Source organism: Myotis lucifugus, unplaced genomic scaffold, assembly GCF_000147115.1.
Source record: "Myotis lucifugus unplaced genomic scaffold, Myoluc2.0 scaffold_992, whole genome shotgun sequence".
Classification (NCBI taxonomy): Eukaryota; Metazoa; Chordata; class Mammalia; order Chiroptera; family Vespertilionidae; genus Myotis; species Myotis lucifugus.
The window spans coordinates 1-62,034 of NW_005872040.1; the positions used below are offsets into that span (position 1 = coordinate 1).

A 62,034-nucleotide genomic window follows, 5' to 3' on the forward strand; every position below is an offset into this window, starting at 1 on the left:
GTTTCTAGAAAATGATTGAAGACCTTAAAAGTGCGTTTTTTAGCTCTATATCCTCCATTTCTGTCATGTTTCTTTGTCTCCGCATTTTTTAAGCTTTCTTGGTGCACCCCCTTGTGGTCTTTGTGCGGAGTCTTGTTGTAGTTAAGCCTTGATTGTTGTAGGCAATACTGGGGGTGATTTGCCCTCCAGGCTAACTGGCTATGAGAGTCAGCTGTGTCTGCAGTGGGAGAGCTTCTGTGCTGGATCTCTAGGGCAGTGCTAATCTAGCGTTTGCCTAAGGCTACCCGGCAAATGCCTCTGTGCAGGCCTTGGGGGGGGCGGGTCCCTGAGGATCTACAGGGCGGGTGGAGCGAGCAGTTATGACTGCTCTCTGTTCCATCCCCAGGGGCTCTGCCACTCAGAGTCTCAGCATCTGCTGCAAACCTCGGAGAGAAGGCTGCCTTCGATTTTTGACCGAAGCCAGACAGTCCCGCTTCTCCCGTTTGAGTCTGGGTCCCTAGAGACTCGCCCGGATCTGGAGATCAGAGTCTGAAACTCCCTCCCGATTGAAAACAACAACCGTGCCCTCCGCCACGAGCCCGCTTCACATGCACTCCGCACCTTAGTATTTCACTTCAGCACTGTGCCTCCTCTGAGTCTCAGTATGTTATTCTCTTTCCTCCTAGTTGTAGAACTTCCATTCAGCCAGCCTTCCTGTGGTTCTGGATGATGTCCGTTCCGTCTTTTAGTTGTATTTTTGAAGTGGTTGTTCGAGGCAGCAAACTCCAGCGTTAACCTATGCCGCCATCTTGGTTCCTCGAGGCCCATTCCCCAGGTTTATCTTGATAAAAAAATTTTTAAAGTTTTAAAGATGATAAATGCCAGCACTTTGCAAGATTGATGGGAGCTGAGAAAGAGACCATATAATTCTTATCCTTTCTGTTCTCTTCTTAGGGCCTGGCATATCTCAATACCAATGTCAGCAAATGATATAATAAAAGAGATCAGAGGAAATCAGGTGACTTTTCAAGATTGCTTTGTTGCAAACATCCTTTTCCTGCTGGGCTTTACTTGGTTCACAATACCTGAGGTTCCTGGCTTTTTACCAATCTCTTCACCACTTGGTAGTCAGTTAATGATAGCCTGGGATACCTGTGCTCCAGCATCTATTGTTCTGGTAGCCGATATGGAGACCTTTCAAACCAACGATTCATTTCGTACTTGGACCAGAATCAGAGTGCCTCCAAACATCCTGACTGACGAAGAAAGAAGCAATGTGTCTGATGTGAACCTATCCCGTGATGGGATATTTTTTTTAATAAATGGTATCCTCTATCTAAAAAGTGTGACCAGATTTGCAAAACTGGGAAGCAAGGAAAATCTTCCTGAAGGTGAAATTATTGGCATTAAAACAAGAAAATGGTGTTGGCACAGCTATTTAGCGAAGGTTAGTAAAATACTACATATATGTATTTATACTTACACATTTAGATATTCACCATACCTTTCAATTCAATGAAATATTAGTCTATACTCTGCAGGGTTTTTTTTGCTGAGTTATTTTACATGGCTGTCAATAGCTCTATCTTCCTGACTTAACTTCTCAGAGCCCTTACAGAGCTATACCTCTGACAACAGAGAATAAAATGAATCTTGTGTCATTGCGCAGTGTCACTTAGTCATATTATGAGAGTTTTGTTTTCTCTTGTCACGCGCAAAAGGTCAAAAAGTTATTTTCCCCAAACAAAAACTCCATGTGCTCTCAAAAATGAATTAACTCTTTAATTTCTGACAATAGAGTGAATAAGATATCCTTAAGCTAGAGCATTACAAAACACCTGAAATGCTGCATAGAAATTTTTAAACTTCTTTAGGCACATAACTGGGCTTCTGTGGAAGTAAGGACAATTCCAAGAGGAAAGTGGAGTCCTGGAGCACTAATTCAGAGACATAAGCAAATGCCAAAATCTCGCCTCCCGAGGCCAGTGCTGGTCCCAAGCATTTAGACATTTGGTCCTTAGAAACAAAGCCTGGTACCTGAGCAAGGGAGGGCATCTGGTAATTCTTTGCATTAAATAGGAACCTTCCAAAATGTCCCAACATAATTAAATGTATCTCAGTTTTAACTTTTTTTTTAATAATTAAATCTTTATTGTTCAGATTATTACATTTGTTCCTCTTTTTCCCCCCCATAACTCCCCTCCTCCCAGTTCCCACTCCACCCTCCCCCGTCACTCCCCACCGACTGACCTCATCCATAGGTGCATGATTTTTGTCCAGTCTCTTCCCACATTTCCCACACACCTTCCCCCCGCAAGCATAGTCAGTCCATTCCCTTTCTATGTCCCTGATTCTATTATAATCACCAGTTCATTCTGTTCATCAGATTATTTATTCACTTGATTCTTAGATTCACTTGTTGATAGATGCGTATTTGTTGTTCATAATTTGTATCTTTACCTTTTTCTTCTTCCTCTTCTTAAAGGATACCTTTCAGCATTTCATATAATACTGGTTTGGTGGTGATGAACTCCTTTAGCTTTTTCTTATCTGTGAAGCTCTTTATCTGACCTTCAATTCTGAATGATAGCTTTGCTGGATAAAGTACTCTTGGTTGTAGGTTCTTGGTATTCATCACTTTGAATATTTCTTGCCACTCCCTTCTGGCTTGCAAAGTTTCTTTTGAGAAATCAGCTGACAGTCATATGGGTATTCCCTTGTAGGTAACTGAGTTTCTTTCTCTTGCTGCTTTTAAGATTCTCTCTTTGTCTTTTGCTCTTGGCATTTAATTATGATGTGTCTTGTTGTGGTCCTCTTTGGATTCCTTTTGTTTGGGGTTCTCTGTGCTTCCTGGACTTGTAAATCTATTTCTTTCACCAAGTAGGGGAAGTTTTCTGCCATTATTTCTTCAAATAGGTTTTCAATATCTTGCTCTCTCTCATCTTCTGGCACCCCTATTATTCTGATGTTTGTACGCTTGTAGCTGTCCCAGAGACTCCTTACACTATCTTCACACTTTCGGATTCTTTTTTCATTTTGCTTTTCCGGTTGGGTGTTTTTTGCTTCCTCGCATTTCAAATCTTTGACTTGATTCTTGCGCTCCTCTGGTCTGCTGTTGGGAGTCTGTATAATATTCTTTATTTCAGTCAGTGTATGCTTACTTTCTAGTTGGTCCTTTATCACACCATCCAGGGTCTCATTAGATTTCCTGTACATCTCATCAAGTTTATCGACAGCCTCTATTAGCCTCTTGAGAGAACTCAAAAGTGTGGTTTTGAATTCTATATCCAGTAGCCTGCTTTCCTCCGGTTCTGTCCTTTGTGGCCTGTTTCTTTGTCTTGGCATTTTTTTATGCTTTGCTGTGTCGATAGAGTGGCTTTCCGTGCTAAGTGTCCCAATTACCTGAGGTAGACACTCTTGGTGCACCCCCTTGTGGTCTCTGTGAGCAGTCTTGTAGTCAAGCCTTGATTGTTGTAGGTAATTACTACTTGACCTCCAGGCCAACTGGCTGTGAGAATCAGCTGATTTTGCAGTGGGAGAACTTCTGTCCTCTAGGGAGGTGCTAATCTAGCCTTTGCCTGAGGCTATCCAGCAAATGGCTCTGTGCAGGGCTTGGGCGGGGCGGGTCCCACAGGATCAACAGGGCGGAGGAGGGAGCAGTTATGGCTGCTCTCAGTCCGTCCCCAGGGGCTCTGCCTCTCTGTCCCAGCAACCGCTGCAAACCTCGGAGGGACCGAAGCCAGACAGTCCCGCTTCTCCCGTTTGAGTCTGGGTCCCTAGAGACTTGCCCGGATCTGGAGCTCACAGTCTCAGGCTCCTTCCCGATTGAAACAGTCAACCGCGCCCTCAGCCACCAGCCCCCGCTGTGCGCACTCTGCACCTTAGTATTTTACTTCAGCACTGCGCCTCCTCTGATTCTCGGTTCCCCCTAGTTGTAGAACTTCCACTCAGCCAGCCTTCCTGTGGTTCTGGATGATGTCCGTTCCGTCTTTTAGTTGTATTTTTGAAGTGGTTGTTCGAGGCAGCGAACTCCCGCGTTAACCTATGCCGCCATCTTGGTTTCTCCCAGTTTTAACTCTTAAAAGGCCAGAAAATGTCTGTCTTTGGAATTCATGACCAAAAACCAACCTACATGGACTTTGGGGCCCAAATTCACAGTGGACCAAGAAATATCAAGCCTAGTGCCAGGCAGAAGCAAACACAAATCCTTTCTGGAGGGACAAACCATAAGGTCAGGCTTTGGAAATTTTCCACAAATAATATTCTGGCAAAATTGAGCTCATATTCAAAAATGGCAAAATATCTGAAGAAATAAGATGTCACAGGAGTCAGCAGAAACAAAAAAGAGCAGAGTCAACCCTGCAAGGACATCAGATATTGGGACAGACAAATATGAAATATTTTTACCGGATTTAAATAAATTGAAAGGAAAATAGAAAACATTTTTTTAAAAGTCTATCAAATAGCAAGGCAATGAGTAATACTAAAAGCAAGGAATTCATTACCATAAAATTTAGGATAGTGGTTATCCTGAAAGGAAAGATGTAGTGATTGGGAAACAATATCAGTGGCATTTGGGAGTTCTGACAAGATTCCATTTGTTAGATTCTGCTTTGTGATAAATCTTTTAGCTACATATAGTTCCATTTGGTCCATTTTCTGTATGTGAATTCTATTTCAAAATATATTAATATGTAAAAATAAATGTTGAAATATAACATTTCATGTAATAAACTTAGATAAAACTAATAACTGAAATATAAAATTCAATGGAAAGCTTAAATAGGAGATTGCATATAACAAAAATAATTAAATTGTAAATTAGATAAGAAATTAAACAAAATGAAAAGGTGAGAGAAAAAGGGATAGAAAACAAACAAAAAAAGAGAGTAGCAGAGAAAGATGAATGAAAAAGAGAAAATCCAGTATACATCTAACCAGAATTCCAAAATAAAAGTTTAGATAGAATGGGAAAGAGCTGAGAATTTTTCAGAGTTAAATAAAGATATCAATAGTCAGTCCTGAAATACTAATAAATTCTGATTGATAGAGGAAAAAAGAAAGCCCACTGAGACACAAAATAATATTGCACGGTATCAGAAACTAATAAGAGATATCAAAAATATTCAAACAGGAAATACAAACTATAAACAAAGAATACAACAATTAGATGATACGAATGGAAGTCAGAAGATTGTGAAATACTTAAATAACTGAGGTAAAGTTCTTGTTGGCCCTCAGGGTGGGGCCAAAGTAGGCTTACAGTTGTTTGTATGGAAAAGATACAACAATTAATGAATAATACAAGAATAAACTCTATGTTTTGCATACTCGCAGCTATAAACCTAATTTTGCCCCACCCTGTATTTATCCTGTTGAGGTTCAACTGAGCTTCTTGGATTTGGGGGATTATGTACTTTACTAATTTGGGGATGTCAGAGCAGGATCTAATTCTAGTGGGAGAGCTTGCTCCTAAATCGTGCTCATAGCACTAATTGTGAGAGCACTCACTGCTCTATTCTGCTGACTAGTCCAAGTGTGGGAGTACAGGTCCTGACCCTGCCCTACTATGCTAACTGTTGGGTCCGAGCCCCCCTGTTCCTGGGTGGACCTTCTTGGACGCAGGGTAGTAGACAGAGAAGCCATGAGAAGTTGTTGGTGTATAAGAATGAGTCTCTATTACAGAAGCTAGTGGCCATAAAACCATTAGACAAAACAGTTCTTCAGAACAGTCTCATACAGGCAGCCACACACCAGCTGATGAACAAATGCATCTTTCTCACTTAGTAGCAGTAGCCTCTGTACTCACAACTACTATCTGAGCAGCTGCATGCTGCCTCTAGACCAGCGGTTCTCATCCTGTGGGTTGCAATCCCTTTTGGGGTCGAATGACCCTTTCACAGGGGTTGCCTAAGGCCATCGGAAAACACATATATAATTACATATTGTTTTTGTGATTAATCACTATGCTTTAATTATGTTCAATTTGCAACAATGAAAATACATCCTGCATATCAGATATTTACATGGCGATTCATAACAGTAGCAAAATTAGTTATGAAGTAGCAACGAAGATAATTTTATGGTTGGGGGTCACCACAACATGAGGAACTGTATTAAAGGGTAGCGGCATTAGGAGGGTTGAGAACCACTGAACTAGACCCATAGCCTCACATAGTAGCGGCACCTGAGCTCTCCCCTAAGCAGCCTCAGTAGCCTCTCTAGTCTCTTCAGTCTTTTCCACACACTAGCTGGTCAGTAACGTATTATATCACTTAGATAAAAACAGGCCTCTTGCCAACAGTGATACCAATCATTTGGGTTATAGAAGGGCACAGTCTTTGGACACCCTGATTAAGATTCCCATGCTCTGCCGAAGCCGGTTTGGCCTTGGTGGATGGAGCGTCGGCCTTCGGACTGAAAGGTCCCGGGTTCGATTCCGGTCAGGGGCATGTGCCTTGGTTGCGGGCACATCTCCAGTGGGAGGTGTGCAGGAGGCAGCTGATCGATGCTTCTCTCTCATCGATGTTTCTAGCTCTCTGTCTCTTTCCCTTCCTCTCTGTGAAAAATCAATAAAATATATTAAAAAAAAAAATTCCCATGCTCAGAGTGGCCTTGGCCATCCGGCATACTGTAAAAAGGGCCTTTCACACTCTAATTGGCCTTGACTTTCCGGCAACTCTGGCATGGTTCCCACAGATGTTCTTGGACATTATCTCTCCCAATGTTTCTTTTTTTTTAAATTAAATCTTTATTGTTCAGATTATTACATTTGTTCCTCTTTTTCCCCCCCATAACTCCCCTCCTCCCATTCCCCACCCCTCCCTCCGCCCTCACTCCCCACCCACTGTCCTCATGATTTTAGTCCAGTCTCTTCCAGCATCTCCCACACCCCTTGTCCCCCCAAAAAATAGTCAGTCCATTCCCTTTCTATGTCCCTGATTCTGTTATAATCACCAGTTCATTCTGTTCATCAGATTATTTGGTCACTTGATTCTTAGATTCACTTGTTGATAGATGCATGTTTGTTGTTCATAATTTGTATCTTTACCTTTTTCTTCTTCTTCCTCTTCTTAAAGGATACCTTTCAGCATTTTGTATAATACTGGTTTGGTGGTGATGAACTCCTTTAGCTTTTCCTTATCTGTGAAGCTCTTTATCTGACCTTCACTTCTGAATGATAGCTTTGCTGGATAAAGTAATCTTGGTGGTAGGTTCTTCGTATTCATCACTTTGAATATTTCTTGCCATTCCCTTCTGGCCTGCAAAGTTTCTGTTGAGAAATCAGCTGACAGTCGTATGGGTATTCCCTTGTAGGTAACTGAGTTTCTTTCTCTTGCTGCTTTTAAGATTCTCTCTTTGTCTTTTGCTCTTGGCATTTTAATTATGATGTGTCTTGGTGTGGTCCTCTTTGGATTCCTTTTGTTTGGGGTTCTCCGCGCTTCCTGGACCTGTAAGTCTACTTCTTTCACCAGGTAGGGGAAGTTTTCTGTCATTATTTCTTCAAATAGGTTTTCAATATCTTGCTATCTCTCATCTTCTGGCACCCCTATAATTCGGATGTTGGTACGCTTGAAGCTGTCCCAGAGGCTCCTTACACTATCTTTGTATTTTCGGATTCTTTTTTCATTTTGCTTTTCCAGTTGGGTGTTTTTTGCTACTTCGCATTTCAAATCTTTGACTTGATTCTTGCAATCCTCTGGTCTGCTGTTGGGAGTCTGTATAATATTCTTTATTTCAGTCAGTGTATGCTTAATTTCTAGTTGGTTCTTTATCACAACATCGAGGGTCTCATTAGATTTCTTGAGGATCTCACTATATTTATCGGCGGTCTCACCAGTCTTTTCGAGGGCCTTCCTAAGTTTATCGGTGGCTTCTAGACAGTTCTTGAGAGACCTTAAAAGTGTGGTTTTGAACTCTGTATCCTCCATTTCTGTCAGTTGTGTCCTGTTTCTTTGTCTCCGCATTTTTTATGCTTTCTTTGTGCACCCCCTAGTGGTCTTTGTGCACAGTCTTGTTGTAGTTAAGCCTTGATTGTTGTAGGTAATACTGGGGGGATTTGACCTCCAGGCCAACTGGCTATGAGAATCAGCTGTGTCTGCAGTGGGAGAACTTCTGTCCTCTAGGGAGGTGCTAATCTAGCCTTTGCCTAGGGCTATCCCTCAAATGCCTCTGTGCAGGGTTTGGGCAGGGCGGGTCCCAGGGGACCAACAGGGGAGGCAGAGAGAGCAGTTATGGCTGCTCTCAGTTTCGTCCCCAGAGGCTCTGCCTCTCAGAGTCCCAGCAACCGCTGCAAACCTCGGAGAGAAAGCTGCCCTCAAGTTCCAACCAATGCCAGACAGTCCCTCTTCTCCCGTTTGAGTCTGGGTCCCCAGAGACTCGCCCGGAACTGGAGCTCAGAGCCTGAGACTCCCTCCAGATTGAATCAGACAACCGCCACCTCAGCCGCCAGCCTGCTCCGCACGCACCTCCGCACCTTTGTAATTTCCGCACTGCGCCTCCTCTGAGTCTCGGTATGCTTTTCTCTTTCCTTCTAGTTGTAGAATTTCCCCTCAGCCAGCCTTCCTGTGGTTCTGGGTGATGTCCGTTCCGTCTTTTAGTTTTATTTTTGAAGTGGTTGTGCGAGGCAGCAATCTCCGGTGTTTACCTATGCCGCCATCTTGGTTTCTCCCCCCAATATTTCTTGTGCACCATTCTCTTTTCTTCTCCTTCTAGGATTCCAAAGACACAAACATAACACCATTTAATATTGTCCCAGAGATCTCAGACCACCTGTTCATTGTTTTTCACTCTGTTTCTATCTTTGTACTTCAGTTTGTATACATGCTCTTCACTTTCTTCAAGTTGACTGCTTCTTTTTTTTTTACATATTTTTTAATTGATTTCAGAGAGGAAGGGAGAAGGAGAAAGAGATAGAAATATCAAAGATGAAGAGAATCATTGATTGGCTGCCTCCTGCATGCCCCCACTGGAGATCAAGCCCACAACCCAGGCATATGCCCTTCTCCAGAATCAAACCTGGGACCCTTGGGTCCACAGGCCGATGCTCTATCCGCTGAGTCAAACCGGCTAGGGCAAGTTCACTGCTTCTTTTCCTCTGCTTTTCCCAGATCACTCTTAAATTTATCTAATAATGTACTCATTCCTGATAACATATTTTTTATTTCTAACATTTCCATTTTCTTCTTTTCTATCATTTACATGTCTCAGCTGATTCCCCATCTCTGCACTCATGTTGTCTCTTTCGGACTAGTTCAGCATTTTAAAAAAAATATATTTTATTGATTTAATTGATATTTTACAGAGAGGAAGGGAGAGGGATAGAGAGTTAGAAACATCGATCAGCTGCCTTTTGCACACTTCCTACTTGGGATATGCCCGCAACCAAGGTACATGCCCTTGACCGGAATCGAACCTGGGACCCTTGAGTCTGCAGGCTGACGCTCTATCCACTGAGCCAAACCGGTTAGGGCTAGTTCAGCATTTTTATCATGGTTATTTTCTTGTTAGCCATGCTTCGTATCTTAACACTGACAAGACTCCAGAGATCTCTTCATACTTTACAACTGAGCCACCAGCATTCCAAACCATGAGAGCGCTGTCTCTGCTTTATAGCCTAGCTGTCAGCTTTTTTTTTTTTAATCACCGAGGGATATCTTTCCTCTCTCATCTGCCCCTGGATTTGTGTGCCTTGGCAGACCCTATCTTTCTCTCCTGCTTCCCTCTCCCCGTCTTGGCAGGGGACTGCTTTACCATTTGGGTAAAGGCCAAACCTGTCTCAGAGGGGAAGTTTCTCTCCACTCTCTTATCCCACTCCCAGCCTAGGAACCTGAGAATCCAGAATGCAAATGATTTCTCTCCACTTTGCTGCCTGTCCCCTGCCTGTCTTCAGAGGGTTATGTGTTACTAGGGTCCTTCAGCCTGGCCTGCAGGGATCGGGCCAAAACTGGCTCTCTGATACCCCCAAGGGTCCTGGATTTAGAGAGGGTGGTTCTCGGGTGATGCACCCCGGAATCGGGCTCCCTCCTCTCTAGCTCCAGGTGCGTCACCCAAGAACCACAGCTGCCAAGTCACCACAGCTTGGCAACTCCTGCGTTGAGTGTCTGCCCCCTGGTGGTCATTGTGCGTAATAGCTACCAGGCGGTCTGGGCCGGTCTTAGGCTTTTATATATATAGATAGTTGCAAGAGGCCCTGAATGCTTCAAAGGGATCCCCCAGCTCCCCTGCCTTGCCCCAAGACCCTTGGTGAATTACACCCAAGCATTAAGTGAAGATCTATAGGAGAGTTTGTGGGTGAGTGAAAACTCATCCCCTGGCTGGGGCTCCCTGGGATTCCCATCTGTCATATTTATAGCGTAGTCCTCTTCCCATCCCTCTGCCAAGAATGAGAATAGCTGTGCGTCTTTTCTGTGAAGGGCTCATCATTTTGTTTCCAATCTGTTTCCTCGTTGAGGTTGTTTCACAGTCTTTTCCAGCAGCATGAGCTCTAGACTTTAAGTTGAATCTTTATTTGATAAAAATACTTTTTACTCCAAATAGTCTTAGTGTCTTTCTTTGGTTACCAGTTTGATATCTTTCTACAGCCTATTTGAGTATAGACAAGATGTGCCCAGAAGACTCCTTGTAGTGGTCATGAACATAGGAGTTACATTTTATATAAAAACCCCTAAGAATCAGAAACAGCTAGAGAAGGGCCCACTGAATGAAATTAGGACCACTGAATTTCAGATGTAGTCTCTGGATAGCCTTTTTCACTAACAGGCTGGGTCCACAAAAGGGAAGTATTGATTTGTTTAAAGTTTTAATTTCTTTCTTCCCTTTATCTAATACCCAAAGAAGCTAAAATTCAAAAAATAATGTAATGTTTGAGGTGTCATTATAGATTGATCTTAGTAAACAGCAAGATCACAGGGCTACTCCTGACCAGAGTAAATATATACATAGGAAAAGAGAAGATCGATAGTCTTTGAGGAATTAAAAGGGAATTAAGATTAATTATTTCTACTGATAAAAACTAAAATTACTGGAATAATTTTTTAAAATATTTTTTTATTAATTTGAGAGGATGGAAGAGGAGAGATAGAAACATCAATGATGAGAGAGAATCATTGATCAGCTGCCTCCTGCATGCTCCCCATGGGGACCGAGCCCGCAACCGGGGCATGTGCCCTTGACTGGAATCGAACCTGGGACCCTTTGGTATGCAGGTCGATGCTCTACCCACTGAGCCAAACCGGCTAGGGCAAGATAATTTCTTTTTATTGTAATACTAGAGGCCCAGTGCCCAAAAATTTGTTCCCTCGGGGGGGGGGGGAGGGAATCCCTCAGCCCGGTCTGTGCCCTCTCTCAGTCTGGGACTCCTCGGGGGATGACCACTTGCTGGTTGAGGCCTGATCCCCAGGGGATTGGGCCTAAGATGGCAATCAGACATCCCTCTGGCAGCCTGGCAGCCCTCAGGGGATGTCCACTTGCCAGCGAGGAGCAGACCCAAGCTGCAGTCGGACATCCTTAGCGCTACTGAGGAGGCAGGAGAGGCTCCCACCACCACCGCTGTACTGGCAGCCATCAGCCTGGCTTGTGGCTGAGCAGAGCTCCCCCAAGTGGGAGCACACTGACCACCAGAGGGCAGCTCCTGCATTGAGCATCTGCCCCCTGGTGGTCAGTGTGTGTCATAGTGACCAGTCATTCCCAGTCTTTCTGCTGTTAGGGTCAGTTTTCATATTACCCTTTAACTATATAGGATAGAGGCCTGGTGCAGGGGTGGGGGCCGGCTGGTTTGCCCTGAATGGTGTCCCGGATCAGGGTGGGGGTCCTGCTTGGGTGGCTGGCCAGCCTGGATGAGGGGCTGATGGCTGTTTTCAGGCTGCCCACACCCCCTTCAGGGTTGGGGTTCCCACTGGGGTGCCTGGTCAGCCTAGATGAGGGGCTGATAGCTGATTTCAGGCTGCCCGCACCCCCTTTAGGGTGGGCGTCCCCACAGGGGTGCCTGGCCAGCCTGGATGAGGGGCTGAGGGTTGTTTTCAGGCGGGCCAAGCCTGCAACTGAAGCTCCCAGTCTCTCCTTTTTTCTTTTTCTTTTTTTATTCTGGGATTTATTTACCTTCTGTAATTGAAACTTTATTGTGGCTCCAGCTCGGAGGCCGGCTGGCTGAAAGCAGATATCTGGGTTTGTTTAGCTTCTATAATTGCAACATTGTTGCTCAGACGAGCTCAGAGCCCGGCGGCGGCAGGCGGGGAACCTTAGCTTCCTCCATCACTGGAGCAAGCAAGCCTCCTGTTCTCTTCAGCTACGAGGCTGCCTGCTGCCATCTTGGTTGGCAGTTAATTTGCATATCACCCTGATTAGCCAATGGGAAGTGTAGCGGAGGTATGGTTAATTACTATGTTGGTCTATTATTAGATAGGATGACTTATTTCTAAGCCATGTATTTCTGTGCTTGAAGTATTTTTCAGAAATATACTAAAAAATAAACCATTCTAGTTACTATGTTTTACTTTTATTATTATTTTTTAAATATATTTTATTGATTCTTTACAGAGAGGAAGGGAGAGGGGCAGAGAGTCAGAAACATCAACGAGAGAGAAACATGGATCAGCTGCCTCCTGCACACTCCCCACTGAGCATGTTCCCGCTATCAAGGCACACACGCCCCTGACCAGAATCAAACCCGGGACCCCTGAGTCCGCAGGCCGATGCTCTATCCACTGAGCCAAACCGGTCAGAGCTATGTTTTACTTTTAAATATAGCAAGTTAGAAGACAGGAATTATTGGAAGTAGCCCTAAAATTGAAGATATTCTAATTATTTTCTATTTTCCACTTTCCAGGCTAATAAAAGAAGCAGCATGGCAATCTGGACAAAAAATGAATTTTATCTTGGATATGCTCATCTTAAATTTGTCAAAATAATAGATACTAAAAGACTGGGGGAAATCCTACATATAATCCCAACTGCTACTCTGACCATACATAATATTGAGTATACAGCACACCCTTTGGAACTTGGCTTGTTGTTAAATATCTGTATTACATGTAATGTCATGAAAAAAATTCACCTAGTGATATATAATGAAGATTCAGAACAGTGGGTGCACAAAGACTTTTCATTAAACGTCACGATTGACACTGTTATAACTCCATATTTTCTGTATTCAGCAATACCAGAATTAATAGTATGGGACAAACACAGGATCTACTATTTTTATGACGATTTCACGACTACTGGAGTTTTACAGACACCTACAGAATTTGGGAATCTGTCAAAATTATCACATGACAGTATTATTCATAGCACTTTTATAGGTGAGCCATTCTCATTGTGCAAAAAATAGTCTTGATTTCGTAATAGATGACTTTCTTACGAAGATGTAGCAAATCTAAATGCACGTTAAATATTGATAGGTAAAGGTGCACTTCTTACCACCTAAAAATGGGTATCAGATTCTACTAACATTAACTATGATCTTACATAGCAAAATGGCAAACTCACGTTCTTTTTTTCAGAGGTTCGTTTTGGTCCATCAGCAGATACAAAATAAGCAACTTACATGTGCATTTTCAGTGTAGGAGGTGATACGGTTTTATTCTTTTCCTAGGGCTCCTGTAACAAACTACACAAACTGGGTGGTTTAATACAACAGAAACGTACTGTCTCCTAGCTCTGGAGGCTAGAAGTCTGGCATTCCCAATCTCTACCTTTGTCATCACATGCCATCTTGTTTTAAGGACAACAGGACCCTACTCCAGTATGGCCTTGTCTTAACCAAGCACAGCTGTAATGACCCTATGTCCAAAAAAAGAGCACATTCTGAAGTCGTAGTGAGAGTTGGAACTTCATTGTCTTTTTTTTTTTTGGCGGGGGGGGGGGGGGTAGGGACAAAAGTCAATGTAGAACAGGTAGAGTTGAATGGACCTGTATTTGAAGCCCTGAACAAGTCATTTAAACTTTCCACGCCTCGGTTTTCTGATCTAGAATATAGGACTGCTATTATAATTAGGTAAGGAAGGGATTGTATACAACATGCTTAGGATAATACTGGACAGGGGGTAAACCTCTTCATAGTACAGGTGTACCTTGTTTTATTGTGCTTCTCTTTATAGACTTCACAGATACTGCATTTTTTAAAAATTGAAAGAAAGAACCTCTCCCAGCAAAAAGTCACAACTTGTGAAGGTTCAGATGATGATTGGCATTTTTTAGCAATAAATTATTTTTGAATTAAAGTATGTATATTTTTTAGACATAATATTACTGCATACCTACTAAACTACAGTATAGTGTACACACAACCTTTTTCAATTATTCTTGGCATACAATATTAGCTTGAGGTATACAACATGGTGATAGACATCTGTATCTTACAAAGTGACCACCACAAGTCTAGTACCCATCTGGCTCCATACATAGTTATTACAGTATTATTGACTATATTCCCTACGCTGTACTTTACCTCCCCATGACTATTACATAAGAGCAAAAGAATTTTTTTGAGATTTTTATATTTTATATGTCATCAGTTTGTGAGTCCTGCAATTACCTTTTTCATTCAACGGAGATATATTTTGTTATGTCATCACCCACATCTTTCTCCCCTTCCACCTTGTGAAGTTTCCAGAAACATACACAAAGCACAAGAGGCCAAGAATCTGGATGGATTTTTTGCCAAAAGCAAACAAAACAAAATTAAATGTATAAAGAAATCTCAGTTATCTGAGAAAAGTTACGTAGTCACGGTATTGCCCCAATCACTTTGGCACCACAGCTTTGACCACCCCCCACACGCACTGGCAGAACCATGAAAACACTGGTGTTTGATTCCTGTGTTGTTGCCTTGACATTGAGAGCATTTTATCCTTGCAGCTTCACTAAAACACTGAAATATATCCCAGGCTTCATATTAACCTCACCTGTCTACGTAACAATTTCAGGAACATTATTATACTGTTAAATTCCTACTGAGAACATAATAACTATATGGGAGCTTAACTTCATAAGGAAATGTATGTTGACATTGATGTTCAAGTATTCTGATCTTTTAAAACATTGGCATTGCTGATTTAGGAGTTTAATTAGAATGTAGTTTATGGAAATTTGTGAAAAGATCACTTTTATTCAGTTTCCAAATGTAAGATGCAGAAGCACAATACACTCTGAACCTCCCTGGCTCTGACTTCACCTTCCTCCTTTCAGCCAGTCCTCTCTGGGTGTTGTTTTATGGAAATTAAGGAAAGTATACCCCTAGAAATGTGACCCACAAAGAATGTTGTAGCCGAGGCCGGTTTGGCTCAGTAGATAGAGCATTGGCCTGTGGACTGAGGGATCCCAGGTTCGATTCCGGTCAAGGGCATGTGCCTGGATTGCGGGCACATACCCAGTGGGAGATGTGCAGGAGGCGGTTGGTCGATGTTTCTCTCTCATCGATGTTTCTGACTCCCTATCTCTCCCCCTTCCTCTCTGTAAAAAGTCAGTGAAGTATATTTCAAAAAAAAAGAATGTTGTATCTGAAAAGAAAGCTATGAAATCAACTGTTTGTTTTACAGATAAAGCAATAGAACCAAAGAGGTTAAGAGACTTACTGTCTATGAACCTCTAAGACTTAAACGTAATACTCTATTAAGGGAAGAAAACTTGTTATTATTTACAGAGTGAACATGAAGAAGTGCCAGCCCCACCCCCATTCTTCATCCCTATTATATTCTGCTAGGACTGACATACCCAAATACCACAGAGTAGGTGGCTTAAACAATAGAAATCTATTTTCCTGTGCTTCTGGAGGCTAGAAGTCCAAGATCAAGGTGTCATCAAGGTGGTTTCTGATGAGGACTCTCTTCCTGGATTGGAGACGGCAGCCACCTTCCCACTGTGTCCTCATATGGCCTTTCCTCTGTGTGCATGCAGGGAAAGAGCTGGGGGAGAGGGAGAGAGACATCTGGTGCCTTTCCTTCTCTTATGAGGACACCAGTCATATAGGAGTAGAGCCCCACCCTTATCATTTAATCTAAATAACCTCCTTAAAGACTCTTTTTGTGTGTGTGTGTTTCTGCCCGGTTCCTTAAAGACTCATCTCCAAATACAGTCACAATGGGAGTTAAGACTTCAACCTGTGCATTTGAGAAGGGGACATAATTTAGTCTATAATACAATGCTTCCTAATAATGCCATTCTTGTCCTGCTCATTCTCATTATTTAATACACATTAGTAAGCTCTTTTTTTCTCTATAAATGATGTGATATATATGTGATAATAGTGAATGCAAGCAGAAAAGTGTTCAGGAAAAACCTACTGTACTGTGAAGTGGAAGAGAAGTTATTGTGTGATGTTGCAGGTTTGTGCCTGCACACCCTAATTTTCTCAAAGTACATAAATACTCAGTCATTATAAACAAGATTATTTTGGTTAAAAGTCCACTTAAATAAAAGAGCATGGATTTATGGTTACTTAGAATAATAAACTTTTCTCTCTTTTTTTCCAGATTACTATGGAAATATCTTGGTAAAAATGGAAAATAATATCTTGTTTCATTCCAAGATTAATATTAGAGATGCAGTGAAGCTACCTTTATGGACAAACACTTTAACAAAATCAGCACTTTTCTGGAATTTATTTAATGAAATAAATTTTGTACATGTTTTGGGAAATGGCACACTATATGTACAGGAATATCCCACAAGTCTGGAAGTACAAAGTATAACTTTCAAAACAAAAGAAAAATGTCCCTTTGTGACATTTCATACTAATATTTATCATGTTTTTTACATCTTGGACAAAGGAGAGAACCTGTCAGGTTGGGCTCAAATAGTCTACCCAGAAAATAATGGTTTGTATATTATTGTGGAACCTTATGGCCCAAAACTATTAAAAGAGAAATACAGTATTAACTATGAAATTGCTTCAGGATTCTGCACTAAAACCCTGGTAAGTTTTTATTTTAAAATGTCCTTTGATTTTAGTAAATGTAAAAGCATAATGTTAATATTCTTTGAAACAGACTTCCCTTCTAGGTTTAGCTTGGAACATGTTGAGAAACATACATGTTTTTTAAAATATATATTTTATTGATTTTTTACAGAGAGGAAAGGAGCGGGATAGAGAGTTAGAAACATGGATGAGAGAGATACATTGATCAGCTGCCTCCTGCACACTCCCTACTGGGGCTGTGCCGGCAACCCAGGTACATGCCATTGAGCAGAATCGAACCTGGGACCTTTGAGTCTGCAGGTCAACGCTCTATCCACTGAGCCAAACCGGTTAGGGCAAATCTAAAACCTTTTGTGATAAAGTTGAAGGTTGTGAAAGTCATTACATGAAAAATAAATCAAGTTCCATGTTCAAGGAAAGGAACTACTGTGTGTGTGTGTGTGTGTGTGTGTGTGTGTGTGTGTGTGTGTTTATATATAAATACATATAAAAGTATAAGAAAAAAAAGTTTAAGGATCTAGGGATGTAATTACCATACTTTAAAAATGTGAGGCTTATCATTTTCTTCCTCTAATATCATATATGTTCTGTAAATGACTGTACCTTAGAATATAGCAACCTTTTGAAATACTGAAAATTAAGATGAAACATGGAATCAAATAGCAAGAACTTATGCAAATAGCAAATGGACATTTCTTTTAAATGACTCAAAAACTACAGAGGAAAGGTTCAGGCAAATAATTCCTCAGAGTCTCAGAAATTACAGACAAGATGATATCTGTAATCACTTAAAACCATCAGGGAAAAAATAAAATGGTCCAGAAACAAGGTTAGCAAAAACCAGAAAAGTGAAAAGTCTATGCTCACGACATAAATAAAACTAAGATTGTAATGACAAAAGTCAAAGGAAGAGGGAGAGAGAAGCAATAGAAATAAAAAGGCTATTTTAACATAAAATTAAAAGGAAAATGTAACAGTGAATCTAATGTGTACATAGCTGGAGTTTCTAAGATAGTAAAGAAAAATTTAAGAACGCTAAATATATTATTTTTCCCACCTAAAGAAAGATTTAAATCTGTCTTGAAAGTATCCATTTTCCCCATCCCCAATTTTCCTGCTTTACAAAAACTTTTTTACTTTCTTTTTCAGCTCATGACATTTTTTCAGACTGCAAATTATCAGGCAGTGGGTGATTACTTCAAGAAGCAGTGAGTATGACTTTTAGAAGAACCTACTCATGCTAAATACGCTATTGGGCTTCTGGATTTGTGGCTATCCTTTTATTTAAATGTCCTCATATCCTTTTAAATATCCAGATTGGAAATTCCTTAAAGTCTGGATAGATGTGAAATCGGTATTGTGTGTAAAAATGTAGAAGATTCCTTGTGGCTAAAGGGAAACAATGACTTATTGGAAGGTTGCATCCAATTGAAGATGCAAAAAAAAAGGGGGGTGCTGTTTCTTGATTCAGTACTTTTCAAGCATGTTTACCCTTCATTCCCATTCCAAAGTCTTTTCATACTATCCTTAAGCAAAAACTAGAATGCGAATGTTCCCAAAAGTCTTCAACAGGAGTAGAATGAGATAAAAACCCATCTTTGACTCCTGGAATAAGGTAGCACCTAAGCACTTAATTTCTGGAGGAAGACAACCAACTTGGAATTGTGTCTTAAGGCATTTATATGTTTACTGGAGGCCTGGTGCACAAAATTCCTGCACAAGGCGGGGGTCCCTCAGCCTGGCCTGCACCCTCTCCAATCCGGGACCCCTCGGGGGGTGTCCTAAACTGGCAGTCAGACATCTCTCTCACAATTCAGGACTGCTGCCTCCTAACCACTCACCTGCCTGCCTGCCTGATCACCCCTAACCACTCTGCCTGCTGGCCTGGTCACTCCGAACCGCTCTCCCCTGCCGGTCTGGTCACCCCTAACTGCTCTCCTCTGCCAGCCTGATCGCCTCTAACCGCCTCTGCCTTGGCACCATGGCTTTGTCCGGAAGGATGTCTGGTCTAATTAGCATATTACCCTTTTATTAGTATAGATCATTGTCCTGACTCAAAATATTTTCTCAAAAAATAGCATTGTTTTTCTGGGAAGAAGTTCACTCAATGCCAGGCATGTTTTAGGTGTGTAAAATACCTAATGAACAAGAAGAAGGAAGCACTGCTGTCATGGACAGATCCCTAGCGGAAGAAGTGCTCAAATAAGTAAACAAGATAATGCCAAATAGTTATAAGTACTACTGAGAAAATAAAACAAAGAAGTGGTGGAGTGTGTCTAGGAAGGATAGGGAGGAAAATGCTACTCTAGACATGATAGCCATCCCTTTCCCCTCACCCACCACCATTTCTCATTCTTCTAATGTCGTGGGTTAGACTGGTTCTTTTGGGTTAGGTGGATATTTACTTAGAATTCTGTTGCTGTAGAATACATATCAAACTATCCAGGATACTGAGACTTGAGAAAAAAAAACACTAAAAGCTTTGAAATCAGCCATGATAGGAAAAAATTGTGCCCATAAGAAAATCTGGGGGAAATTGAAGTCAATATACTTACTTTAGTGTCCTTTAGAGATCTATACTATATGCTAAATTTATCAAATCAAAGACGCCCTCCAATTGAAAAAAAAGCCATAATTGGCATAGTTATATTTAATTATAAGATGCTTCCTGATTTAAAAAGTGTTAAATGAGGAAAATATGAATATTAGAATTGGTGAAATATAATACACTGATTTTAAAATATGAAAACGAACTATTTGTATCCTCATTTACTTACTAAATTTATTTTATTTTTTTAATTAAATCTTTATTATTCAGATTATTACATTTGTTCCTCTTTTTTCCCCCCCATAACTCCCCTACTCTCAGTTCCCGCCCCACCCTCCGCCCTCACTCCCCACCCACTGTCCTCATCCATAGGTGCACGATATTTGACCAGTCTCTTCCCGTATCTCCCATACCCCTTTCCCCCCCAAGAATAGTCAGTCCATTCCCTTTCTATGTCCCTGGTTCTATTATAATCACCAGTTCATTCTGATCATCAGATTATTTATTCACTTGATTTTTAGATTCACTTGTTGATAGATGCATGTTTGTTGTTCATAATTTGTATCTTTACCTTTTTCTTCTTCTTCCTCTTCTTAAAGGATACCTTTCAGCATTTCGTATAATACTGGTTTGGTGGTGATGAACTCCTTTAGCTTTTTCTTATCTGTGAAGCTCTTTATCTGACCTTCACTTCTGAATGATAGCTTTGCTGGATAAAGTAATCTTGGTTGTAGGTTCTTGGTATTCATCACTTTGAATATTTCTTGCCATTCCCTTCTGGCCTGCAAAGTTTCTTTTGAGAAATCAGCTGACAGTTGTATGGGTGTTCCCTTGTAGGTAATTGACTGTCTTTCTCTTGCTGATTTTAAGATTCTCTCTTTGTCTTTTGCTCTTGGCATTTTAATTATGATGTGTCTTGGTGTGGTCCTCTTTGGATTCCTTTTGTTTGGGGTTCTCCGCGCTTCCTGGACCTGTAAGTCTATTTCTTTCACCAGGTGGGGGAAGTTTTCTGTCATTATTTCTTCAAATAGGTTTTCAATATCTTGCTCTCTCTCTTCTTCTGGCACCCCTATAATTCTGATGTTTGTACGCATGAAGCTGTCCCAGAGGCTCCTTACACTATCTTCGTATTTTCAGATTCTTTTTTCATTTTGCTTTTCTGGTTGGATGTTTTTGCTTCTTCGCATTTCAAATCTTTGACTTGATTCTTGCGCTCCTCTGGTCTGTCTGTTGGGTGTCTGTATAATATTCTTTATTTCAGTCATTGTATGCTTAATTTCTAGTTGGCTCTTTATCACAACATCGAGGGTCTCATTAGATTTCTTGAGGCTCTCATCAAGTTTATCGGCAGTTTCTAGAAGATTATTGAGAGACCTTGAAAGTGCGTTTCTTACCTCTATATCCTCCATTTCTGTCATGTTTCATTGTCTCTGCATTTTTTATGCTTTCTTGGTGCACCCCCTTGCGGTCTTTGTGGGCAGTCTTGTTGTAGTTAAGCCTTGATTGTTGTCGGCAATACTGGAGGTAAATTGACCTCCAGGCTAACTGGCTGTGAGAGTCAGCTGTGTCTGCAGTGCTAGCGCTTCTGTGCTGGATCTCTAGGGCGGTGCTAATCTAGCCTTTGCCTGAGGCTATCCGGCAAATGCCCCTGGGCAGGGACTGGGCGGGGCGGGTCCCAGGGGATCTACAGGGCGGGGCGGAGCGAGCAGTTATATGGCTGCTCTCAGTTCCGTCCCCAGCGGCTCTGCAACCGCTGCAAACCTCGGAGAGAAAGCTGCCTTCCCGCTTCTCTTGTTTGAGTCTGGGTCTGTAGAGATTCGCCCGGATCTGGAGCTCAGAGTCTGAAACTCCCTCCCGATTGAAAAAAACAACCGCATCCTCAACCGCTGCCGGTCCGCTCCACATGCACTCCGCACCTTAGTATTTCACTTCAGCACTGCGCCTCCTCTGAGTCTCGTATGGTTTCCTCTTTCCTCCTAGTTGTAGAACTTCCACTCAGCCAGCTTTCCTGTGGTTCTGGATGATGTCCGTTCCATCTTTTAGTTGTATTTTTGAAGTGATTGTTCGAGGCAGCAAACTCCAGCGTTAACCTATGCCGCCATCTTGGTTCCTCCAATCAAGACCTGAGGCCTGGACCAGAGTGAGCCCCTTCAGCAAAATCTATTTATTTATTTTATTTATTTATTTTAGGCCACCAAAAATTTTGGTTGCCTCCTAAAAAAAAAAAATTGGGAGAGAAATAGGCACTTACTACATTTTATATCAATTATTGAACTAAACAAATATTAAAATGTAATAAATAGCCCTGACCGGTTTGGCTCAGTGGATAGAGCGGACTCAAGGGTCCCGGGTTCGATTCCAGTCAAGGGCATGTACCTTGGTTGTGGGCACATCCCCATTGGAGAGTGTGCAGGAGGCAGCTGATCGATGTTTCTCTCTCATCGATGTTTCTAACTCCCTATCCCTCTCCCTTCCTCTCTGTAAAAAATCAATAAAGTATATATTTTTTTAAAAAAATGTAATAAATATTAGAAGAAAAACAACATTTTGCCAAACCGGTTTGGCTCAGTGGATAGAGTGTCAGCCTGCGGACTCAAGGGTCCCAGGTTTGATTCCAGTCAAGGGCATGTACCTTGATTGCGGGCACATCCCCAGTAGGAGGTGTGCAGGAGGCAGCTGGTCGATGTTTCTCTCTCATCGATGTTTCTAACTCTCTAACCCTCTCCCTTACTCTCTGTAAAAAATCAATAAAATATATTTTTAAAAAAAAACATTTTCTTATGGTTAGTTAGTTTGTATTTGTTTTCCCCCAGTTCTTTCCAAAAGTAATAACCTTAGCAGAGGCAGGGCAGGGGTAAAGGGGTGGGGGGTGGCAGTTGAGTAAAGCCTTCTAATTTCTCCTGTGATTTTGAGTCCTGTTTTGCCCGAACACAAATGACTTACGAGCATTTCATAAGGTAGAAAGGCATTGTGTCTGATCTCCCTTTCCATTCCAGTCAGATCATATTGTGCAGCATAATGTTGTTCAGGAAACTAATTTCATAACTTAGTCTTCATTGCTCCAGAGGTGTCATCAATAGGAGGGAACATCTGTAAAGGCTCGAGAAGGAACCACTGTGGTGGCTGCAACCTTTAATAGGGTCAGGAAGCAGCAGACCTCCGCCCTCCAGGCACTGAGGGTGTTAGTGAATTAGGGGGGTTGAAATGCTGACAGATGCTCATTTCTGTTCCCATTGTGTCAACCCTATGCTGGCCAGAAGGAATAGCATGAGGTGGGAGTGACTTTCAGGTCTGATGGCGATGCCCTCAGCACAAGCAGGGCACAGGTAGTCACCCCACCCCTCAGACCTCCAGCATTTCTCAGGAGGGGTCAGCCACAGCAGGTACATGGGGCTGTCATCTGCTCTACAGAGAAGCAGGGTTATGTCTGTGAAGACCCACGTCCCACGAGGTGCAGGGTTCGGGATCTGGAGAAGGGGCCGCATGCAAATAAAAGAGATGAGACAAGAAATAATAATTTGGAAATATTGGGGGCCAGGCGGAAAGCCCACTGCAAGGGAAAGGACTTCTACCGGTGCCCAGGCCTCGCCAGCCTTTTACTCACTGTTGGATACACATCTAGTTCTTAGGCAGGTAATTGTGGTAACAGACAGACTATCTTAAAGGGCAGTAAATATTAGAAAGATGTACTCTCAGACTATTTGGTCAGGAAATAGCTTGAGCCCCCATTGTCTGGACTAGACAATCGGTGCATAGCTCTGGCTCTTGCCAGGGGCTCAAGGTTCACCAGCGTTCTGGGATCCGTGTTTACACTTCTCTGATAGTGAAGACAGTGGGTGGCTTCCTGCAATGTCTACCTCCCTGTGAGTCTATACTCACCGGTATGTGTTGTTTCTCCTAGATACCAGAACACGGGTCTTATGCTTATGCAGGTCAGGCCTAGTGAATATTCAAAAGCATGTCCAATACCCCCAAAGGTAAGTGACACAGGTAAAAGGTTTAAAAAAGCTTATTTCAATAGTGCATAGATACAAGTTTCCAGTTATAAAAATAGCCATGGGAGGTACAGTGCAGCAGTTTACTTCCATAATACATGGGTACAAATTTCTAGTTATAGTTACGGGGATTTAAAGCACAGCATAGGGAATATAGTCAATAATATTGTAATAACAATGTATGATGTGAGATGGGTACTAGAACTTCTTGGGGGACAACACTTCATAAGGTGTATAAATATCTAATCACTATGTTATACACCTGAAACTAATATAGTATTATATATCAAGTGCAATTGAAAAATAAATTTTAAAAAATAATGCATAGCCAGGCCAGTGTGGTTCAATGATTGAGCTTCGACCTATGAACCAGGAGGTCACAGTTCAATTCCCAGTCAGGGCACATGCCCAGGTTGCAGGCTCCATCCCCAGTAGGGGGCATTGCAGGAGGCAGCCGATCAATGATTTTCTCTCATCATTGATGTTTCTATCTCTCTCTTCCCCTCTCCCTTCCTCTCTGAAATCAATAAAAATATATGTATTTTTAAAAAGTGATCAAAGAAGAAGTAGGAAATACACTTAAAAGGTTATTGTTTCTAATTTGAAATGGAATTGCTTTTAGCTATAGAAATGTGTGGGTCAGAACCACTGAACTTACCAACTAAATTGCTTCATTTTAGGTGTTCCAAATAGCTGTTGGCTGTGATCCCACTAAATTTATTGTGGTTAAAGGGCAAGTATATTTACATTAGACATGTCTTACTCTTTATGTTTTAAAAACAAGTGGCAAACAAGTGATAATTTAGGCTAATGACTGACATGTCCATAGTGTAATCCAAAATTGAATTGACAAGTGTCCAAACCAAATTTGTTTGAACTCTTTGCCAAATCAAGTATTACATTTGAGCCCTAGCCGGTACAGCTCAGTGGATAGAGCATCAGCCTGTGTTTTGAAGGGTCCTGGGTCAATTACAGTCAAGGGCACTTGCCTTGGTTGCAGGTTCGATCTCTGGTCCTGGTCATGCCCATGCGGGAGGCAACCAATCGATGTGTCTGTGTCACATTGATGTTTCTCTCTGTCTCTCCCTCTCCCTCTCCCTTCCATTCTCTCTCTCTCTCTCTCTCTCTCTCTCTCTCTCTCTCTCTCTCTCTCCGATATATATATATATATATATATATATATATATATATATATATATATATATATATAAATTGATCATTACTAAAAGAGAAAAAGAAGTAACCTCTTATCACCAGCATTTTTCTCCACCTTCCCCTTTAATAAGCCAATTACCATCTTGCACCTTTACCTCTCAACTCTTCAGTCTACAGCTCGTTCCCCAGAAACCAGAGGGAGAAGCACTTGCCTCTGTCTTTACCCCAATAATAATTTCATGTCCATAGAGAATGGCTTACATCCACATCATCTTTTATGGGAAAATTTTAGAGCAAATCTAGCAGAAGCCAGTGTTCCCTCCAGAGCTATGACTTCCATTGATCTGACTGTGGTGGTACCCACTGGATTTTGGTTTGTTTGTTTGTTTGTTTGTTTGTTTGTTTGTTTTTTAAATTAAATCTTTATTGTTCAGATTATTACAGTTGTTCCTCTTTTTTCCCCCCCATAGCTCCCCTCCACCCGGTTCCCCTCCCACCCTCCACCCTCACCCCCCCACCAATGTCCTCATCCATAGGTGCACAATTTTTGTCCAGTCTCTTCCTGCACCCCCACTCCCCTTTCGCCCCCATGAATAGTCAGTCCACTCCCTTTCTATGCCCCTGATTCTATTATAATCACCAGTTTATTCTGATCATCAGATTATTTATTCACTTGATTTTTAGATTCACTTGTTGATAGATGTGTATTTGTTGTTCATAATTTGTATCTTTACCTTTTTCTTCTTCCTCCTCTTCTTAAAAGATACCTTTCAGCATTTCATATAATACTGGTTTAGTGGTGATGAACTCCTTTAGCTTTTCCTTATCTGTGAAGTTCTTCTTCTGATCTTCAATTCTGAATGATAGCTTTGCTGGATAAAATAATCTTGGTTGTAGGTTCTTGGTATTCATCACTTTGAATATTTCTTGCCACTCCCTTCTGGCCTGCAAAGTTTCTGTTGAGAAATCAGCTGACAGTCGTATGGGTACTCCCTTGTAGGTAATTGACTGTCTTTCTCTTGCTGATTTTAAGATTCTCTCTTTGTCTTTTACTCTTGGCATTTTAATTATGATGTGTCTTGGTGTGGTCCTCTTTGGATTCCTTTTGTTTGGGGTTCTCTGCGCTTCCTGGACTTGGAAGTCTATTTCTTTCACCAGGTGGGGGAAGTTTTCTGTCATTATTTCTTCAAATAGGTTTTCAATATCTTGCTGTCTCTCTTCTTCTGGCACCCCTATAATTCGGATGTTGGTACGCTTGAAGCTGTCCCAGAGGCTCCTTACACTATCTTCCTATTTTTGGATTCTTTTTTCATTTTGCTTTTCCTGTTGGGTGTTTTTTGCTTCTTCGTATTTCAAATCTTTGACTTGATTCTTGCAATCCTCTGGTCTGCTGTTGGGAGTCTGTATAATATTCTTTATTTCAGTCAGTGTATGCTTAATTTCTAGTTGGTCCTTTATCACAACATCGAGGGTCTCACTAGATTTTTTGAGGGTCTCATTAAGTTTATTGGCGGCTTCTAGACAGTTCTTGAAAAACCTTAAAAGTATGGTTTTGAACTCTATAGCCAGCAGTTTGCTTTCCTCCATTTCTGTCATTTGTGTCCTGTTTCTTTGTCTCCGCATTTTTTTATGCTTCGCTGTGTCGATAGAGTGGCTTGCTGTGCTAAGTGTCCTATAGGGCCCAGTGGCTCAGCCTCCCCAATTACCTGAGGTAGACACTCTTGGTGCACCCCCTTGTGGGCTTTGTGCACAGTCTTGTGGTCGTTAAGCCTTGATTGTTGTAGGTAACACTGGGAGGAATTGACCTCCAGGCCAATTGGCTGTGAGAATCAGCTGTGTCTATGGTGGGAGAACTTCCGTGCTGAAGACACCCTTATGGGGCAAGACTTGCTTCAGTGGGACTTTGGTGCTCACTGAGTCTGCCCCCTGAGTGTGTCCCTTATGGATCTGAGGAGTTGTAATTGAATGGTCCCACTCTGACCACTGGGCACACTGGCTCCTGGATCTCTAAAGGAGGTGCTAATCTAGCCTCTTCCTGAGACTACCCAGCAGAAGCCATCTGTAAAGCAATGCAAGTGGCCGTGGGGCCGTGGGCCAGCTGCAGTTTGTTAAGTAATTTTCAGATTACCAAGGGCCGGGCCTTTCATATGCAAATCCTCCGTGCAAGGCTTGGGCGGGGCGGGGCCCCAGGGGATCAACAGGGCAGGCAGAGCGAGCAGTTATGGCTGCTCTCAGTCCTGCCCTCAGAGGCCCCGGCAATCGCTGCGAGCGCCTCTGAGAGAAAGCTTCCCTCAAGTTACAACTGATGCCAAACAGTCCCATTTCTCCCGTATGAGTCTGGGTCCCCAGAGACTCCCCCGGAACTGGAGCTCAGAGCTTGAGACTCCCTCCCAATTGAAAAAGACAATCGTGTCCTGAGCCGCCAGCCCTCTCTGCATGCACCTCCGCACCTTTGTATTTTACCTCCGCACCGCACCTCCTCTGAGTCTCAGTATGCTTTTCTCTTTCCTTCTAGTTGTAAAATTTCCACTCAGCCAGCCTTCCTGTGGTCTGCATGATGTCCGTTCCGTCTTTTAGTTGTATTTTTGAAGTGGTTGTGCGAGGCAGCAATCTCTGATGTTTACCTATGCCGCCATCTTGGTTTCTTCCCCACTGGATTTTGTGTCATCCAATTGCCACAGCTCTCTTTCTTCTACCTGGGAAATCAAGTCAACATACAGAAATCTGTTTAGTTAGCCAGGTTAAATGTATAATGGAGACAGCAATGTAGTGTGATTCTTTCCCCGAGGTTAGAGGTGGAGGAGAGGGTTGGGGAACACTGATTCTTACCTGAGTCTATTTATGAAGTCATTTGCTGTCATCCAAACCAAAGGTCTGTCCCTCTGTCATTCTAACAATCTTTTGAGGACTGAATTGTAATAATCAGTGGCTGCATGTGATATTTAACACATTGCAGACCAGTAGTTTTATTGCTAGCTTTACCCAGTGGCCAGGTAAGTTCCTATTGAACAAGTACAAAAAACGTTTTACATAAATGTTAAAAGCACGCTTTAAAATTAAACACCCATGGAATTTTGAAGTTATTTATTACATGTTCCTACAAGTTAATATCTTTTTAAAGAATTCTCGTGATTGGCCACAAGCTTAGAACAGAAAACACACGAATTCTTGTGATCCGTCCACAATGTGCTAAATATTACCATCTCATTCAGCAAGGAATCTGCATTTCCAGGAAATGCAAAGGCTAATTGATTTATACAGCCTGTAACATCCTGTTTTCTGAGATGGTCTATATCCTGCTCATTAGAGTATGATCTATGGACCAGGCATCACCTGGGAACTTATTAGAAATGCAGATGTCAGGCTTCATCCCACATCTGCTGAGTCAGAACCTCTATTTTTTTTAATTTTCCAGAAAATTAGGAGGAGCATTAAAATTTGAAAATAGCTGCTCTAAGCAACAAGTTACCAAAATCAATTCCCAGTACCACCTAATGTGGATTTCCTACTGTCGTGAGGTGCCAAGCAGCTTGAATCAATCTATTTGTGGGAGGGTCTAGACCAGTGGTTCTCAACCTTCCTAATGCCGCGACCCTTTAATACAGTTCTTCATGTTGTGGTGACCCCCAACCATAAAATTATTTTCATTGCTACTTCATAATTGTAATTTTGCTACTGTTATGAATCGTCATTGAAATATCTGATATGCAGGATGTATTTTCATTGTTACAAATTGAACATAATTAAAGCATAGTGATTAATCACAAAAACAATATGTAATTATATGTGTGTTTTCCGATGGTCTTAGGTGACCCTTGTGAAAGGGTCATTCGACCCCCAAAGGGGTCGCTACCCACAGGTTGAGAACCACTGGTCTAGACAGTCACTTATCAGAATCACCGGGAGAGCACGTTTACAAAACACAGATTTCACGACTAAAGTTGAGGCCTCTCAGTCAGTGACCATTGTTCTGGAACCTAAAAATAACCTGAATCTTAGATTCAGGTTGTGGTTGTGGTGGGCCTAAGGCTTTACAGTTACCAAAGGAGGCCTGTGGGGTCCAAGGTATTTCCGACGGGAGACTTGTCAATGAAGGAGGGCATTTCTTGGGGTTTAATTTGCATTTGAGATGGGCGATATTAGATAGACTTCCAATATCTATCTAAACACAGTGGTTTATTCTTATAAGTTACACTGGAAGCAGCCAACAAAAATAGTCAAATGAATAATTTAACTTCCAGAAAATGCTATCATTTCATACACCAGGATAACCTTATGTCAGCATGAACCCTAATTAGAAATATGTGAATTCTTAAAGTAGCTCCTTACCTGCACAACTGAGTCTCTAGCATAAATTAGAAATGGGTGTTTTAAAAAATGTCTGAGAGCCTGGCAGGTGTGGCTCAGGGGTTGAGCATTGACCTATGAACCAGGAGGTTAAGGTTCAATTCCTGGTCAGGGCATATGCCCGGGTTGTGGGCTCAATCCCCAGTAGGGGACATGCAGGGGGCAGCTGATCAATGATTCTCTCTCATCATTGATGTTTCTCTCTCTCTCTCCCTCTCCCTTCCACTCTGAAATCAATAAAAACATATTTTCCCTAGCTGGTTTGGCTCGGTGGATGGAGCGTCAGCCTGTGGGCTGAAAGGTTCCAGGTTCAATTCTGGTCAAGGGCACATGCCTGATTTGTGGGCTTGATCCCCAGTGTGGGGTGTGCAGGAGGCAGCCGGTCAATGATTCTCTCTCATCATTGATGTTTTTGACTCTCTCTCCCTCTCCTTTCCTCTCTGAAATCAATAAAAATATATTTTTTAAAAATTAAAATATATATATTTTTTATTATTAAATCTTTATTGTTCAGATTATTACATTTGTTCCTCTTTCCCCCCCCATAACTCCCCTCCACCCAGTTCCCACCATACCCTCCGCCCTCACTCCCACCCACTGTCCTCATTCATAGGTGCGCGATTTTTGTCCAGTCTCTTCCCGCATCCCCCACACCCCTTTCCCCCCCAAGAATAGTCATTCCCTTTTTATGCCCCTGATTCTATTATAATCACCAGTTTATTCTGATCATCAGATTATTTATTCACTTGATTTTTAGATTCACTTGTTGATAGATGTGTATTTGTTGTTCATAATTTGTATCTTTACCTTTTTCTTCTTCTTCCTCTTCTTAAAGGATACCTTTCAGCATTTCATATAATACTGGTTTGGTGGTGATGAACTCCTTTAGCTTTTTCTTATCTGTGAAGCTCTTTATCTGACCTTCAATTCTGAATGATAGCTTTGCTGGATAAAGTAATCTTGGTTGTAGGTTCTTGGCATTCATCACTTTGAATATTTCTTGCCACTCCCTTCTGGCCTGCAAAGTTTCTGTTGAGAAATCAGCTGACAGTTGTATGGGTACTCCCTTGTAGGTAATTGACTTTCTTTCTCTTGCTGCTTTTAAGATTCTCTCTTTGTCTTTTGTTCTTGGCATTTTAATTATGATGTGTCTTGGTGTGGTCCTCTTTGGATTCCTTTTGCTTGGGGTTCTCTGCGCTTCCTGGACTTGGAAGTCTATTTCCTTCAGCAGGTAGGGGAAGTTTTCTGTCATTATTTCTTCAAATAGGTTTTCAATATCTTGCTGTCTCTCTTCTTCTGGCACCCTATAATTCAGATGTTGGTATGCTTGAAGCTGTCCCAGAGGCTCCTTACACTATCTTCATATTTTTGGATTCTTTTTTCATTTTGCTTTTCCTTTTGGGTGTTTTTTGCTTCTTCATATTTCAAATCTTTGACTTGATTCTTGCGATTCTCTGGTCTGCTGTTGGGAGTCTGCATAATATTCTTTATTTCAGTCAGTGTATGCTTAATTTCTAGTTGGTCCTTTATCACAACATCGAGGGTCTCACTAGATTTCTTGAGGATCTCACTACATTTATCGGTGGTCTCACCAGTCTTTTCGAGGGTCTTACTAAATTTATCGGCAGCTTCTAGACAGTTCTTGAAAAACCTTAAAAGTGTGGTTTTGAACTCTATATCCAGCAGTTTGCTTTCCTCCATTTCTGTCATTTGTGTCCTGTTTCTTTGTCTCCGCATTTTTTATGCTTCCTTGTGTTGAGAAAGTGGTTTTCTGTGCTAAGTGTCCTCTAGGACCAGTGGTTCAGCCTCCACAATTACCTGAGGAGGACACTCTTGGTGCTCTCCCTTGTGGTCTTTGTGGACAGTCTTGTTGTAGTTAAGCCTTGATTGTTGTAAGTAACACTGGGAGGGATTGACCTCCAGGCCAATTGGCTATGAGAATCAGCTGTGTCTGCAGTGGGAGAACTTCTGTCCTGGAGCTCTAGGGAGGTGCTATTCTAGCCTCTGCCTGAAGCTATCCAGCAAACGCCCCCGTGCAAGGCTTGGGCAGGGCGAGTCCTAGGGGATCAATAGGGCAGGCGGAGAGAGCAGTTATGGCTGCACTCAGTCCTGCCTTCAGAGGCCCCGCTTCTTAGTGTCCCAGCAATTGCTGCAAGTACCTCCGAGAGAAAGCTGCCCTCGAGTTCAGACCGATGCCAGACACTCCCACTTCTCCCGGAAGAGTCTAGGTCCCCAGAGACTCGCCCGGAACTGGAGCTCAGGGCATGAGACTCCATCCCGATTAAAAAAGACAACCTCGCCTTCAGCCACCAGCCTGCTCCGCGTGCGCCTCTGTACCTTAGTATTTTACTTCCGCACTGCACCTCCTCTGAGTCTCAGTATGCTTTTCTCCTTCCTTCTAGTTGTAGAATTTCCACTCAGCCAGCCTTCCTGTGGTTCTGGATGATGTCCGTTCCATCTTTTAGTTGTATTTTTGAAGTGGTTGTGCGAGGCAGCAAACTCTGGTGTTTACCTATGCCACCATCTTGGTTTCTCCTAAAATATATTTTAAAAATTAAAAAATGTATGAGAAATAAAACCATCCACAGAAATTTGTCTTCATTTTTGATAGATTTTCTATCAGGTTTTCACAGGTATCAAATAGAAGAAATAAATCAATAGATTTCAAATTCTGGTATCTTCAGGAACATTTGTGTAACTGATTTTTAAAAATAGAAATACTAGGGCAACACACCAACCCCAGAGATTATAATTAAATAAGTGACGACTCTGTAATACTCTCAAGTTTTAGAATTACTGAGTTAAATGATTAAATGTTTGTGCAAGTATATAAAAAGAATGATATTACAGTTTCATTATGTTTCTTTTTGTAGATTTAGTTACAAAGGTTGTCATCGGCATGATTTCTTTTACATTATTGAAAAGTAAGAAATATTGTACCATAAGCACTGAGTTTTTATTAATTTAGTGTCAATAATTTAGAGTCAGTATTTATTCCTATTAACATCAATCTTTTATAATAAACTAGAGACCCAGTGCACGAAATTTGTGCACTTGGAGGGGGGGGGTGGCGTCCCTCAGCCTGGCCTGCAACCTCTCACAATCTGGGAGCCCTCAGGGGGTGTCGCACTGATGGCTTAAGCCAGCAGTGGGACATCCTCAGAACTGCCATGGAGGCAGGAAAGGCTCCCACCACCGCCGCTGCACTCACCAGCCATGAGCTCGGCTTCATGCTGACCACCAGGGGGCAGCTCCTGTGTTGAGCATCTGCCCCCTGGTGGTCAGTGCACATCATAGCGACTGGTTGTTCTGCCATTTGGTTGATTTGCATATTAGCCTTTTATTATATAGGATGCATTCATTGCTATAAATTTTCCTCTAGGCACTGCATCTTTAACTGCATCTCACAAATTTTGAAAAGTTGCATTTTCATTTAAGTATTTTTAAATTTCTCTTAAGATTTCTTCTTTCACTCATGTATTACTTAGAAGTGTATTGTTTATCTCCACATAGTTTGGTAGTATTTTGGAATTATGCTTATCTACTTGACTTCTGTGATATCTCCCCCCCCCAAACAAAGTAATGGCTTAATGTTTAAGTTTGAGAAGAGAAAAGATAAGTAATAAAAATATCTTTTTATAGGTCATTTCTGAGGAATCGACCATCTACAGACTTGGTAAGAAAACTATAATTTTATTAATCAGCCTAATAGAGGAAATAACCAAAGCATTTTTCCTTTTCTAGAGAGTAAAATATAGTTGGAGAAAATATGGCTGCCCATTGAAACTTGATTTCAAAGACAAATTTCACCCTTTGCTTCAACTGTAAGTATATTCTACTAAAATTTGAACTTACTTTCAAAGTTTCAAAATGAAAAGAGGGCTAATTAATCATGCATTTAATAATAAATATTTTTGAGCACCCAATATATGTGACACTAGATTTTCAGTATTAGTTAACCAAATTTGGATAACCATGGTTCCTGCATGTTGAGGGAGGTTACAATTTAGCACCTGAGACATAAATGGATAAGAAAGATGAGACTCTTCTCAGAGATGTAGTCTCTTTTTTAAGAAATATATATTTTTATTGATTTCAGAGAGGAAGGGAGAGGGAGAGACAGAAATATCAATGATGAGCTGCCTCCCACACTCGCACCACTGGGGATCGAGTCCATAACCCGGGCATTTTCCCTGACGGGGAATTAAACCATGACCTCCTGGTTCATAGGTTGGTGCTCAACCACTGAGCCATGGTAGCCGGGCTGTAGGCAAGTCTCTTAACCCTCACTTTCCCTCTCTAAATCACTTCCCAAGCTCCTACTGAAGATAGTTTGAAGAAACTACCTTCCCGGGGTGACATATGACTTTTCTTTCTATGGGCCAATAATAACTAAAAGCTTGCAAGGAAAGAAACTATTCACTAATAAGGGAATAGGGAGATTTCAAAAATATCTCTAACTAAATTCTTATAAACAATATTAAAAATATTAAGTAAAAATGCTATGAGGAAGGCTTTTTCAAGTAATTTTATATTCATTTGCTTGCTTCTCTGACTTTATTCTTGATTTATGATTACAGAAGTCACATAGCTTGTTACAAAATTTAAAATATATAAAAAGATAAATGATCATGTTTCTAATTGTTTTGCTGTTATAAATAAAATTGTAGTGAATATCCATTTATGTACATGTTTGGACACTAGTCCAGAGATGCCATTGGGATACATTACTGAAGGTAAAATCCTGGGTGTAAAACATCAACATTGCCGAACTGGTTTGCTCAGTGGATAGAGCGTCAGCCTGCGGACTGAAGGGTCCCAGGTTCGATTCCGGTCAAGGGCATGTACCTTGGTTGCGGGCACATCCCTACTGGCGGGCATGCAGGAGGCAGCTGATCGATGTTTCTCTCTCATCGATGTTTCTAACTCTCTATCTCTCTCCCTTCTTCTCTGTAAAAATTCAATAAAGTATTTTTTAAAAAAAAAACATCAACATTTTAGTCAGGGCATTCAGCTTTCAGGGTCCTCTTCGGCTGACAACTTCTGAGATCCCACAGGGTGGGTGGGGGTAGAATAATGAGTCAGGAGCTTCAATTCAGGTTTGTCATCAGACCTTTCCCTGTGAGGATCCAAAAGGCCTCTGCCAGCATATCCCCCACCTCACAGACACACACACACAAACACACACACACTCCTCACCACGGCAGCTGTAAGACTCCACACTATTTCCTCACCCTCCTACATCACCCTCCTACAATCCCTCGATCACAGGTCCTCTGAGCCTCTGGTTAGTCTGCTATCTTGTTTACTTTGATCTTCTATATACCTACTCAGGCCACTGATCCTCCTGGGCATCCCACACTCTTCCTCTCACCAAAGCCCAGTTTTCTTTGTTTATTTTATACTAGGGGCCCAGTGCACAGATTCATGCACCTTGAAAGGAACTGTGGTCCGTGAGGCTGCGGTAGGCACAGGGGTGGCTCTCAACCCATCCTCTGTGCCCCTGCCTTGACCCTCCCACTGTGGCCCTCTGTCCCCTCTCTGCCCACAGCCCTGCTCTGGCCGCCCCTCCATGCACTGTCGGTGCCGGCCCACTTGCACCTGCTGATGACACAGAGTAATTGGGGCCAGCACCAGCAGTGAGTGTGAGTGGGGCTGGCGCCATCAACGGGTGTGAGCAGTGACTCCGGCACCAGCTGCGGGTGTGAGCAGCGGCTCCAATGCCAGCAGCGGGTGGGAGTGGGGCCAACGCCAGCAGCAGCAAAGAATTTTCAGGAACCACCAGAGGCTCGCCGCAATGACAGCGACCAGTGCCCCGCCTTGGTCTGGCACCCCTGCTCACCTGCTCCATCATTCCACCATGGCCGACACCCTCCATGTTCCGCACATGCCCCCTGGTGGTCAGTGCACGTCACAGTGACCAGTTGTTCGGTTGTTCTCGTTGTTCTTCCATTCAGTCTATTTGCATATTAGCCTTTTATTATATAGGAATGGGCCTCAGCCCCCAGGAATAAGCTATTTTAATGTTCTCTCCCAGGGAAGTGTACTCTTCAGCTCACTTCATCATTATTAAATGACTACTCTTCACTAATTACTGTGCTGGGCATTGGGAACTCAAAGGTAAATAAGACAGGATTGCTGCACTCAAGGGCTCAAGAGTCTGATGAATTAGATAAACACATGAGCTGATAAGCTAAGTGGAACGATAGAAAGAAATAGTGTGGGTGGTTGGCATTGAAACTCAAAGGGAAAGTATCCAGCCTAGCTATGGAAGGAAGGGGGGCTCCGGGGAATGTTGCTAGAAAGCATGCACTTGAGCTGTGCCACTGAGTCTTAAAGGATAATGAACATTTAGCTGAAGGCAGGGATGGAAGAAGAGAGGTGAGGAAGGTAATCAATTCCACTGGCGAAGCCTTTCCAGCAAAAGTGAAATTTGAGGAAGGAAATGTATAGTTCAGGTAGAGTCATGTTGGTGGGGCTCACAGGGAGAAATGAAGTGTCAGAAGAAGAGGCTGAGAAACGAGCCAGGTGGACTCGAGAGCATGGAGGTCTTCCCCTCCATTCTTCCCATAGAGCACTCTGACCCAACATGTGCTCCAGCTAGTCCTCTCTGGGAAAAGTGCGGAAGATGAATTTCAAGGAAACAAGTCCGATGAAATTCAGGTAGTAAGACGGTATAACTAAATTACTGAAATAGCAACAAGAAGAGGAATCATTTATGAGAAAATTAGCGATTATATAGGCAGGGCTTGCTCTGGCCAGTGTGGCTCACTTGGTTGGGCATCGTCCCATGCACTGAAAGGTTCCTGGTTCGATTCCTGGTCAGGGCACATGCCCGGGTTGTGGGCTTGATCCCCAGTAGGGGGCATGCAGGAGGCAGCTGATCAATGTTTCACTCTCACATCAATGTTTCTCTCTCTCTCCCTCTCCTTTCCTCTCTCTCTCTCTAACAGTCAATAAAAAATCTTAAAGATAGTTAGATAGACGATAGACAGGTAGATGATAGATAGATAGATGATAGATAGATAGATAGATAGATAGATAGATAGATAGATAGATAGATAGATAGATAATATCTATCTAGATAGATCGATCTTAGACAGGGCTTGATAAGTGATAGATGTGAATAGTAAGGGAAAGAAAATGAGGAAGATGAATGAGTCAAAGGTGACACAGTCATAAGAGATCTTCCACAAACTTCCATCACCATACCCATTCATCTCCACGCCTCTGCATCCATGAACTCTGTCTTCCTATCAGCATAGATTAACTATATGCATATCTAAGCTCTGTCTCTCCATTTGTGAACTGTATGTATCCCCACCCCTTTCCTAAGTAAGAGCATTGCTCCAGAAATTGTCCCCTCTTTCTCCTGCATCATCAACTTTACCCTCTGGTTCACCATATAAAGATGCAGTTCTTTCCCAGAAACCTGCTCTTGACCCCACCACCTCTTTAGCCACTATACTCACTGTCATCAGTTCTTCTATTCTCTCCCAGATCCCTGTCAGTCAGACTTTTACCCCCACCACTTCATTGGCCCTGCTTGCCAGGGTGACCAATGGCCTCCACATTGCTAAACCCAAGGCTCGGTTCTCTGGTCTAACCTTACTTTGTCTCATTAACAAGAATGGCACATTTGAGCATTCCCTCCTACTTGAAATATTTTCTTCCGTTGGCTTCCAGGACATTGGATTCTCCTGCTTTTCCTGCTACCTCACTAGCAGCTACTCCTTAATTTCATAGTTTCTTCCCTCCCTCCCGCCATGACCTCTTAATATTGAAATGCCCAAGGCTCAGGGCTTTCTTTTTTTTTTAATCCTCACCCAAGGATATTTTTCCATTGGTTTTTAGAGAGTGGAAGAGAGAGGGAAAGACAGAGAGAAATATCAATGTGAGAGAACACATCGATTGGTTGCCTCCTGTACCAGCCCCGACCAGGGCCCGGGGCCAGGGAGGAGCCTGCAACTGAGGTACATGCCCTTGACGGATCAAACCAGGACCCTTTGTCGGCAGGCTGATGCTCTATCCACTGATCTAAAACTGCTAGGCTCAAAGCTTTCTTTTCTTTTCTCTATCTCAACTTGTTCTTTTTGTAGTATCATCCAGTCTCATGGACCTGAATGTCTCAATATACTGATAAACCCCCAAAAACTATATCTCCAGTATGACTATTTCCCCTTGCATTAGTCAAATATGGCCAGATTATGCTGTGGCAACAAAGAAATTCTAGCACCTCAGTGTTTCACTCTTTTCATGTAATAGTATTGATGTCCTTTGTGAACGGTGACGCTGAGATGAGCTTGGCGTGCAGGATGAGTTTAGAGAAGCAGAGGGCTACCGCTCGCTCAGGCGAGTAGCAAAGCCCCCAAAGCTCTCATGGCCTTTATTTGAGGAGTACAGCAAATAACAATGGAGTACAGCAAGTGACAATGATTAACAGGCATGCTTATGAGATCATCAGAGCTAAGTTATACATTACACTATTAATTTCCTATGTTATACAAAGACCCTTTCCACCTGCAGCAGTGTAACCTCCCTTGAACTTTCCATGCCCTCATGGACTATTATCACCTCAAGGAAAGTTCTGCCTCTGAACAATAAGTCTTGCTTGCAAGACTTTATTCTGACATGGCCCGCTTGCAGGCCCCCGCCTTTTCCTGGCAGGGCGTCCTCTTCTAGTTAACTTCATATCACTTGTCCAGCTACAATTTCCCCCTTTTTAGTTTTGCTGCAGGTTTGAATCATGACAGAGAAGATAGCAAAGCTGTTTCATTATAAGGTACAGGGGTGACACATAAACCAGTATGGTTCTAATCACACTTTAACTGTAATCGCTTTTGCAAACTAACAATTTGATCCCTTAATAAAACTACTGATGGTTCAAGATCGGCCAATTGTTCATTGATTTCACTATCAATTTTCCGTTGAGAATTCTATAACTGTTCTGAATCTTTATGCTAGTCTTGAACAAAAGTAACAGTTTGGACTGATCACTGTAATGCCACCCCAGCTGCTGCAGCTGTTGCTGTTATAGCAATTAATCCAAGAATTACAGCAATTAGCATGCCAATAAACCTTTTTGACCTCTTCAATATTCCTTCCGCAATGGCTTGGAGAGCTCCAGCTAGAGAACTTTCCTGCCATCGTTCTGTATCTTCTATCAGTGAACATTAATGAGAATAAGCCATGCTTACTTAGGCAAGTATTTTTGTCCCATAATCTCCATGAAATAAATAAAATATTACCTAAGATCATTTAAAAATATATATATATTTATTAAATTGAGATGATATTGGTCAACAGGAACATACAGATTTCAGATGTGGGTTTCTGTGTTACGTGATCTGTATATTGCATGGGGTGCCCACCACCCAAAGTCAAATCTTCTCCAGTCATCAAATATTAGGACTCCCAAACCCAGAAAGTCGGGGTCATGCAATTTATCCTATGGCCACTAGATGGCACTGGAGCGTATTGGTTTTTGTGAGTGTCAAAAGATGCCAGCTCAGAATTCAAGATCTTTTTCTTTCTTTCTTTCTTTCTTTTTTATTAAATCTTTATTGTTCAGATTACATTTGTTCCTCTCAACCACTGAGCCATGGCAGCTGGGGTCAAGTCCTTATTTCTTAATGATATCAGGGAAAAATAATCTTACTAATTTGAAGTAACATCTCTTTTAAAACTCACTGAGATTGGGGTAAATACTCTAATCTCAATGGGGCGTATGTCTCAGGCGCCTGCGTCAGGGAGTGGGCAGCCTGTCCATGTTGGACCATGTGCTGGCGCCAGCTGCTGGCAGGAGTCCTCACGTGTCCCTGAGCATGCGCTGTGCATGACCATCGCTCCCGGAGCTTCTGATGACTCCTGCTTCTCAGCCCACCTCAGTTCTCCTGAGGGCAAGCTAACCCACGGACACCCAGTGTCACCTCCAGCTGCCTCCTCCAGGGAGACCTGCAGCATCTCCATCCTCATCATGGTCATTCTGTGGATTCATTCCCTGGTACACACTGGGCCACACTGGATATTCGTTGATTAAATGACACCAGGGGATCTTGCTCTGCCCTCCCTCCCTCCATCGCTCACTTCCATCCTTCTCCCTGCTGCCAGCCTGCTGGCAGGGCCCCGGCCACCCTCGCCTTATTAATACATGGTGCCTGTTAAGCAAAGAGAAGTTATGGCTCCAAATGTTAAAAAGAAAAATCTGCTTCGCTCCTGTCTGGTGTATTCTGAGAGCTGAAGAAAACCCACACAGTAGGCACGGTGATGCTTTCACAGACGGGAACGTGGAGGCTTTGAGAGCTGAAGGAACTTCCCCAGGTCACAAAGCTGTTCAGTGAAAAGGACGGGATTTAAACCTAAGCCCATCCAACTCGAACACCGGAGCTCTTGATCCCTCTATTGCAGTGGTGGGCAAACTGCGGCTCTTTGGCCCCTTGAGTGTGGCTCTTCCACAAAATACCGACTTCTGTGCATGGGCCACAAAGTTTCGATCGCACTGTACATGCCCGCCCGCACGAGATATTTTGTGGAAGAGCCACAGTTTGCCGACCACTGCTCTATTCCACCGGAAAATGAAACCAGCCCCTGAAAATTAATTTATGAAGAAGTCTTTGTCATGTAAAACAGGCTTAAAGGGGTCAGAAGAAATAAAATGTTTCTAGTAGGATGACGCAACTATGTTTTGTGTTTGCTGTTTTTCAGATACAACAAAAATGGCTTTATCAAGGATGTTGACGCAAATTTCATAGTGTGGGAAATCCACGGCAGGGATGACTACTCCTATAACCTCACTATGCAGAAGGTACGCCATCCTAGAATTAAATAGAACTCGGCATGCAATTAGACATGTCTCTCTATTTTAAATCTACTAGTATATATAAATTACCTAAGGAAAATAAAACCAGTCCGCTGAGGGTAGGAAAAAAACACACGTATAACCTCGATAGCCTATGACTGATAAAATTAACTTATGGAAAAGAAGTCATTGTCATATAAAACAGACTTACAGGGGTTAGGAACATATAAAGTAATATTTATAGTAGCATGATGCAATTATAGATCAATACTTTCCTTTCTCTCCACACTGCATTTCATGTTGGAGAATTTACGAGTCTGCCTCTGGCTTCCAGGCATTGATCACATTTGTGCTAAATCAGACAGACACTCTCCCGGCTTCACCTCACTGGAGTTCTTTGCGTCATGTGACTCGCTGACCTTGACTTCCCTGCCCGCACTCTCTCCCAGTTCTCCTGCATCTTCCACGCCTGGTCGCCTGGTTGCGCGAGGCCTGCACAGTGAATCTCCCTCATTCTGCCTTTCACTTTGCAGGCCACGGTCCAAAGGCCTTGCCACCCCACTCCCGCGTCCCTCCCAGCCACCCCCGCATGGGGCTTTCTGCCCTTGAGGGGGCATCATGACGGAGCTTCTCTAGCAGTTACAGCACTGATTCCTGAGAGTCCCCAGGGACCTGCTCCTTCCAAAGTAACTCTCTCCCATCAGAGACCTTAATTCTCCAAGAAGGACCACCCCCCGGGTGGCAGCTGAGAAACCTTCTCCCACTTGCTGCCCCCCTACCCCTACCCCACCCCCCGGCCCCCAGAGTACTGCCAGAACTAATCGCCCTTTAATTAGACACCAAACATAATGCCTCACACCACACATTCCTCCTGCGCTTGTTGGCCACTCAACATGCAAGTCCTTCTGCTCTACTTTCCCAGCCCAGTCCCATCCGGAAACTATTCTACCTTCTATCCTTGGGCCACACTCCCACTACCCTCCAGCTTCTCGAACTTCCCAGGGGACCTTAGGCTTCAAGGCTCTGAAGGCCTTCACTGTGCGATCCTCAGAGGATATCATTTTCCTACCAAATCCTAGTTTTCTCTCATGGCTGAGCTGTGGAATGGATGTTCTCCCTAATTCACACTATGATTCCCAGATGGTCTCCTCACCCTAAGTAAAATGTGATTTGTCAGCCGCTGTCATCTAACCCATCCCTACTTGTGACTGTCAGATGCTCAGACTCAGTGCTTCCTCCTCCTGCCCTGAGGACAGTCGCAGTGAACTCCTGAGGGCCTCCAGCCACCAGGCAGGGTCTTTGGAGGAAGAAGCTCTCTGAGCAGGGACTGCATTTCCAGCCCCCTTTGTGTGGAGCTGGGGCCCTGCCACTGGGCCTCACCACCTGACTAGGAGCAGAGGTGATGCGTCTCATTCTCAGGATCCAGTGCTTAAGGAGGCGCCAGGTGAACCTCCATGCTTCCTGTCTTCCTTCACATGCAATAGATTGCAGCAACCATGAAAGATGGAGTATCTGAGGGCTGGGTGAAAGGATCTAGTGAGGGGGCTTTCGAGGAGCCACCATACAGAAAAGTCCTGAGTTCCTGAGTCACTTCTTTGTAATCCAAAAGAACCATCTAACCAGGGACATCTGCATTGAATTTGTGTGGTCAAGAATCAACTTTTAATGTGTAAACCTGAGAGTTGGGGGTTATTACTGCAGCAGAGCAGAAATGATCTCAACTAATAATATCACTCCCCCTCCCGGAATCAAATTTAGTCTCACGCATTTCAGTCTCTGATCTCAACCCCCCAGTTCTCTCATGGTTACTCCCACTGCTTCTCTGACTCTTGCTTTTTCTCACACAGTCTAGAAATCCATTATACTGAACCCTATGCTTTCTCCCTTTCTACCTCTCCCTTTTTTTTTTCTTTTCTTTTCCTATCTAATTTGAGCAAGGGGTCCTTATGTAGGCTAGAAGAAGTTAGACAAAAATCCTGAATTTGTATAAAACTCAATATAAACCCACGAGGTATTAGATATTGACCTGGATATAAACATATGAATATCATATTTTTATAGAGAGAAATAGATAAATTATTCTTACTCTGTCTTTTAAGATCCCTGGAAACATAACTAATCAGTAGCAGTAAGTATCCTCAGTATCCAGATTGTTGTCTTGAAATGGCATTTCCCACTAAAAGTACTTGGAGATTCTTAGATGAATGACTGATTCCAACCGGAAAGAGGAAATGTACCCGATGAACTTGCAGTAGTTTGGCACACCCAATAGCAAGAAGTATCCAAGCCTGCTAGGGTCTGCCAACAGTAACCAGAAGTCAACATGAAGAGGTCCTACAGGCCAAAGCTGGGGCAAGTTGGGCTTCATTGGGATTGTTATTGCAATGGGTCAAACCCATTAAATATGTTACATCTATGCGCTCATAATGGTTTTTTTAAGTTCACCTTTGGAGAATGATAGCAAACCAATTTCTTATTTTGAAAACTGGCAAATACAGAGAAAGAAACAAATAATCATCCTACCCTCCTCAAATACACTGTACCAGTGGGTCACCAAAGAGTAGATGAGGGGAAGCATCTCTTCTCTTCTAAGTTTATTACAGTTCACACATGAAAAAAAGACAGAATTAGAATATCACCATTTTACAACCCAAACAATAGAGGTTGTTATAAATAAATTTATCTCAACCAATTTGACAAGGAACAAATGGATAAAATGGACAAATGCCTTGATAAACATGATTTAACAAAGCTTCTTGTATTCCAAGAAAAAAAAATAGAAATCTCTAATCCAACTTACTTTGTGAATCCAAGAGAACCTTAAAACAAAACAGAATTATGAGACAATCTCACTCATGACCAATGATACAAAACACCAAAACAAACTAGTAACAAAACTCATCAATATATTAACAATATTATATCCTGCCTGGCTGGTGTGGCTCAATTGGTTGGGCATCATCCCATGCATCAAAAGGTTGCCAGTTTAATTCCCGGTCAAGGCACATGCCTAGGTTTCGATTTGATCCCCAGTAGGGGGCGTGCAGGAAGCAGCTAATTGATGTTTCGCTCTTTCTCTCTAAAAAAGAAAAATCAATAAACAGACCAAGTTTTGTTCATTTCACATAGAAGAGTTGAAAATCAGAGTAATCCACTATATTACCAGAATAAAGAAAATTATAATAGTTGATGAAATGTTATTTGACTACAAAATTATCATCCATATATAACATTATTTTTATTTACGTATTTTATTTTTTTATTGCTTTTCAGAGAGGAAGGGAGAAGGAGAGAGGGATAGGAACATCAATGATGAGAGAGAATCACTGATCAGCTGCCTCCTGCCTGCCCCACACTGGGATCGAGCTGGCAACCTGGTCATGTGCCCTGACTGGGAATCGAACCCAGACCTTCAGTCCCCAGACCCTCTAGCCACTGAGCCAAACCGGCTAGGGCTAACATTATTTTTAAAATAAATCTTAGAAAATTATAAATGGATGGTAACTTCCTTGATCTAATAAAATATAGATTTAAAAACCCGATAGAAAACATCATACTTAAGGTGAAAATTTGAAAACCTGAAATCAGGAATGAAATAAGAGTGCCAATTACCACTACTTCAGCACAATATTGCTCCTGATCTTTGTAAAGCGGCAAACTATATATAAACAATGAAACTACATAAAAAGTAAAAGAATTGGAAAGGAAAAACTGAAACTGTCATATTCACAGGTAACATAACTGTTCATCTGAAACAGCTCAAATTAAATGAATTGAAGTTCTCGCCGTACAAGGTCAATATACAGAAGTGTATTGTTTCTCTGTGTATCAGCAGACATTTAAATAATTAAACATTTTTTAAAATATACTTTTCAATGGCATTAAAATATATGAAGTACTTATGAATAAATTGATATACTATACATATATATATATCTTGACAGAGTGGTTGTTTAAATGAGGCCCAGACGTGGGATAAAATGATCAGGCTTAACAAGAACCGCTCATTAGAAGACGTTTGGGGACCTGAGGTAAGTAAAATTTTACTTTGCAAACTGCTTTATTTATTTATTTTTATATCATTTTATTTCTTTCAGAGAGAGGGAGGGAGAGGGAGAGAGAGATAGAAACATCAATGATGAGAGAGAATCACTGATTGGCTGCCTCCTGCACGCCCCACACTGGGAATCCAGCCCTCCAGGCATGTGCCCTGGCCGGGAATTGAACCTTGACCTCCTGGTTCAGAGTTCGACCCTCAAACACAGACACACCGGCCAGGCAAAAGAACATTTCTTACTGCCAATTATCAACCCTAGACTGTTTTTAATTTTTTGCAATTGAATTTTCTTAAATTGAAATTAATGTATGTTATTTGGAGAATCAAATCATATCTTATGAATAAAAAGTGACAGAGAAGGTACCTCAGCCTATAAAATGTTCATCCTAAAATCACAATGTTACTTTGCTTCTGCCTCAGAATCTATGCATGTCAAGACAAAGATATATACAAATGATGTGTATTGTCCTCTGTATTCCAAACATTCCACTCTCCATCCACTATTCCCTCACTTTCCAGCAACATAACTCTAGACCAAACATGTCAAACTCACGGCCCACGGGCCTCATGCAGCCCACAATGAATATGTTTGTGGCCCAGCCAATATAATGGTATGTAAGAAAGTTCTGGTCAGGACCTCCAGCGAAGTTCTGGTGTTAGGTTCTCTTGCCATGATCTCTCGATAGGTTCTCCAGCCAGGTTCTCCAGGTTCTCCAGCCAGGTTCAGTCACCAGGGTTCTTTAGCCAGGTTCTATCCTTATGCGCAGGCGCACCATTTCTCTCCAATAATACTAGCAGCGAATATTTTAGCAGCCGATGGCCACGTCATTAGTCTTGTACTGACTGACTTGTTTGGTGTGAGCAAGAGGAAATATTTCACTTTCAGAGAACAAGAAAAATAGGTTTATTTGCGTTAAGCTTATTATTTTGTGCAGTTATTCAGTGTCTGGTAAGTTAATGTTCAAGAAAAAATATTAATTTTCATTAAAATATTCTATTATTTTATGTTAACGATGACTCATTTATTTCGGCCCTTTGTACTCAGCATGTCTCCACCGAAATAAACCTATGTTTCTATGGAAATGGAAGCTTTGGTTTTTTTACAGCCCACAGTCACTTAAACCTTGTTTATTTGGCCTGTGTTAGCCTTTGAGTTTGACATGCTTGCTCTAGAAGCTTGGCTCTAACAACACTTTAAACCATCCTTCAACCCCAGCCTAACCTTCAATCTAGTGATCTTACCACCCTCACCACACTCCCAGGTTATCTTCCCCTCTTTATCCAGCTTAAATTCCATGGCCAATAATTATATCACTCTATTAATAGGTACCCTCAATTCCTTTGCCCCCTCTTACTTCTTCATATTTGTGTGACTAAATCACAACCCTGGTTAAATTCAACTATCCACCTTAGCAGCTGACTGTGGTCAGAGAAAAACATACTCATGCTGACTTGTTTCATTTTCATGTCATGACTGAAAAGGTCCCATCACACTGCCCAAAAATATAACTGTATTTCTCTAGTTTGTTCGCTCTCCCCGTCTCATAAGTAGCTAGTGTATACTCTCTCCTCTCTCCTAAAATCTCCAACACCTCTTCACCTATCCTCCTTCTTACCTAATGAACTTGCTTCCAACTACACCAAAGTCATTATGGTGCTTGTTAAATCTGGCATTAGATCCCGTATTTAAAGAAGCACATCTTTTAAATTATAATATAGTACCTTACTGTTTTTAACATTTTGTCGGCAATAATTCTTTATAACAAGTTTCCCTTGTAGACACAATTTTATATTGTGTCTTTAAAAACATTTTTCTAAGAAGGTATCCTTGGTAACCCATAGGTTTTATCAAACTGACAAAAGGACCCACATAAAAAACTCGTACACACACAAAATAAGTGTAGGAAACCCTGATCTAGAGGCAAAAAGAAGAGAACTAAATGTTGGGTCATTCAACTATTTAGAGACTGGGGGAATGAGGAGGTCAAAGGAGATGAGAGAGGAAAAATCCAAGAAGCAGGAGGGAAGCCAGGTGAGCGTGGTTTTCCAGACAGACAACATGTAAAGCAAGTCTTACATGGAGGGAGGGATCAACTGTGTCAAGTCCACACTAAGACAGGTCAACTATGGTGAGCATTGAAAACTGATCATGTACATTAGCAGCATGGAGATAACTAGTAACCTTGAAGGATCCATTTAGGTGCAGTGTGAGAGACAAAAACTTACCAAAGTGGGTTTAATTAACATGGAAACAATGAATTCAAAGCAGCAAGAATAGCCATCTCCGCTGAGGAGTTTGGGGGCAAAGGGGAGAATGACATAGTGTAGTAGCTAGAGAGCAAGAGGCGAAGAGAGGGTCTTATTTTTTTACTAAGATGAGACAAATAACCCCGTGTTAAAGAAAATTTATGGTGCTTCCATTAACATCTCAAACTTAACATGTCCCAGCTGAGCTCCTACTATCCACCCTACAAACATAGCCCAGCGTCCTTCCCACCGCGGTGAGTGGGAATCCCATCCTTGCAGCTTGATCAGGAAAGAAGCCTCTGAGCGTCATCTCACGCCCACATTTGGTCTTCCAGGAAATCTGTTGGCTCTTCCTTCAAAGTATATTCTGAATTGGTCATTCCTCACCACCCCAATTGCCACCACCCTGCTCCTCCATCACCAACCATCTGGGTTAGAACAGCAGCATCCCTGCTGGTCTCCGTGCCTCAGCCTTGCCCACCACGAATCTAGTCACAACACAGCAGCTAGTGTTCCTTCCAAAACATAAACGAGAACATGTCACTCTTCTGCTCAAAACCATGAAATGGTTCCCATCTCAGTTACAGCCAAGCCTTCATTATTTGCTATGCCCCTCCCCTATGACTAGCCAGCTTCCTCCTCCAGGTCTTTACTTAAGAATCAACCAGTCAAAAAGAAAAAAACCATATATATACTACATATATATATAAAATCAACTAGTCAAGCCCAGCCAGTGTGTTTCAGTGGCTGAGCATCGATCTGTGAGCCAGGAGGTCACAGTTTGATTCTTTCAGGGCATGGGCCCAGGTTCCGGGCTCCATCCCAGTGTTCAGGAGACAGCCGATCAATGATTCTCTCTCATCATTGATGTTTTGGGGTTTTGTTGTTGTTGTTGTTGATATATGTTTATTGATTTCAGAGAGGAAGGGAGAGGGAGAGAGAGAGAGAGAGAGAGAGAGAGAGAGAGAGAGAGAGAGAGAAACATCAATGTTGAGAGAGAATCATTGATCAGCTGCCTCCTGTATACCCCACACTGGGGGTGGAGCCCGCAACCCCAGCATGTGTCCTTGACCAAAATCGAACCCAGGACCTTCAGTCCTCAGGCGGATGCTCTATCCACTGAGCCAAACCAGTTTGGGCTCATCATTGATGTTTTTATCTTTCTCTACCTCTCCCTTCCTCTCTGTAATCAATAAAAATACATTTTAAAAGAAATCAACTAGTCAATGAAGACTACCTGGTCCACTCTCTAGAAAAAGTTAACCATAACCCCGGCAGTCCATATCTTCCTTCCCAGTTTTCTTTACTGTCATTAGCATGTGTCACTCACTGACACATTGTGTATGTAGTCTGCTTATTTATCCCATTTGTTGTCTGGCTCCCCTATTGGAACGCAAGCTGCATAAGCAAACAAAATTGTGTGTGTTTTGTTCACTGCTGTATCCCCACCATCTACCCATTCTGAGTGCTCAATAAATATCTGTGGAACTAATTAATAGAGTATAGCCATCTACCTTCTTATAGAGTATTAATTCCGCTATTAAGAAAGCATAAGGAAGCCCTGACTGGTTTGGCTCAGTGGATAGACAGTCGGCCTGCAGACTGAAGGGTCCCAGGTTCGATTCCGGTCAAGGGCATGTACCTTGGTTGCGGGCACATCCCCAGTAGGGGGTGTGCAGGAGGCAGCTGATCAATGTTTCTCTCTCATCGATGTTTCTAACTCTCTATCCCTCTCCCTTCCTCTCTGTAAAAAAATCAATAAAATATATATTTTTAAAAAGCATAAGGAATTAAACTAGTCATGGAGTCAGTTAAAAAAGAAACTTGCCCTATGACTTTTGTTGAAGGGTCTGGGGTTGTGTGACACTCTATTTGCCAAAATCTCACACAAGGCACCCAAATATTCTAGGATTTAGCCAAAATAACACATTACTTAAAGCAATGGGCCACCTGTTCATTAAAGTGCTGGAGTGTGCCCCAGTCAGTATGCTTCAGTGCAGTGTTTCTCAGATGTTAATGCACATCAGAATCACCAGGGCAGTGGTCAGCAAACCGTGGCTCGCAAGCCACATGCGGCTCTTTGGCCCCTTGAGTGTGGCTCTTCCACAAAATATCACGTGTGGGCGCGCACGTACAGTGCGATTGAAACTTCGTGGCCCATGCGCAGAAGTCAGTTTTCAGAAAGGAGATAGACGAAACAAGTATACAAGACGAGTGTGGATGGGAGAGTTGGAAGGGATCGACCTCAGCGAATGTACCTCAATCAGATTGAGGACGTTTTTTAGCAAAGGCCAGCTTAGGAGTACCCTAATTAAGTTAATAACAATGTACCTATCTATATAGTTTAAGTTTAAAAAATTTGGCTCTCAAAAGAAATTTCAATCATTGTACTGTTGACATTTGACTCTATTGACTAATGAGTTTGCCGACCACTGCTAGAACAGGTCTCTGGGCCCTACCTCCAAAGTTGCTGGTTCAACAGATCTGGGGAGGGACCTCAAAATCTGCAGTTTAACAAGTTCACAGGTGATGCTGCTACTGCTGATCACATTTTAGAACTAGTGAAATAGTGGCTTACATTCAAGAAAGTTTTGAAGTGCCCACACCAGGCCCTAAATACTCACTCCTACTTTATGGAGACACAAAGCTCTGCACCGGAAGGGTGCATTCAGTCTGGAGTCTGAGTATAATGGAACGCAGGCACCTGCAAAGACTAGTTATGTCTGGGTGAGCAAAGCTACCCTTCCCGAGGGTATATTATCTGAACATGGCCACCAGTGGCGCTCTTTCCCTGAAACATATATTTGGAATGAAATAGCATTCCAGTTCCTGGAGCCACGCTGATTGCTGCATAGTCCTGACTCTACAGGGATGAATAGCCTGCATAAAGATCTGGGAGGTAACTATAGAGATGTAAATTCTCAGAAGAAAAACTGAAGGACTCTAAAGGTACTCTGGGAGGTAACTATAGAGATGTAAATTCTCAGAAGAAAAACTGAAGGACTCTAAAGGAAAAGTGACATTTTCACAGGTTCTTCCAAGTTAATGTTAGAGCTTGAGAAGGAAAGGGAGAAATGGTACTGAATTATTGGCTACACACATACAACTGAAGACAGGATTCACGTTTCTAGACAGGGCTGACATACTATTCCAAGAAGTCCTTGGCTAGAAAGGAGGTGTAATTCCTGAGGCTAGGGGAGATTTGTTTTCTCAGAGGCTATAGATGGTTTGATCAAGTGGGTTTTTGTCTTTGTTTCCTATTCAGAACTATAAGCACTGTTTTTCTTATGGTATTGGAAAACCAGGAGACTTGAGTCAACCGTACGAGATTATCAACAAGTCTAACCGTAACCATTTAGTTTGGCCTCTTCCGCAAGCTGGAATGTATGTGTTTAAAGTGAAGATCCTGGATCCAAACTATAGGTGAATATAAATGTTTTATTACAATCATTTTAGCATTAATTCCACAAAATTACATTTTTATTTTTAAATTTAAGTTTTTAATTTAATTTATTGGGGGTGACATCGGTTAATAAAATTATATGTTTCAGGTGTACAATTCCTAATACATCATCTCTATAGTGTATTGTGTGTTCCCAAATCAAGTCTTCTTCCACCACCATTTTCCCCTCAGACCCTCTTCTACCTCTCCCACCTCTTCTCCTCTGGTAATCATCATGCTGTTGTCTGTGTTAATTTAATTTGATTTGCTGTCACCTAGATATTTAATTTTTGTTATGATTTACAAATCTGCTTTCTAATTTTTGTGGCAATCACAATAAGCATTGTATGGGGGTGGAAGATAAGATTTCATGTTAAACATTAATTAATCAATTCACAATTACTATGTTCCTTGGTTATGACAGATGCAAATATAACATAAGCACAATCTCAGCCTTCAAGGCACTTATAATTAAATGGTTGGGGAAGAAGGAGTGGGGAAGACACAGACAAACCAAGGGAGGTTAAATCAGAGCAATACTGAGATATTTTTAAATATAATAATTTGTATTATTAATGAGCAGAATAATAATTCAAAGATGGGAAATATCAATGCTATTTTGAGAATCAGAAGAAAACGTCATGGAGAATAAGGAACATTGGTAGAATTTACATTGCCAGAGGACTAGAATACACCCTTCAGAAGCCACGCTAATAATGAAATGCCTGTGGCTTGTGGATCATGAAGGAAGTTGGAAAATACCTTGAGTGAGGAAGGTAGAAAACAAAGGAGGCAGACTAAGGTAAGGCATAATGTTGAAGTCAATTTCAAACCATGCCTCCTTAGCATCTTTACAAGGGGAGTGTTGTGATGAAAGTATAGTTCCTAACAAAATATTAGCCTGAGAAGAGCACAAAGAATGGTACAAATATTACGCACAGTATTTTATCCAGGGGTGGGGAAGAACAATTCCACAGGGAATTTGTTTAAAGGAATAATGACAAGATAGAATAAAATGTCTACTTCACTCTGCAAAGTCCAATAAATAAGTTCCAGGAAGACATGTCAATATCACTAAGTCAAGAGGGAAGGAAATTCCTAGTAGGAAGAATGAAAGATGTAGGTCCAATATGGTGGTGCCCAGTGGCATGTGAATCATGAGGAGTTTGCCCAGTTCCAGGAATTACTAAGGTGATGAGGGCAACTGATGACAGGACAGGACATGAATTAAACACTATGGTTATAACAGCTCTCTCTGCAGGAAACAATTATGCCAGCCAAACCTGTAAACAATTTTATGAGTGATGAGGCTCATGTCAGTAGGGACAGAGTCATAAAAATTGTACAGCTCAGACTTCATCAGCATTAAAACACCTCCGAGAAGAGAGAGAAAAGAATCTGGATGATTTCATGTTATTAAAGCAACTTAGAAAAGAACAGACAAAGTTGAAATGGATGCAGTCAGAACTGAATGCTGCAGAAGTGGTAAATGTCGGGGGCTGGAAGGTGTTTGATGAATGCTGCCAGAGTCACTCAAGCCTCCAAAGAATGAATAAAAAGATGTTTTTAATAAAAAGGACCAGGTCAGGAGAAACCAAGATGGCGGCATAGGTAAACACCAGAGATTGCTGCCTCACACTACCACTTCAAAAATACAACTAAAAGACGGAATGGACATCATCCAGAACCACAGGAAGGCTGGCTGAGTGGAAATTCTACAACTAGAAGGAAAGAAAAAAGCAAACCGAGACTCAGAGGAGGTGCGGTGCAGAAGTAAAATACAAAGGTGCGGAGGTGGATGCAGAGAGGGCTGGCAGCTCAGGACACGATTGTCTTTTTCAATCGGGAGGGAGTCTCAGGCTCTGAGCTCCAGTTCCGGGCGAGTCTCTGGGGACCCAGATTCATACGGGAGAAACGGGACTGTCTGGCATCGGTCGGAACTCAAGGGCAGCTTTCTCTCAGAGGCACTCGCAGCGATTGCCAGGACCTCTGAAGGCAGGACTGAGAGCAGCCATATGCTACCTCCGCCTGCCCTGTTGCTCCCCTAAGACCCCGCCCTGCCCAAGCCGTGCCAGGAGGCTTTTGCATATGAAAGGCCCGGCCCTTTGTAATCTGAAAATTACTTAACAAACTGCAGCTGCCCCAAGGCCCCAGGGCAACTTGCATTGCTTCACAGCTGGCTTCTGCTGGGTAGCCTCAGGCAGAGGCTAGATTAGCACCTCCTTAGATCCAAGAACCAGTGTACCCAGTGGTCAGGATGGGACCATCCAATTACAACTCCTCAGATCCATAAGGGACACTCAGGGGGCAGACTCAGTGAGCACCAAAGCCCCACTGAAGCAAGTCTTGCCCTTAAGGGTGTCTTCAGCACAGAAGTTCTCCCACCATAGACACAGCTGATTCTCACAGCCAATTGGCCTGGAGGTCAATTCCTCCCAGTGTTACCTACAACAATCAAGGCTTAACTACAACAAGACTGTGCACAAAGCCCACAAGGGGGTGTACCAAGAGTGTCTACCTCAGGTAATTGGGGAGGCTGAGCCACTGGACCAGTGTCCTATAGGACACTTAGCACAGAAAGCCACTCTATCGACACAGCGAAGCAAAAAAAATGCCGAGACAAAGAAACAGGACAGAAATGACAGAAATGGAGGAAAGCAAACTACTGGATATAGAGTTCAAAACCACACTTTTAAGGTTTTTCAAGAATTTTCTAGAAACCGCTGATAAACTTAATGAGACCCTCAAAAAATCTAGTGAGACCCTCGATGTTGTGATAAAGGACCAACTAGAAATTAAGCATACACTGACTGAAATAAAGAATATTATACAGACTCCCAACAGCAGACCAGAGGATTGCAAGAATCAAGTCAAAGATTTGAAATACGAAGAAGCAAAAAACACCCAACAGGAAAAGCAAAATGAAAAAAGAATCCAAAAATACGAAGATAGTGTAAGGAGCCTCTGGGACAGCTTCAAGCATACCAACATCCGAATTATAGGGGTGCCAGAAGAAGAGAGAGAGCAAGATATTAAAAACCTATTTGAAGAAATAATGACAGAAAACTTCCCCTACCTGGTGAAAGAAATAGACTTACATGTGGGAAGGAAGACATAAGACAGAAATAAGACAACCACACAAGAAGCAGGTGAATGGCCAACGGCATCTTTTGATCGCCGTTGCAACCTATTTATTTCCTTTAAGGTTATACAATCAATCATTGTTGCTAAGTGCGATTACTAAAACAAGTGAATTACATAAAACATCATTAATCAATTTTTGCCCCGTTACCAAGGTATTATTAATCAACTTGCCCCATTGCCCTAGCTATTAATATTAACTTGCCCCGTTTCCTAGACTATTATAAACTTGCCCCGTTTCCCAAACTACCGTCGACCATAGTTGGTTCCATTTCCCCAGCAACTGCCAACATACCTGAGAGGGACATTCAGAGGTCACAGTGGCCACGCACCCAGAACCAGCAGTTTGCTGCGGCATCTACAGGTACTCTCCCACACTTACAAGTCCAGGAAGCGCAGAGAACCCCAAACAAAAGGAATCCAAAGAGGACCACACCAAGACACATCATAATTAAAATGCCAAGAGCAAAAGACAAAGAGAGAATCCTAAAAGCAGCAAGAGAAAGAAAGTCAGTTACCTACAAGGGAGTACCCATACGACTGTCAGCTGATTTCTCAACAGAAACTTTGCAGGCCAGAAGGGAGTGGCAAGAAATATTCAAAGTGATGAATACCAAAAACGTCCAACCAAGATTACTTCTATCCAGCAAAGCTATCATTCAGAATTGAAGGTCAGATAAAGAGCTTCACAGATATGGAAAAGCTAAAGGAGTTCATCACCACCAAACCAGGATTATATGAAATGCTGAAAGGTATCCTTTAAGAAGAGGAAGAAGAAGAAAAAGGTAAAGATACAAATTATGAACAACAAATACACATCTATCAACAAGTGAATCTAAAAATCAAGTGAATAAATAATCTGATGAACAGAATGAACTGGTGATTATAATAGAATCAGGGACATAGATAGGGAATGGACTACTATTCTTGGGGGGAAAGGGGTGTGGGAGGTGCAGGAAGAGATTGGACAATAATCGTGCACCTATGGATGAGGTCAGTGGGTAGGGAGTGAGGGCAGAGGGTGGGGTGGGAACTGGGTGGAGGGGAGTTATGGGGGGAAAAAAGAGGAACCAATGTAATAATCTGAACAATAAAGATTTAATTTAAAAAAATAAAATAAAATAAAAAGTCTAAAAAAAAAAGGACCAGGTTATTTCATAAAAACTAAGCATGACATATATCAACAAGGCGTGCTTCCTCAGATGATTTCTGAGCCAACAATCCAAGACCTTTAGTTGATTTCAGCCCCTCTTAGCCAAGACCTCAAGTATAAATAATTCTGTTAATTATGAAGAAACCAACAGCTATTCTACACTGATTCTGTAAATATATATATATATATCGTAGCTATTAAAATAATTTTCTGACTTAGCAGAAAGAATAAAAAATGTCATATAGTCTGGGGTCACCATTAACAGAAGAGTTCCACAAAACACTATTTCCAAAAGATACCTGTACCTCCATGTTTATTGCAGCATTATTTACAATAGGCAAGACTTGACAGCAACCTAAGTGTCAAGCGAGGATGAATGGATCAGTGAGAGATGTGGTACATATATACAATGGAATATTACTCAGCTATAAGAAAAGAAAATCTTTCCATTTCAACATCATGGATGGACCTTGAGGACATTGTGCTAGAAAGTCTACTTTGCTTTGAGTCTTTTTTTTAAATATATTTTTATGTTTATTTTTAAATATATTTTTATTGATTTCAGAGAGGAAGGGAGAGGGAGAGATAGAAACTTCATTGATGAGAGAAAATCATTGATTGGCTGCCTCCTGCCCACCCCCACTGAAGATCAAGCCCACAGCCCGGGCATGTGCCCTTGATTGGAGTTGAACCCAGGACTCTTCAGTCTGCAGGCTGACACTCTATCCACTGAGCCAAACCAGCAAAGGCGGTTTGAGTCTTAATTTTGCACGAGTAGCTATGCAGTCTTACGCAAATTGCTTTGTCTCTTTGAGGTTATTTCTTTGTCTGTAAAATGAGTCAATAAAACCTATTTTATAGTATTCTGGGATTAAATGAAGTACCTGGGTTAAAATCCCTAACTTTGCTGGGCACTTGGCAAACACTCAATAAAAAAGTTCCTTCTTCTCTCTTCCTGCAACATGAAGGTAGGTAAATCATATTATTAATGTTTATTTAGCTATATCCTGTCTCATTTCAAGCAATATGCTAACTTATAAGAGAGACTCAGTAACTACAGAAATAATAACACAGTTTCCTATATCGACCTCCTAACATTCTCAGCTACCTGGAGGAGTTAGCCTACATCAGGTAAACATCATATGCACTTTGATCAGAAAACCTTGAATTCAAATCCAAGCTCTACTACTTACAACTGTGTAAACATTTATAAATAGCTTCACCTATCTGAGTCTCCATTTCCTCATCTAAAAGGAACGGTTGCTATAAGGATTAGCCAAAATAAATCATGTAGAGCATTTGGTACATTGCCTGGTACATAGCAAATACTCAATTAGTATTATTTGCAGTAAGTATTAATGGTCAAAAAATAACTTTATTATTTTTGTCAATACTTATTATTGTTAATTATTATTAATATCATGATTGCGTTTGTCTTGGGAACCACTATCAAAATGGTATAAAACTGTTAACAGGTCGGTGAGGTTGTAGCGACCAGCTCAAGGAATTCTGTAGCAAGCAGCCTAAGTCACACATATAGAAAAATCATCACTGCTGTTATATAAATGTATCTGCTCTCTCCTTTGTCAAGAAAGTGACACATTAACTAAGATGATACATGATTTGATCATTACCATAGAGATAGTGGAGGGAGCCTTAATATATTGTACTTAATTTAATCGTTAATATTCTTTTTCTAATTTGCAGTTTCTGTGACCTAAGAGCTCTCTTTGCAATACAGATCTCTGGAGTGATTCCCAGGTAATAATTGTGCCTAATCAGCCTTTAAAGAAAGAAGTTGTAAAAGACACAGGTGGTAGCTAAAAAGGAAAAGCCCCTCTCCCATTTTCCTGGGACCTAATATCTCTGCCCTCTATGCTGTCCTAGAAATTGTATCTGTTACACCAGGGACCCAGCAGGAGGGAACTCCTGAGAAGAGTTACTGCAGCTAGGTTCCTCTTTTTAAAACATTTTTTTCTTTAATTTTTTAAAATTGGTTTCAGAGAGGAGAGAAGGGGAGAGAGAGAGAGACATCAATGATGAGAGAGAATTGTTGATCAGCTGTCTCCTTCATGCCCACACTAGGGATCCAGCCTGAAACTCAGGCATGTGCCCTGGCCAAGAATTGAACCATGACCTCCTGGTTCATAGGTCATGCCCAACCACTGAGCCACGCCGGCCGGGCTGGGTTCCCCTTTTATTCTATACCCCTCTACAGCTACCTTCTTCCCATGAAACATGTCTTTCAACTCCACCTTGAGGGCAGCAGCTAGACTGGCAGTGGGACTGAGAGGGGATGGTGGCTGTGCCTGCACAGACCCTGAATCAGCCCTGGACCAATGGCCATTGTCCAGATACACCCAGGTAACTGGTTGTAAAAGCATTTTCCTGGACTCCATGCCAGTTTCTTTGGAGAGCAGAATAAAAAGTCTTATGTTAATACTAGAGGCCCAGGGCATGAAATTTGTGCACGGGTAGGGTCCCTAGCGGCTGCCAGCTGCCAGCTGCCAGCCAGGGCCTCCCTTCCATGGCTGCTGGCTGCTGGCTGCTGGCCAGAGCCTTCCTTTGTTCCGCACTACCCCCTAGTGGTCAGCACACGTCACAGCGAGTGATCGAACTCCCAGTTGGTGGAACTCCTGAGGGGACCCTTTACATATTAGGTTTTTATATATTTAGATTAAAGTTGGGACCACAAATAACTTTGCTCCTCTGTCCTGGGCCTGGTTTTGTTTTTGTTTTTTTTTTGTAAAATGTTAAACCAACATGCAAGACAAATCATTAATTATAGCCCTACTTTAAATATTACTGAGTCCTCAATTTGTTGCACTGATGGGTGGTTAATGGTGCGAATAATCTGCAAATGAGAAGAGCCATGTGTTGTTTCTAAGTAACTTTGGGAAACAGGCTTCACCTTTTTGCAGCAGCCTCTCATGCTATTGATCATACTGTCTATTTTCCTGCCTGGTCAGCCTCAACCACTAAAAGGTAAACATTTCGAGGGTGGACAAGATGTCTTCTTCACCTTTGTTCTCTGTCAGTGGAATAGTAGCTAGCAATTTAGAAATTGTTTGACTAAATTAACCAAAGTGACCAATCATTTCTAATGACTTTTTTTTTTTATTTCAGTCCAAATGGCTACCTGGTTTTTTCTGTCCTCTTTATCCTGATGCTACTGTTCTGCAGTATTCTAACTTTTAGCTACTTCCATTACATGATGATTTTCATACTTGAGAAAGAAAAACAAAAGGAAAATTAGGAAAAAAATGAAAGTTTGTTTACTATGGATATATATATATATGTAGGAATATACTCAAAGTACAAATATGTATTGTGTTTATATTGAGAACATGTGTTTGACCAAGAAGTACTAAGAATAAAAGTTTATAGTAAGTATCGTCAAATTCAAGATCTGAAAAATGTTCCTAAATTATCCAAAACACAAATATTTTCATATATATCTCATATTATAAAATTAATTCTTAATGTGTTTGTGTTTCTCTTTTTAAAACATATTTTTAGTGATTTTCATAGAGGAAGGGGAGGGACAGAGAGATAGAAACATCGATGAGAAAGGAAGTCATCAGTTGGCTGCCTCCTGCACAGCTCCCACTGGGGATCAAGCTGCCCTGACACATTGGTTGTGCCCTGAGGGGTCCGGAAAAAGGGAAGTTACAGGTTACCCTGACATTCTAAAGGTATGTTATCATAGATGCCAAAAGACAATAGGCTCAGTCAAGGTCAAAGTTGATCTTTGTCAGGGAAGATACCTGTCTAGGACATGACTACCCACCATTAGACTGCTTTTCAATTTTAAAAGTTTTCATTTCAGACCATCCTTTGTGGTAACTGTAGGTCTCTGAGTTTGCAAAGCCACCATGCAGGGCCTTCCCTATGTTAGTCAATTAGCATGTGGCCCCTTTTTGTCCACAAATGTTTGACTGAAACAGTAAGATACAGAGAAGAAAACATGGGCACTAAACTTGTAGACCTTGATCTTCAGTGGTGGTTTTGTGAATTTGAATCCCAAAGGCAAGGGAAATGAAATAAAAAATAAACAACTGGTATTTCCTTCTTGACACGGAATTTATTAGCAAAAGTTGCTCAATACAAGAGTCATTGGCTAGGCCCTGAAGATAGTTTTCACAGGAAGTCTGCCACAAAGGAATTTGGCCCGTGCTTCATGGCCATTGAGCAGAGTACCAAGGTAGCTTGGTTTCCTTGGAGCTAAGTCATCTTAGGTATGAACTATCTCAAAAACGGGTCTGGATATATTATTTTTTAATATATTGATGAGTTTCATTTGCTCCTATTTTGTTTAGGTGTTTTAGATAAATGATCATGAGCAAGACTGTCCCATGTGAAAGGAAGATCAGAAAACAGTTCACACTCACACAGTCAACAACATTCCATTACCTGCTGATCCTATGGAATTCTCCTGGTAAACATCCTCATACAGATAACCAACAGCAAACCAAATTCCTGTCTGGTCTGCTCCCAGGGTTTCGGCCCCAGCTCCCATTGTACCAATTAAGAATGAAACAGGCCCTGGCCAGTTTGGCTCAGTGGCTAGATTGTCAGCCAGCAGACTGAAGGGTCCCAGTTCCATTCCAGTCAGGAGCACATGCCCTGGTTGCGGGCTCAATCCCCAGTAGCGGGGCATGCAGGAGGCAGTCGATTATATACATATAATCAATACATATATATGTAATGGGGCAGCTGATTACCCAAATTTCAACAAGGATGATCTTTACCTTAGCACCAACATGAAATAATTCTCCTGCAGACACATGAAACACAGGACTGACAGGTGAGCTATGTTGAACCTAGCCAGGGAAAATTACATACCTCTGCCAAGGTGATTTCCACTCCAGATACAGAGTTGCAGTGCCTACCTGGACAGTGACTGCAACCCCTGCAGTCAAAGATTGGTCAGAGATCAACCACATTTCACTGCCATACCAACAAGCTAAAAAAGTCACTTCATAACTGGGGACGTCTAAGACAAAAAGCACCATCATTCTCTGAATCCCAGCTATGTTTTCTCCCCAGCTGGCCGACAATTTAAAAAGTTTGTCCACAACTTTGAGGACAGTCAATTAACAGTCATGCATAGAGCACTTGTTGCCACTCAACACTGCCTGGAGTTCAACCCTTTTTTCCTAGTATATTTGTTTTCCCTATTTTATACCTTCTTCTCTCTTCAAATTCCTTCCACTTCACCTCTCCCCTCTCTGACTCTCCAATGACCATCTTGTCTCTTATTCATTGAGAAAAAGCAAATCCGAAAAGAAACCCTCATTTCCCCATCCCCAAATTTCTAACCGGCTTCCATTTGTCTCTATAGCTTCTAGGCCATCACTATGCACCTGTATCTACCTTATATGCTGTCTGTTGATGTTCTTTGTGAACGGAGACGCTGAGACAAGCTTGGCGTGCAGGATGAAGTTTAGAGAAGCAGAGGGCTATTGCTAGTCAGGCAAGTAGCAAAGGCCCCCAAAGCCCTCATGGCTTTTATTCAGTGAGTACAGCAAGTAACAATGATTAACAGGCATGCTTATGAGATCATCAGAGCTAAGTTATACATTACACTATTAATTTCCTATGCTATACAAAGACGCTTTCCACCTGCAGCAGTGCCCCCTCCCTTGAACTTTTCATGCCCTCATGGACTATTTATCACCTCAAGGAAAGTTCTGCCTCTGAACAATAAGTCTTGCTTGCAAGACTTTGTTCTGATGTGGCCCGCTTGCAGGCTCCCGCCTTTTTCTGGCAGAACGTCCTCTTCTAGTTAACTTCATTCTGCTTGACCGCTACACTGTCACTATGGGTGAAGCATCCCTCCTACTAATGGCCAACCTCTCCACTTCCTTCCACTTGTGCACTGGATGATCTCTTCTCCTTATCTTGCCCTTGGAAACCTCGCCCTCTTTCCTAGATCACCAATTTCTCTCTTTACATACAAGTATACCTTAGTATTCTCATCTTTAAAATGTCCTCCACTGACCACACAGCCGGATCCCATTTGTGCCCTAGCCGCTATAGTCTCCATTTCTTCACCTTACATTCACTCCTCAAACCATTCTAGATGTTCTTTGGACCTCATTCCTCCCTGGAGACTGCTCCTGTCAAGGCTACCAGTAACCTTCAAATTGCTAAATCTAACAGTCTTGTGGCTTTTGTGTTACCATGTTCTCCAGCCACACGGTTCCTCTTCCTCCTCTACTTGACCTGTAAATGATGTCTAAAGGCACCTCCAGCCCTAGCCAGTTTGGCTCAGTGGATAGAGCGGACTGAAAGTTTCGATTCTGGTCAAGAGCAGGCTCTTCCCTGGTCTCCGCCCTGGTCAGGGCGTGTGCAGGAGGCAACCAATCGATGTGTTTCTCTCACATTGATATTTCTCTCTGTCTTTCCCTCTCTTTTCCACTTTCTCTCTAAAAATCAGTGGAAAAATTTCGTTGGGTGAGGATTACAAAAAAATAAATAAATGGCACCTCCAACTTAACATGACCAAACCATAACTCTTGACTTCCCTCATACCAACCTGTTCTTCCCAATTTTCACATCTTATAAATGGCACCACCATCTTCACAATTTCCCAAGTTGAAAATCTAGAAGTTATCCTTGAATGTTCCCTCCCTAAAAAACTCAACACCCAACCCAAGGCTTGTAGACTCTACTTCCAAGATATTCCAATGCTAATTTTCTGTGTTCCCTACTACTCCCAATATCCAAACTACCTTTTAGCGTGCACTTAGGGAACCAATTCCTAATTAGTTGAATCAATTAGATTTGTGGTTTCCTATTAATGGGATACTTGTCCCTTGATATTTATAGGGCGGCTTTGTCATTCAGATTTCAGCTAAAAATTCACCTTGGCAAGAGACCTTCACGCTGCAGCCAATCAGTTCATCCTATTCTAATTCTCTGCAAAGCACAAACCACCAATATTTTGTTTGTCCTCCTTCCTGTTTATTACTGTATTTCCTTGGGCCTACAACACGGCCCGGCACATGGCAGACACAACAAATAGTTGTTAAATGCATGCAAAAGCACCAACTGTGTGCTAGGGGTGGGCTAATCTAAGTCTCATTTCGTCAGGACAATTTCATAAAACGTAAAATTCCACATTGTGGATTAGCTGGATGTATGTTACACCCCACCCACCACCAGTAACCCGTCTTCCTCTATTCCCCACCCCCGCCCCTTGCAAAAAAAAAAAAAAAGGATTTGGAAAACAAGGTCATTGCTGCGGTCTTTTGCCACATTTCGTTATCTTCACCAGGCTCAACGCGACAAACCAGCACCAGCAGAACCAATGAATAAGGTTCGCATATCGAGGACCTCACCCCGCAGCCAAGGGCGGGCCGCAAAAGATCATTCGCAGATTCCCAAGCACTGCATGCTGGGAACTGTACTCTCCCGAGAAGACCTAGTCTGATAGGGTCGGGACCCGCGCAGCATGCTGGGAGTTGTAGTCAAGGCCTGGAAAGAACACCTCGACGAAGGGCCGTAATTGTTGAGACTCCGCCTCCGCGTTACGCACGCAGCGGGGTGAACCCCACTGCATGCTGGTAACTGTAGTTTCCCCAGAACTCCGCTCCCCGAGGTGGAGGGACGCGGCGGCTGCGCCATTTTAGGTCCGAGGTGCGGCCGCGGAAAGAGAAGCGCAGGCGGGCTCAGCTTGGGCGCCGGGCCGGCTCCGCCCTCGGAGCTCCCGGCGCCCGCCCCTCGCCAGGCCCCGCCCTCCCCCACGTGTCTGCCGCCCGGGGGAGGCGCCTGAGCCGGAGCGGGCAGCCAGCAGTCCGCCCGGTTGGCGCGGAGGTCTTGTCCGCGGCGCCCTGGAGCGGCCCGGCCTCCCGATGCTCCAGCGCCGGCTGCCGCGGGCCGGGCAGCGCGCTTAGGGCCCGGCTCCGGCCCCGAGGCGCCCGCGGGGCGGGGCGGAGCGGCCTCGGCCCCGCGGAGACCGAGCGCTGGGGGGCGAGGCGGCGGCCGCGGGCAGGAGGATGGGGGCCAACCAGTTGGTGGTGCTCAACGTGTACGACATGGTGAGTGCGGCCGGCCCGCTCCCCGCGCGGCTCGGCCCCCGGCCCCCGCTTGCTCCCGGGTGGGGGAGGGGAAGGGGGGCTCCTCTCACCCTCGAGGGCTTCGGCCCAGGCTCGGGTCGACGTGAATGTCTCTCCTTCCCTGCCCCCGCTCGGCTCGAACCCCGGCCCTGGGCCCGGCACCGGCCGGAGGGCATGTCCTTCCTGCAGAG

The 62,034-nt window shown here is 42.5% G+C and overlaps 2 protein-coding genes and 1 pseudogene across 6 annotated transcripts in view; all 3 read left to right on the forward strand.

Annotated features, from left to right (window-relative positions):
- Positions 1 to 938: 938 nt before the first annotated feature.
- On the forward strand, positions 939 to 57,179 carry LOC102430395 (cation channel sperm-associated protein subunit epsilon). 2 transcript variants are annotated; one of them, XM_023747812.1, is made up of 12 exons: positions 939 to 1,426; positions 12,806 to 13,280; positions 16,452 to 16,894; positions 18,047 to 18,105; positions 31,816 to 31,866; positions 32,585 to 32,618; positions 32,687 to 32,766; positions 39,647 to 39,746; positions 43,685 to 43,771; positions 49,310 to 49,467; positions 55,488 to 55,541; positions 56,907 to 57,178. In XM_023747812.1, the coding sequence occupies exons 1-12, from the start codon at positions 956 to 958 to the stop codon at positions 57,034 to 57,036; spliced, it is 2,142 nt and encodes a 713-aa protein (XP_023603580.1). In that variant the 5' UTR covers positions 939 to 955; the 3' UTR covers positions 57,037 to 57,178. The 2 variants fall into 2 exon arrangements, with proteins under 2 accessions (XP_023603580.1, XP_023603581.1); XM_023747813.1 differs by lacking the exons at positions 939 to 1,426; positions 12,806 to 13,280 and having other exon boundaries at positions 16,667 to 16,796; positions 18,065 to 18,105; positions 56,907 to 57,179.
- On the forward strand, positions 50,228 to 51,042 carry LOC102430089 (annotated as a pseudogene).
- A 4,374-nt stretch (positions 57,180 to 61,553) lies between the features above and the next one.
- Positions 61,554 to 62,034, forward strand: part of DESI2 (desumoylating isopeptidase 2) — a 39,207-nt gene continuing 38,726 nt past the window's right edge. For 2 of the 4 annotated variants that reach the window (XR_001346328.2, XM_014449025.2), the window contains exon 1: positions 61,705 to 61,825. Coding sequence is in view for 3 of the 4 variants with exons in the window: in XM_014449025.2 (XP_014304511.1) it covers positions 61,784 to 61,825 (42 nt within the window). In the remaining variant the exon portion in view is untranslated. Of the gene's footprint in view, positions 61,826 to 62,034 lie in introns of all 4 variants that reach the window. The other 2 variants (XM_014449028.2, XM_006107051.3) reach the window with 2 other exon arrangements.

What these genes read in the sequence shown, in the direction of transcription:
- LOC102430395 (XM_023747812.1), top strand. Translation starts at nt 956, where the DNA reads ATGTCAGCAAATGATATAATAAAAGAGATCAGAGGAAATCAGGTGACT. An exon ending in GGCACAGCTATTTAGCGAAG is followed by an intron (nt 1,427 to 12,805) that starts GTTAGTAAAATA and finishes TCCACTTTCCAG; the next exon opens with GCTAATAAAAGAAGCAGCAT. An exon ending in TTCTTTTACATTATTGAAAA is followed by an intron (nt 31,867 to 32,584) that starts GTAAGAAATATT and finishes ATCTTTTTATAG; the next exon opens with GTCATTTCTGAGGAATCGAC.